The 60,948-nt window shown below is 26.1% G+C and overlaps 2 protein-coding genes across 2 annotated transcripts; one reads left to right on the top strand and one right to left on the bottom strand.

Annotated features, from left to right (window-relative positions):
• Window positions 1-630: 630 nt before the first annotated feature.
• Window positions 631-27,130, bottom strand: LOC122504999 (F-box only protein 32). Its single transcript, XM_043616392.1, has 7 exons — window positions 26,550-27,130; window positions 6,018-6,067; window positions 5,431-5,480; window positions 4,924-5,110; window positions 4,262-4,437; window positions 1,913-2,163; window positions 631-1,818 (listed from the first exon to the last, which is right to left on the bottom strand). Exons 1-7 carry the CDS (start codon window positions 26,669-26,671, stop codon window positions 1,620-1,622), a joined length of 1,035 nt encoding a protein of 344 aa, XP_043472327.1. The 5' UTR covers window positions 26,672-27,130; the 3' UTR covers window positions 631-1,619.
• A 16,864-nt stretch (window positions 27,131-43,994) lies between these two features.
• On the top strand, window positions 43,995-47,365 carry LOC122505019 (calponin homology domain-containing protein DDB_G0272472-like). The gene has a single exon (XM_043616427.1). It carries the CDS (start codon window positions 44,852-44,854, stop codon window positions 46,985-46,987), a length of 2,136 nt encoding a protein of 711 aa, XP_043472362.1. The 5' UTR covers window positions 43,995-44,851; the 3' UTR covers window positions 46,988-47,365.
• The last annotated feature ends 13,583 nt before the right edge of the window (window positions 47,366-60,948 follow it).

Here is a 60,948-nt window from a genome sequence, read left to right as displayed (position 1 = left end):
ATCATGATTTTTTATGCAAAAAAAACTCGATTTAAAATTTTTAAAATATAAAAAATCATAATTTCAAATTATTTAAGAAAATGTATAAAGAAAATTAATTTTAAAAAAAATTGAAAAATAATGTTTTTTTAAATTTTCAACCTAAAAACAAAATTTAAAACGAAAACTGCTCCAAAAATAGTAAAAATCAATATTTTCCTTCGTCAATTCAAAAAGGTTCAAGAATTTTATTTTCTGGCCATTGAATTCCTCACGAAAAAGCTGAAAAATGTTTTTCTAGACAAATTTTCCTAATTTTTCCCTAGCAATATTTTTTTTTCAAAAATTTTTTACTACTTTTATTTATTGCCTGTTTTAAAAAGTAAAATTCGTAAAAAAAACTTTATTATTTTCCATGTGAAAAATATTGTTTTCTATTAATCGTCGATTATAAAAGTTGCGAACTTCACTCTCGTTAAATTAATATTTTTGTAAAGTTCACAACGTTTGTGATCAACGACCTAGAAAAAAGAATATTTTTCTATTCAAATTTTGATATTTTCGCTTGGAAAAACTCGAGCAATTTTTTCTTATTAACTATTTTAAACAGAAAAATTTGCAAAAAAAATTGCGTTGAAAATTTTTCCTTTTTTGACTTCTTTATTCCTAATTACATTTTCATTTTTAATTAATTTCTTAATTAACTGTATTTTTATTTGGAATTTTATTTTGAAAATTAAATTTTCAAAAATTTAATTTAATTTGAAAAAGAAGAAGTTGATTATAGACGTTGTGATCTTCACTAACGAAAATCGATGCTAAAATTTACAAAAATATTGCAAGCACCAAAACAAGACGATCGGAAATAGAGAAACAAAATCGATACTTCCACAAGGAAGCAATGTACAAGAGCAGTAAATAAAAAGAAGTAATGTCACTGTCTTTGCAGGCCTAACTTACTCGAGAAGAAAATACGAACTTGATTTCGAGATCAATTTGCTAATCGATTAATTCAGAATTCATACTCGATACTTTTCTAACATTTAATCTGGATATTAAGTACAAGATAGAAGATTTATAATTATTTCTCTTTCTCTCTTTCTCTCCTTCCAATGATAAAGATCTCGCTCTTTAATGGCAGGAATCTTTGCCGATAATTTACAAAACAGGATCATTCCTCTAAATACACCTTTAAATACACTCTATCTCCCTCTCGATGAAAGTATTCTTCTCTTTTCGTGAATTCTAATCACAATATTAGGCGAAATTCTCGTGTACGCTTTAAATTGAATTTTTCTCCAAAAAGCGTAATATAGTTTCTTTCTTTCTTTTCTTTTGGACGAGTCACGATAAAGATAAAGCAGACTAGGAGTCACACGCGAAAAATTTAAATTCACTGCCGACAGAAAAAAATATATAATTCAATATATATTTTTTCTTTGATTCTTGGAACGAGTACAATTATAACAATTTGTCTAGAATTTTACTGAGAATAATTTAAAAGTGAATCATTCATCGGCAGTTTCTATAATACGATTCAATCAATCATTCATACTTTCTTTCTTTCTCTCTTTTATTTTCTGATGTGTAATTGTTTCTGCTCAATGTTTTAAACAAAAAGCATTTGAAAATTAAATTGTTCACAGCGAAAAGAACTTTAAGAAAGTTTGTGGTGGAATCGGAACGTGGAGTGTGGTTTGATCAACGTCAGCTAATTTCTCTTGAAAGGCCGGATCTTGATCGGCGATGCATGGATGGCCCAATGATCGCCAAAATAAACAACGGCAGTTACGACATAATTGAATCATTTCTGCATATTCCTCTCGAAGACCAAAAGACCTGGGGGAGAAAATTAATTTATTCTTTCACTGTACTTGAAAATAAAATGAAAAATATATGAAATTAATAGTTTTAGTGAATAAAAAATACACACTTTCGGGCAATCGTAAATAAAGTCTTCCAGTCTTGACCGGGATTTTTTTGTCGAGTTGTTGCTATTTGCTGTGGCGTAAAATGATACTGAGCGAGTTCACGCCAAATTCTTTGCTCCTGAGCAAGGACAGCGAGATGTTCGCAAGCCTCGGATGATGCTTCAATGTCGCGTGGATCACTTAATCTAAGTAGCACTTCTCGTCGACATTCTGCTGGTAAATCGGACCATTGTGGATGTTGCTCCTCGTCGGGCTGCGCAAATTTATTCATATTAATTCCCAATATTTGTAATTAATTAATTATATCTCAATTATTTATTTATTCCAACATTTAAGCATATGAATTAAATTAATATTTTATTAATTATTTGTATTAATATTATAGCCTAATTATTATATAATTCTAAATTATTCGACTTGTTTTTGAATAAAATCTGTTGAAAATTTTTCCAAGTTTTCTTAACTAAAAAAAATGCCATAAAAATTTCAGATTTTCCGCAGAATTCAGGGTGGAGCACAAAAATTGGATTTTGTTTTTCTCTCACTTTTCCCTTATTTAAAAACAAAATTTTGACTTTTTCCCTGACTCTAAAGAAAATTTTGTTTCGCTCTAAAAATGATTTTATATATAAGAAAATGTTTCTAATACATTTATTTGTGATTACTTTCAATTTCAAAATTATTCGAAACATTAATAATTTTTTTTTATATAAATATTTAATTATTATTATTACTTTTCCAAAGGAGTCAAGATTTTCCAAAATTTTGAATTCAAAACGTTGCAAAATTCAATTTATTATGAAAATTTCAAACTCAATTCAACCAAATTTCAATTATTTATTGAATTTTTGAAAAAAATTGTTCTCTTAATAATTTATAGTAATTATAATAATTTATGTAAATTATAAAATTTTTTTTATGTTCAAATAGCAACTTAATTTTTAATAATTTATGATTCAAAATTTAAATAAACTTCTATAAAAGAATTTAATTATTTTCAATAAGATTTTAATTCAATTCCGTGAAAATTTTCAAGTATTCAATTATTTATATAAATAATACAATTTTTTGCAGCAATTCAATTATTTTTAAAAATTTTAATTTAAAATTCTTCATAGGAATTTAATTATTTTCAAAAATGTTAAAACTCTATAGAAGAAATGAATTACATTCAATACGATTTTAATTAAATTCGTCGAAAAAATTGACGAGAACTCAATTATTTTTATAAACAATAAAATTCTTCGCAGAAAGTCAATTATTTTCAATACAATTTTATTAAAATTTCTCGACATAATTCAATGATTTTTAAAAATTTTAATAAAATTCTTTGTAGGAATTCAATTATTTTCAAAAATGTTAAAATGCTATAGAAGAATTGAATTACTTTCAATACGATTTTAATTAAATTCGTCGAAAAAATTGACGAGAACTCAATTATTTTTATAAATAATAAAATTTTACGCAGAAAATAAATTCTTTTCAATACAACTTTAATAAAATTTCTCGACAGAATTCAATTATTTTTAAAAATATATATAAAAGTCTATATAATAATTGAATTATTTTTAATACAATTTTAATTAAATTCGTCGAAAAAATTTGCAAGAATTTTATTATTTTCATAAATAATTAAATTCTTTGCAGAAATTCAATTTTTCTCAATGCAATTTTAGTAAATTTCTCGACAGAATTCAATTATTTTTAAAAATTATAATATAATTTTAGTAAAATTCTTGTCAGGAATTGAATTATTTTCAATATATTTTTAATTAAATTCTTCAAAACAATTTAATTATTTTCAAAAATTTCCATAAAATTCAATGTAAGAATTAAATTATTTTAGATGCAACATTAGAAATTTTTACAAAAATTCCAAAAGTAGTATAAAAAGTTATCAAAAATGTTATCTTTCAAAATATAAAAAAAATTCACAAATTAACGCAAAATTATGTCAAATAAATTAATTTCTAAATTTCTTTTCTTTTTCAAAGTTCATCACTTTAAAAAAAATTCAATAAAAATGAGGCTTTTAATATTTTCACAACTTGATGAACTCCAAATATCAGATTTTTAAAAATCGATTCGAGAAAATGAATCCTTTCTCCAATACTTTTGATAAAATTCCTCGACTTTTCTCTTATTTGTGTCAACCCTGAAAATCGTATCAACACTGAAATTTTTCCAGACAAAAAAGTTTACACAAAATTTGAAGAGAAAAATAATTTCTCTAAAGACGTTTCTTCTAAATTATTTATCATAAACTTGGCGAAGTTCACGTCCCATAATATCTTGAAAGTTCAAATGAAACAGATGATGATTTTTCTAAAGAGAAAAATTCTAATCACAACCTGTGTAATAGTAATCGACGAGGCGATATGCAAAATTCGCTCGAGAGCTGCTTTATGTTTCTCCCACAAAATGACTGAACCCAGAGCTCTGCCTCCCCAACAGCAACCAGCGCTGAAGGCTCGAACCCTCTCTATAAGTCGTCTTAATTTTCCAGTTTGTTGTTGCGATAAGGACACTGCAAAAAATCCAAAAAAACGAAAATTAATTCAAGTAGAAAAAATAATTTCCTCCTAATTTATCCCCAAAGTTCCGAACGTTCAAATAAATTACATGCTCTTCAAAATTAATGTTTTCTTGCAATAATATTGCGCCACGTATTGAAAATAATTCTTAAAGCTTTTAAATATTTGGAAATATGTAAATAAAATTCTAAATAGTTTTGTTTTTTATAGAGTCGAAATTTTTTGCCAAAATATGAATAAATATTCACATTGGCAAAAAAATTCGTTTATTTGAACATTCAAAAGCTGTGGATCATCTAGAAAATTAATTTCTCTTTTCTAAAATCGAAAACACCAACTTTAGACAAAATTAAATAAAAATCGTAGTCAGTATTAAAAAGAAGAAGATTTGCAGTAAATTAATTATACTTTTCCGCGCATATTATCGCAATTAACAGCAATAAATAAACGATCATCAATTTTCGTATTCAATTCAATACCTTCTAATGCAACTTCCTCGAGCATGTTAAAAAGAACACGTTGGGCACATCCGCTAAGCCCTCCCATCCTGTGGCTCACAAGCAAATCTAAGAGTCTGACGATATAATTGAAGCGACGACAGTCATGAACAGCTGATAAGAAATCGAGTCTCTTCAAGGCGTCACTCAAACCATTGAAACCTGCAATCTGTAAATATAAAACAAAATTACAGGAAATGAAACATCCTGGAGACGAAAGTCCTCAAAATTAAGGGCTTAAGAATACATTTTTATTTTCTTTTTAAAGAAATCCTTGTACACCCTTTTGAAAAAATCAAAGGGGAGATTTTGATAATAGTTTCTCTAATTCCTATATTCTTCAACTATTCCCCCAAAATTGCTCGATCGACCTTCTCCATTCACACTCGCACTTGATGATTGATTCTCATTTTTCCTTCCTCATTTTTTTTTCTTTTTTAGGACAAGAAATCTAAAAATATTCTCTCAGACAGATCGGAAGTCACTCACCTCTCGGGTGCATTTCAGAGTGATGTGACAGTGCGGCTGGACGGCATTTTCTAAAATTGGAAAAAAATACATTAAAAGTCTAAAAAGAAATTTTTTATAAATGGAAAATAAATACGAGGCAATTATTTTAAGAGAGGAGGGATTTTTTTTGTTTTATTGAGTATGAACAGCCGGATTGTGTACGAGTTAAAAAATTTCTCCTTAATAGCATCAAATCTCTTTTGAAAGGAAAAGGAAGGAACAAATTGTTTTTAGAGTATTTTTTTCTATTCTATTAAGTCTGTATTTTTACTCTATTTTTTAATCTATTTTTTATTCTATTTTTTACTTTATTTTTACTCTTTTTTTTTATTATTTTTTTACTCTATTTTTTACTTTATTTTTACTTAATTTTTTCCAAATTAAGAAAAGTAATTTTACTAGACTCATGAATGTGAAAAAAGTTTGACATTAAAAATTCGAATTCTTAAAAAAAAATTTTTTTTGACAAAAATTTCGAAACAGTGAAAATGATACATTAATGTGCCTTGATTACAAAAATGTTAGAAATATTTTTTTTTTAATTAACACTCATTTATTCAGCTTACCTTTCTTCTTCTCCTTTTCCTTCTCCTTTTTTTCACCTTCCTTTTCCCCACTGGAAGTAAACAACAACTTTATTATTAACTCATCTCCATAATCATCTAATTTATATTGTTATTAAAAAATATCAAATTATTTATTGCGTAGTAGTAATAATTAGTGATTAACTATTATCAGTGTATTAAAATAATTACTTGTAGAAAATAAGTAATTATTAGTAGAAAATAACTAATAATTAATTATTTACCAGTAATTTTAGTAATTAATTATTATTAGTAAAAAATTACTAATTAGTAGGTAGTAAAAAAATTTTAATTTAGAAAATTTTTATTTGTTTCAAAAAATTCAAATAAATTATTTCTCTGGGTGTAACAATTATTTATTTAGCAGTAATTCTAGTAATTAACTATTATTGGTAGAAAATTACTATTTAGTAGTAGAAAATAACTTATGAGTAAGAAATAACTAATAATTAGTAGAAAATAATTATTTAGTAGTGATTATTTGTAGAAAATAACTAAGAAAATAGTCAAATTAAACTAATTAAATTAGTTATGGAAAATTTTAGTGAATTTGGCCCAACTTTATAGTGAATTTCATTAATAACTGGCCATTTTTATCTATGTTTTATTAGAAAAAATATGTATTACTAATAATTGAAGCAGTGACTAACTTTTTACAATCAAATTAATTATCTTTATAAATAATTCAACTTCAGAGAGTAAATTAAAAATAACTTGTAAAAAAACTTATCTCTTTCAATTCGAATTCGAAAGAAAATTAGAATTACTAAACAAAATAGTAAATTTTACTATAAAAATTAGTGAGTATTCTTATTAATCTGAATCAGTGGCTCAATCAATTTTCACTAATTCAAATTTAGAATGTAAATAAAAAAATTGTTAATTCAAATAAGCAAACAAATAAAAATTAAAAATAAAAACAAATACACATAAATTTAAATAAAAAGTCCGAAAATAAAATTACGTAAATAAAAATGCAAAAATAAAAAATGAAAATAAATGTAAATAAAAATTAAAAACTATAGAAAAATGTAAATAAGAATTCAAAAATAAAAAGAAACAAATGAAAATGCAAAAAATAAAAAATATAAATAAAAAATTAAAAACTCAAGAATAAAATTACTTAAAGAAAAATTTCAAACTAAGAAAATGTAAAAAAAAATTCAAAAATAAAAATACGTTAATAAAAATGTAAAAATTAAAAATATAAATAAAAATTCAAAAATGTAAAAAAAATTCAAGAATAAAAAAATGCAAACAAAACTATAAGAAGAAAAATACAAAATACTAAAAATCGCAAAAATTCTTCCATACACTACAAATGAAACAATACAATCGAAAGTAAAATTAATTTTTCCAATTGACTACACCAACTGCGGGACATTTCTGAAAGACAACAATCTATAATGAAACGATAACAGCAATAAGCAGCTCACACATAGACAATTTGAAAATAATATTAATTTATAGTATAACCAATTGTTTCATGAAAAAAAAAAAAAAAAAAAAAAAAAAATGTTTGCCTTTCGAAAGGCGGAAACCGTTCGGGTTGACCTAGCATAGTGAAAATTGGAAACAATTCTAACCGCGTGCGTGAAGGTTTGACGTCATTTTCTCATCGCGCATCGCTGACTGAATGTGTGCATCATGAAAAGAATTCGTAAATAACTAAATATGAAATGTGCACATGAAATTCCCATTTCAGTATTCATACACATATTATATATTTATCTACTGTTTCAGAAACTATTAAAAATTGCGCGGAAAAGAATTATTTGCCAGCAGGTATACAGTTACAATTATGTGTATTGAAAAATGTATAAATGAAAAATTTATATACCCAAGAAGAAAAATTATCGCAAATAACTCAAAACTATGTTAGTAAAGAGAATTGTTCAAAAAGTCAATTGTTTCTTTATTTATTTTTTTTTTACTATTCTTCAAATCAAATCGATAAACTGCTATACAGATAATTGAAAAGTGATTTTCATTTTCATTCTTCACAATATTTTCGAGGCTATTGTTTCAGAACTGAATTTTAAAACAAGTGATAAAAAAAATTCTGAACGAAATATTTTTGTAATTTACAAATATTTTCAAAAATTTGTCACTGAAATAAAAATCAAAAATAAATTATATATTCGAAAAGTAATTATTTTTTAAAATCACTCTTGGTCCAATATTATTATAATAGTATTTGAACTTTTGAAAAAGAAAGAAAGAAATTTCGATGGTTTCAACATTATAAAAATTTTACGGACATTAAAACTAGACTAAATTTCAAATCTAATCTAAAATTTTTCCGAATTTGCTTCCAAATTTTCTCCATTAAACGAAATTAATTTATTTCTCTTTAGATTTCGAATTTTATTATATAAAAAATATTGAGACAGGATATTTTTATTAATTCTTTGAATTTCAATTTTATTTGCAAAATATTGTTTCTTATAATGAAAAAAATAATTTTTAATTAAATCAATTTTGAAAAATATTACAATTATTGTAATATTTTTCAATTTACTCTAGTAATTTTTGAAAATATTGGAGTAAAAAAATATTTTCTTCATTTGAAAGTTCAAAATTTTAGGAAAGTAAATGAACGCGACAAAAAAATTGATAACGCTCAAAAGAACGAAATATTTATTTAACATAAAAAATTACCAGTTGCAATAAAACTCAAAAAAACGTAAATTAAACAATTTGAAAAAGAAGGAAAGTAATTTCGTTCATTTGAACGTTAAAAATTTCGAGAACATAATTTTTGATTTTTATTTTAGTGAGTAATGAAAATATTTATATTTCAAAAAAATATTTTCATACGAGCGTTTAGGGTTTTTTTTTTGAAAAATAAATTTACTGCACGAAAAGCGACTTGATTTCAAATTTTTTTTTCCCGAAAATTATTCTCATCTTTAGAAAAATTATCCTCTTTTCCTACTCTCAATTCTAAACGTGACACAATTCCCAATTTAAATAGAACGAAGACTACGAAAACTTGAAACAAATTATTATTCAAAGAGTGGAAAGTTTTGTCACACGGAAAAAAGAGAATTGAGATAAAAACTAAATTTTCAATAGTCTTTTAGAATAGAAAAAGAAAATAGATAATTTATAACAATTCTATCACTCAAGGAATTTAATTAAAATTGTATTGAAAATAAATAAATTATTTTGAAGAGAATTTTATTAAAAATTTTAAATATTATTAAATTCTCTCGAAGAATTATATTAAAATTGCATTGAAAATAAATTACTTCCTTCCTGTGCAGTAGTTTGTTATTAATAAAAGTAATTGAATTCTCGCTCGAAGAATTTCATTAAAATTTTTGAAAATATTTATTTTTAGTAATTTAGAATATGTTAAAATGTGAATTTTTTAAATTTTGAATTGGAAATTATTAAAAAATACCTTCCAGGACTACTTTAGTAAAAATTGTAAAACTTAAAAAATTAGAAAATTTAAAAAACTTATTAAAGGAAATAGTAGAATTTTACTATAAGAATTATTGGAAATTTTTACTGATTTAATTAGTGGATTTTTCGCTAATTCAAGTTTAGAGATGATCGTGAAGAAAAGTGAGAAAAAGTAAAGAAAAATTGACTGAAGAAAATTTTCATCAATACCTGAATTATTATTAGAAGCGGAACAAGTTTTTTTTCTTTTTTTTTTGAGCAAAATTGCAAAATATTAACGAAGAGCAAAGAAAGTGACGAATAGCAAAAGAAACTGTGAAGGCATATTATAAAGAGCTAGAAGATGCTATCGAGCCTATGCGATATATGTATGCAATCAAGTGGGCAATGACCGCAAAAAAGCTTCGCTGCTTCTATATATGTATGTGTACCTTAATCTTGTGGTCAAGGCAACGACAATCTTAAAACACGCAAACAATAGCAATTCAAAAACCTGTTTTCAAATTCTCTTTTTGGAAAATTAAACCTTTAAACTACTATCTCTATACCAAATCATATGAATCAGTTCAAATTTTTACTAATATTCCCTTTTCAATTTTTAAATAAATGACAATTTTTTTGTCATCACTTAATTTTTTTTCTGCTTTAACTATTAAATATTTTAACTAAAAAGCAGTTCAAATTTGAATTTCATTCTTAGAAAATAATTTTTTCTCAATTTTAAACGTCAAAAATTCTTTAACTGTTTCAAAAAATTCTTTTTAATATTTCATGTCCCTGCGAAGTTAGCGTCGACTTCTAGCGTCGAAAACTATCATTTTCACTTTTTATAGAAGTCACTAATTTTCATTTTTTCATTCATTTAATTTTTAATTAATTTTTAATTAATTTTTAATTAATTTTAAAAAAGTATCAAAAAGTAACGAAGAATTTTATAAAAATTATTAAATAATTGATTTCTTTCGACAAGTTTTATGCAAACTATAATTTAAATAATTATTCAATTATTTAAATTAGAGTTTGCATAAAATTGAAAGCCTGTGTTGCATTTTATTAAATTTTTTTGAAAACAATATGATATTTATGAAAATAATTGAATTTTGCAAAAAATTTTATTAAAATGCACCAAAATAATTGAATTTTCGGGAATGATTTTGTTATTTATCGACATAATTGAATTCTTTCGAAGAATTATTTATGTAAATAATTGAATTTTTGTCAAGAATTTTATTAAAAGCTTTTTAAATAATTGAACCTCTACTGTGAAAAATTCAATTATTTTTTAAAATTTTAATAAAATTCTTAGCAAACTATTATTAAATTATTTTCATAAATAATAAAATTCATCGCAGGATTTCAATCATTTTTAATGCAATTTTACAGGAATTGCTCAAAAAATGTAATTTTTCTTAAAAATTTAATTTCAATTCCTCGAAAAAATCAATTATTTAAAAAAATTTTTTTTTTAAATTCTTTTTCACAGAAATTCAATTATTTCCAAATATTCTTTTTCAATTATTCTTTTAGATTTTAATAAAATTCTTGCCAAGAATTCAATTATTCCTTAGAAGAATTTTATTATTTATGAAAATAATTGAATTTTTGCGATAAATTTTATTAAAATGTTTAAAAATAATTAAATTTCCGTGGAAAAGTTGGTAATTTTTCAAAATAATTAAATTGTTTATAAGAATGTTATAAAAATTGTTTTATATAATTAAATTTTTCAAAATATTATTAAAATTAAATTTTAAATAAATGAATTCTTGTGGAAAACTTTATTTGTGAAAATAATTGAATTTTTCTATAAATTAATTTAAAAATGGTATTAAAAATAATTGAAATCCTGCGATGAATTTTATTATTTGTGAAAATGATTGAAATAGTTGCTAAGAATTTTATTACAGTTTTAAAAAATAATTTAATTCCTGAGAAGAATTTTATTGTTTATGAAAATAATTGAATTTTTATGAAAATGTTTAAAAAGAATTGAATTTCTGTGAAAAAATTGGTTATTTTTGAAAATAATTGAATTCTTCATAAGAATTTTATGAACATTGTTTTAAATAATTAATTTTTCGAAATGTTTTTGAAAATGCTAAGTATTCTATATAAATTGAATTCCTGTGGATTTTTTATTATTTATGAAAATAATTGAATTTTGGATGAATTTAATCAATTTTTTTTTTAATAATTGAATTATTTTACGAAATTTTCTGACAATATTAAATTTTGAAAATAATTGATTTTCGAATATTTTTTGAAAATAATTGAATCGTTTTAAAGAATTTGATTACAATTTTTAAGAATAATTTTTTTTTTCTAAAAAAAACAGAAATAGTAGCTTTTAGTTTCTGAAATCTAAAAAAGTACCCAAATAGTAGCATAACGTAAAAAAGTAGTAAATAGTAGGTTTTAGTAGATGAGTGCAAAGCCTGAAAATTAGAAAAAAGTTCAGGACAATTTTTTAATCACTTTTGAAATAATTATTCTTTTCGTCTTCGAGGGAAAACATTATTTTTTGCTATTTTTAGGGACCAGAAATTTTTCTTGAGACACACAGTTGAAAATTTCAGGCTTTATTATTGAAAATCATTGCACGAGAAATGAAAGAGGAAAAATTTGAAAACAACTTTTACTGCTTTATACGCATATTAATCATATAAATGACGAAAACAGAAAAATGAAATATATTAACACCAGAATATCGAAAATTAATCCATTTGAATAAAATATTTTTAATTTGAACAAAATTTCGAAAGTGTTAGATAAGATATAATATAGAAAATTGTGCAATAAAAATAACCTTTCGGTATATGTGGCCCTTTCACTTCGCCATGCGGTAATTTTAAATATGATAGCGACAAATTCTTTTTTCAACATTGATACTTCATACTCTCGTACGTCAACTTTCGGATTTATTTTACAATCTGCAAATTTTTATAGTTATTTCTCTAAATCCAAATTACTGAGAAAATTCAGTCACATTAATTCACATCAGCAAGAGAATATTCACTAATTTAGTAAAATTTTCAGTAAATATTAAAAATTAATAAATAAAAATATTTTTAGTAAAAAGTTCCAATTATTTGTTTGTAAAGAAGTGAAAAACAACTGATCATTAAAGAATAAACGTCGCATCAAAGCTGATCGAAGCGGTGTTTTCTTAAAGAACAACCTTTTTCTCGGTCTGTTTAACGTACACCCACGTTCTTAATTTTTTTTCTTTCTTGTCTTTTTTCTCTTTAGTTTCTTCTCCCTCCCCGCGCGATTTAATTTATCGAGTCAAAGCATAAGAGCTAGTTTGTGAGTCGGGGGGAAAATAAGAATCTGTACACGATTTTATCTCTGCGCACAACAAACGACTCGACAAGAAAACCTATCGCAAAAGAACTTGCCCAGTCCAATCAAGTTTCGATCAAGGTCAAAAGAAATTTTCATTCCGCTCGCGTTCGCCAAAATGTTCTCATAATTTTTTTTTATTATGCTTGCATTAGACTTTAATGCTCGCTTTAATGATAATTACGTTCGATTGCATTGTAACTGTATTAGAATCCACTGTATCTAAATTAGAAACTTCATTTAAAAATTCACTTAATTTAAATTGGATAATAAATGATTAATAATAATTAATAATTAATATATTAATAAATTATTGTATTAGATACAATTTTATTACTTGTTTATTATGAAATAAATATTTATTTCAATCGAATAATTTTTATATCATTTTCATTTAAATCAAATTAATTTTATTTGAATAATTTCAAAATTCGGGGCAAATATTATTTAATTGACTTAAATTGAAAATTATTTTGTTGAAATGAAACAAGGAAACACATAATAGAGCATCGAATATTTACTGATACAACAAAAAGAAAATTTATTTGATTCAAATAACCGGCTATTACCAAATAATAACCGTCAAATTAATATTTACTAGAATCAAATAAATCAGGATTGCCACAAAAAATCAATTTTTCTTTTTCCCTGATTTCCAGACAAAATTTTGACTTTTTCCCTGACCGTAAAAAATATTCTGATTCACTCTAAAAATTATAAGATACACAAAAAATGTTCTATTACATTTATTTATGAATTTCTTAAAATTAATATTTAATAATAATAATTATTATTATTCCATAGGAATTAAGATTTACAAAAAATTTCAAATTCAAACCTTTTTAAAATTTAACAACTTATAATAATAAGTTTTCTAATATAATTTAAATTTCCCTAAAATTTTTTAAAAAATATTAAATTATTTACAAAAATCGCAAGAAAACAGTTATTTTTATAAATAATAAAATTTTTCATAGGATTTCAATTTTTTTTAATGCAATTTGAAATGAACTCGAAAAATGTAATTATTTTGAAAATTTTTTTGCAAGAATTCAATTACTTATCACAAATAAAGAAATTCTTCGCTGAAATTCAAATATTTAAAAAATCTACTATTTTAATAAAATTTCTTAAACGAATTCAATTATTATTTAAGAAAAAATTTAATAAAAATCGTTGCAAGAATTTAATTATTTTCATAAATAATAAAATTCTTCACAGGATTTCAATTGTTAAAAAAAAATAAAAATTTTTAATTTTTAAATACATTATAATAATCGTAAGTTTCCTTTCCGTTAGCAAATTATCTGCATTCATTTGTTTGTTTTGAAAATTAAATTTTGTGGGTTAAGTATTGGCATTTTTTATATATTTTTTAATGTCAAACTTTTTAATGTGGAAAATACTTTACTTATTAAATTGTCTCGACTCTTTGGTAAAAAATCTAAAATTATCAAAAATTCGAAAAATTTCAAAAATCCGATTTTCTTAAAATTCAACATTTTTTCTTCTCTTTTATGGGATTTAGCTTCATTATTTTTGTGCTTTTGGAAAATACTTTACCTATTAAATTGTCTCGACTCTTTGGTAAAAAATCTAAAATTATCGAAAATTATCAAAAATTCAAAAATCCGAATTTCTTAAAATTCAACATTTTTTTCTCTCTTTTATAGGATTTAGCTTCATTATTTTTGTGCTTTTGGAAAATACTTTACTTATTAAATTGTCTCGACTCTTTGGTAAAAAATCAAAAATTATTAAAAATTATCAAAAATCCGAAAAAACGAATCTCTTAAAATTCAACATTTTTTCCTCTCTTTTATGGGATTTAGCTTCATTATTTTTGTGCTTTTGGAAAATACTTTACTTATTAAATTGTCTCGACTCTTTGGTAAAAAATAAAAAATTATTAAAAATTATCAAAAATCCGAAAAATCGAATCTCTTGAAATTCAACATTTTTTCCTCTCTTTTATGGGATTTAGCTTCATTATTTTTGTGCTTTTGGAAAATACTTTACTTATTAAATTGTCTCGACTCTTTGGTAAAAAATAAAAAATTATTAAAAATTATCAAAAATCCGAAAAATCGAATCTCTTAAAATTCAACATTTTTTCCTCTCTTTTATGGGATTTAGCTTCATTATTTTTGTGCTTTTGGAAAATACTTTACTTATTAAATTGTCTCGACTCTTTGGTAAAAAATCAAAAATTATTAAAAATTATCAAAAATCCGAAAAATCGAATCTCTTAAAATTCAACATTTTTTCCTCTCTTTTATGGGATTTAGCTTCATTATTTTTGTGCTTTTGGAAAATACTTTACTTATTAAATTGTCTCGACTCTTTGGTAAAAAATCAAAAATTATCAAAAATTCGAAAAAATTCAAAAATCCGATTTTCTTAAAATTCAACCTTTTTTGTTCTCCTTTATGCCATTTAGCTTTATTATTATTTGAATTTTTATTCAAGAGAAAAAATGGAAAACTGAAAAAATTTAGAAACTTTTAAAAATTCCAGGCCTTTTCCATGATTTCCCTGATTTCCAGAAGCCTTTTAAAAATTCCATACCATTTCCATGATTTCCATGATTTCCAGATTCTGTAGGAACCCTGCTTTTGTCTGTCTTTCTTCTAAATTATCGAATTCAGTGATTTCTGGGGTGAATTTGGTTAAGTTGTAAAATGGTTAATTTCTATTTGATTTCGTTTTTTTTGAATGTAGAAAATTTCAAGTAAAACTTTTTTCAGTGTGTAATAATTATTATTTCTTTAAAAAGTATTTAATTTAAAATGGCTTTATAAAATAAGCAATGCAAAAGATGACCCAGATACTAATTGTAATTGTTCTAGCCATAGTTTAAGTCTAGTAATGTAAATTCTATTTAAATTGAGACCATTGAGTGAAATTATTTGAATTTTAGTTAGTTAAATCTCTTTGTTAGGTTATAATAATTATTTCTTTAAAATTTTTTAAATTGTTTAAAATAAGCAGCCCCATACAACATTCCCGCGCGGATAGTTTGGCTAGTAAATTTAATAAAATTCGTTGCAAGAATTCAATTATTTTCATAAACAAAAATATTTCCACAGGAATTCAATTATTTCAAACTGAATTTTCCTAACATTTTTCGAAAAAAATCAATTATTTAAATAGATTTTTATAAAATTCTTCGCAAGAATTCAATTATTTTTATAAATTTTAAAACTTATCGCTGGATTTCAATTATTTTTAATATACAATTTAAAATAAATTCCTCAAAAAAAATGCTATTATTCTTAAATATTTTATTAAAATTCTTTGAAAGAATTCAATTATTTAAAAAAAATTTAATGAAATTCTTTATAATAATTAAATTGTTTTCAATATAACTTTCATACAATTTTTTGAATGAATTGAATTATTTTCATAAATAATATACAATTTTCAAAGAACTTTAATTATTTAAAATACAATTTTAAGTAAATTCTTCGAAAAATATAATTATTTTTAAAATGTTTATTAAAATTCTTTGAAAGAAATCAATTATCAATTATTAATTATTTTTAATAATTTTTGCAAAAGTTCTTCGGGAATTTTCAAATCCATTTGCTTACAATTCAATTTGACCACATATCAATTATTCGGAAACCCTTCTATTAAATATTATTAGAAAATAAAAACTGTAAATAATTTCCAAAAAAATTTAATTAAACTTTTTAAAAAACATTAATTCATACAAAATTGTCAGTTGTTAAAAGTAAGAAAAATTCAAATTTTCAAAGATTTCAATTTGAAACATTTTTAAAATTCAATTATTTCAAAATATTCATGCTGTAATGCTTTTATTATTCAATTATTTATTATCTAAGATTTTAACTGAAATTCATTTTTAAATCAATTTTTATTAGAAAATTCAACAAGAAGTCAATTATTTAAATAAAAAATAAATATTTTATTGAATAATTGAATGTTCTCAAAATTGAATTCTCATAAAGGACTTTATCAACAAATTTTTAAATAATTGAATTTTTTCGACGAACTTTAATAAAATTTTCAAGAATTTGAACATTTTTTTCAATTTTTTGAGGAATTCGATTTAAAATTGTATTGGAAATAATTGAAATTCTGCAACGAGTTTTATTATTCATAAAAATAATTGAATGTCAGTAAAAAATTTTATTATTTATGAAATTTAAACTTGAATAAAATTTGTTTGAAGAATTAAATTATTTTCAAAAGTAATAAAATTCTTCGCAAAAATCCAATTATGTTCAAAAATTAAAAAAAAATGTTCGCCAAAATTTCAAATATCTTTATAAATAATAAAATTCTTCCCCGAAATTCAATTATTTTAGAAAAATTTTAATAAAATTCTTGGGAAAATTTTAATTATTTTCATAAATAATAAAACTCATCGCAGGATTTTAATTATTTTTGACACAATTTTAATCAAATTACTCAAAAAATGTAGGTAATTATTCTCTTAAAAAATTTTATTTAATTTAAAAAAAAAAAATTTTTTTTAAATTAATTAAATTAAATTAAATTTTTTTTTTTATTTATTTATTTTTTTTCCTTTCACAAGAATTCAATTATTTAAAAATTTGTTGATAAAATTCTTTACGAGAATTCAATTTTAACAAACATTTAATTCTTCAATAAATTATTTATTTTTTAATTTAAATAATTAAATTCTTCTAGAATTTTCTAATAAAAATTGATTTGAAAATTATTTACCGAACAATCGATTTATTATTTGTAAAAGAAGTAATTGAATTTTTGTAACGAATTTTATTACATTTCTTTTAAATAATTGAATTCTTGTGAAGGTTTTATTAGGATTTTTTTGTAAATTTTGTCTGGAAATCAGGGAAAAGTCAAGTAAAAATAAAATTAAATATTTGTGGCAACCCTGATTTACTTGAACCAAATTAAATTAGTGTTCCCGCAAAAAGATTTCGTTTCTCCCTAATCAGCGAATGAAATACACTCTTCCCTAATTGCCGCAAACAAATCAAAACCTTAACCTGAAACAAACACAAAATAACCAAACGAAAAAAGAAAATACTTTTTCCCCTTTTCGAATTTATTTGAACGTTAAATAAAATCCGAAAGGAACAATTTGCACCCGCTAACGGGTGCGACCTTGCACCAATGCATTTACGAGGGAAACCTCGTGCACAAAAGGTTATTGCATAATGTGATAGTGTAATTTATTCATGCACGTGCCGAGTTTCGCGAAAGCATTGCGTTTTTTTCTTCATCTAAACTATAAAACAACGAGAGAAAATTAGCCATTTTCTTTGTACCTAATTTATATAGAATATACGCTGCGATATGAAATTGTGATTATTATAACAACATTGCGGGTGCAGTTCATAATCACTCATCTCTCTCGCAGTGCGGTTAAAAAGCTAATATTACACGTGATTTAGTTTTCCGTCGACCTTCAAACTCTTCCGCCGAACAATAGAGAGAAATACACATCTATACACCGTAGATACAATTTCATTTTGCACATATGTTGAATAATAATTGAAAATAAAAATTGAATATATACGAACCGAACATTTATTTTGCGCATTCGCATACGAATAATAATAATAATAATGAAAAAGAAAAAAATTCCACAAAGTACGAATCGAACAAATTGGATTTTATTGTACAAAAGACATGAATTGCGAAAAATTCTAAAGGCGAAAATTTTAGGAATAATTTTCAAAAGAGGCAATAGAAAAAAGCAACAACAAAAAATAATAGTTTAAAGTGAGAAAAAATTTCAAAACTAGTTTTTATTCTAGAAAAACTAGACAAGAATTTTTTTTTAATTTGAAAAGCAGGAGAGCATCACTTTAACAATACGAGTTGCAATTTAAATTTACACCAACAAAGACTAAAATAATCAAAAGTGAATTACGTTTTTCTACCACAAAAATGTGTCACTAAATCTCTAAATTTTAAGCAATCACAGGCTTCGTACTCGATAATTAATTTTAAAAGAGTAACTTAAAGACATAAAAAAATAGCCATGGAAAAATTAAACTTGACGACTTAATTTTTTTATAATTTCTTAATTACGTTCAAAAGTAGAATAATTTTTTAAAATAAATATTTAAATACCTATTTATTTTGTTTACAGGAATTAAAATATTTCAAATGATTTTAATGTAACAGATTTTTGAAATTTAACTATTTCTAAAAATTACAAAAGTAATTCTTTCAAAATTCAATAATTTTTTTGTTGAAATTTAAATAAGTAAAATTATTTCAAACTTTAATCATTTTATTTTATTCAATTCTAAATCAATTCTTATTAGAAAGTTCTACGAGAATTCAATTATTTAAATACAAAAATAATTAATTTATTGAATAATATTGAATATTTCTTAAATTTCAATTCTTACAAAAAACTTTATCAACATTTTTAAAAAGAAAATTGAATTTTTACCAAGAATTGCATTAAAATTTTTAATAATAATTAAATTCATTCAAGAAATGTAATTAAAAATGAATTGAAAATAATTATTGCACTCTAAGCAATAAATTATATCAAATTTATAGGTATTAGATATCAAAATTATATTAGAAATAATTGAAATCTTGCGATGAGTTTTATTATTTATAAAAATAAGTAATTGAATTTCTGTCAACAAACTTTAATAAAGTTTTTAAAATAATTGTATTCTCGAGAAGAATTTAACAAAAATATTTTTAAAGAAATGATTTTTATTAAAAAATTTTATGAAAATTGTGTTTTAATTTTAAAGAATTGAATTTCTTTGAAAATTGTATATTATTTATGAAAATAATTGAATTCTTTCAAAAAATTTATTTATTAAAGTTATATTGAAAACAATTCAATTATTATAAAGAATTTCATTAAAATTTTTTAAAATAATTGATTTCTTTCAAAGAATTTTAATAAAATATTTAAGAATAATTGAATTTTTTTGAGGAATTTACTTAAAATTTTATTAAAAATATGTAATTGAAATCCAGCGATAAGTTTTAATATTTGTAAAAATAATTGAATTCATGCAACGATTATTATTAAAATTTTTAAAAATAATTAAATTTCTATAAGAGGAATTTTATTATTTATAAAAATAATTGAATTCCTATGAGAATAATTTTATAGAAATCTATTTAAAATTTTAAATAATTGATTTTTTCGAAAAATATTAGGAAAATTCGGTTTGAAATAATTGAATTCCTGTGGAAATATTTTTTGCTTATGAAAATAATTAATTGAATGTTTGAGAAGAATTTTATAAACATTTTTTTTAAATTATTCAATTTTTTTAGGAAATTTTTTATTAAAATAGTAGATATTAAAAATCATTGAATTACGAAAAATTTTTGAAAATAATTGAATCATTTTAAAGAATTTCATTAAAATTTTTTGAATTTTTTCCAATAACTATTAAAACTTTTATATTTCAACTGCTAACAAATTTAAAGTAGTGTAAATTCTTAAAGATGGGAAAAAGACCCTAAATTAGCGTCGACGCTCAGCATCGAAAATAATTTTTTGGAAGTTTTTAGAGACGAAAATGTCACTAATTTTGTAATTAAAGTATTTTGAAACTTTACAAATTAATTTTTAATGTTTAAGTAATAATATTAATATTAATGCACTGAAAAAGAATTTATTTGAAACGAATAATCGATTAATTGACTATTATCAATTAAATATTAAATTAAATCAAATAATATTTATTGGAGTCAAATTGGTTCAAATACCATTTAATTGACTCCGATAAATATTATTTGATTCAAGTAAACATTTAATTGATAATAATCAATTAATCGATTATTTGAATCAAATAAATTTTTTTTTCAGTATTATTAACATAATAAGTAAAAGGATAAAGAATGAAAAATCCAAAGATATCGTCAAGGATGTAAAAAAATCTAAACCTAAAATCTACATAATAAATTAATTCAACAAAGTTTAGATAAACTTTTCTCCTTGTGCCATAAAAAAGCAAATATTAAAGCACGACAAGCTTGCGGATTAATACATTTGCCAATTTTCTAGGACGGCAAATAGGATTCAAAGGCTTTTTTCCTACGAATGTGGAGCTTTTCTAATGAATCCCCTACTGGCATCTGTATATACATGAAGCATTTTGAAATCTGAGAGTAAAGCATGAAGATCGAAGAATTGGTGCAGAGAGCTGGGTCATGACCCACTTTTATATACGGGTTGTCCCCGGATTGTCCTTCCAAGGCCGATAATAGTTGCTTATTGAATGCAACCCTTATTTAATATGACAAAAAACTTCTTCAAACTTTTCTATTAGCTCCAACGCGAAAAACAGAAAATTTCGACAAAACCGATTATTATTATTATTTGTCTAAAAACTCAGCTCTCGAGTCGAAAATTTCACTTCGGATTTTTCTGATATTTTTCCGCACTGAAAAAAAAATTTATTTGATTCAAATAACCGATTACTTGTCTATTATTATTTGACTATTATCAATTAAATATTTAATTGTAATCAAATAATATTTATTGGAGTCAATTAAATGAAAATTGAACCAATAATTTCAAAATTAAAGAACTAATTATAAGAATTAAAGATTTAAATATTTTCCCAAAAAAATGCAAACCCTAAAATCGAAGAATCGAAGAATAACAATAAAAGACAAGCCAAGAACGAGAGCAAACTGAATAAAAATTTATAGAAAAGCGATAATCCAATTACCTTCTAAATATTCAAATTAATGAATTCCCCCCCCCCCTTTCGGAATAAGTAATTAATTCATTTTACACATTTCCTTTAAAGAGAAAATTAAATCAATTTAGTTTGATTCAAGTTCTCCATGTATTATTAGAACAATATAAAATTAAAGTATGAATAAAAATCGCTTGATCGAAAATAATTATATACGAGGCGAAAGAAAATATTCTTGAGAAAAAAAAAATTTGTCAGATTCAATTTATCAACATAACGACTAATTCGCTATAAAGTAGGTGAGTCGAACAATTGCCAATTCGTTGAATAATCAAAGACAATATTGTGTTAGACGAAGCTGAATAATGCTCCTAGTTTCACATTCAATATAAATGATATACAATTTAAAGGCAACAGGCAAAAATATAACAATGACAACATAAACAAATATATACATGACACGAAATTATATATTCCAGTGTACACATCTTTCATAAAAAAGCGCTCTTTATATATTAATTTTAAGGGTAAAAAAATTTGGAGAAATTTAATACTCAATCACATAATGTACAAAAATTTACTTTTGTATTTTTTTGTTTCTATTAATTTTGTCTCTATTAATTTATTTAACTAATCTCTATAAATTAATTATATTTTTCTGTTTTTATTAATTTATATTTTTTGGGTGGTATATCAATTACCCACATCTACTAATTTAATTAATTGATCTCTATAAATTAATTATTTTTATATTTTTTTGTTTTTATTAATTTATATTTTTTTATGACTCTATTTCTTTTTTTTTTTTAACTAATCTCTATAAATTGATTATATTTTTATTTTTCTGTTTTTATTCATTTATATTTTTGGGGCGGTATCAATTGCCCACATTATGTCTCTATTAATATAATTAATTGATCTCTGTAAATTAATTATTTTCATATTTGTTTTTCTTTTATTAATTAATATTTTTTTATGTCTCTATTAATTTATATTTATCCACAAATAAAAAATTTATTTAATTTAAATAATCGATTACTTGTCTATAGTCAAATAAATATTTACTTGAATTAAAACATTTTTTTTTGAAAATCAAAACAGAATAGAAAAAATCAAACAAATTGTAATTGAACAAAAAATTTCATTATTTGAAGCAAATACAATTTAACTGACTGAAATAAAAATTATTCGAATAATGTTAAAAATAAAATAAGTTTAACATTTTAGAAAAGAATTAATTTTTTTAATTGTCAAAACAAATATTTTCTAACAAAATTTAAATTTTAATGATATAATAAATAAAATAGTCGTTCATTTGAACTTTCAACTCTTTCGGAACATAATAATTTTTGTTTCAATTGAATAAATTTTGTTTGAATCAAATAAATTTTCTTCGAATCGAATATAAATTTTCCTTTCAGTATATATAAATAGTATAATTATACATTACATTACTCTATAATTAATTATTCTCTTCTATAATTAAGAAATAAATAAAATTTACATAATACTAAAAATAAAATTTCCCCAACAAAAATAAACTTCCAATATTGCAAAAATAAAAAAAAAAAATATTTGCACTCCAAACAAATAAATTCCCTACAGTCACGCAATTGATCTCTGCACATTATACTGTTTTAACATGAATGAGAAAGTAATCAGTTCACAGTTCAATATAATCAACTCGAAGATAAAGATAATTTATTATCAAGCAGCAAAAGTCGAACACCTAATTCTGATTTTAACGAGATATGAATTATATGATATATCGTCGGAGTTTACATAGTTTTATATACCTTCATAAGGAGCTCCAGAAAGCGTAACAGTGAAAATATGTTTCATTCGAGTAAGAGAGAGAGAGAAAAAAAAATCCGTAACTCAAATTTATAAAAAGAATCCAACGGAATCAACTTTTACGGTTTTATGATTTTATTGTCTAATTTTACAGACTTTGATTTCGATTCTTTTGAATAAATATAGAAATTTACGGTGATAAATTTCGCAAAAAAAGGAGAGGGAGAGAGAGAGAAAAAAAAGTGATTTAATACACGTACGTGAAGTTAATTAATTAAAAATATATTTGCACGTAACAGGCACGAAATGAAACTTTACGAAAGTGAATAATCGCCACACTACAGTTTCCGTTGGGAAATCGTTAATTGTGTGTATGTATTTCGTTAACTTAGTTATGTGGTAAAAGTGGTTAAAGTCAATTAATCCTTCACTTTCATCTAATACTAAAATAAAATAAATATTTTTTTTTTAGTACAAAAAAATAGAAAATAAAATTATTATCAAAAAATAACGTCCAAATTGCCGTTCGGGGAAAGAAACGGATAAAAATTTCAAGGCCTTATGACAACTGAGAGAAAAATCTGATTATTTCTTATTTTTATTTACTTTTTATATTTATTTTCTACTCATTTTTTACTTTTTCCTTTTATTTTCTTCTTTTCTTTCTCTTCATTTTTTTCTTTTTTTCTTTTATTTTTATCTATACTTTTATTTATTTCTGAATTTTATTTACTCTCCGCAAATATATGCAGGCGAAAAGTCCACTAATTTAAGTTAGTATAAAATTTTTTTTGTCTCTAAAATTGAGAACGAAAAAAATTAATTTTCAAGTTCCTGTAAACTTCTGAACGTTCAAGTAAACTAAATTTATTTATTTCTTCTTCAAAGTAAAAATTTACTACAAGAATTTTTTGTCTCGTATAACAATAATTAATTATAAAATTTCTAAATGTTAAATTTAGATTAATTTTTATTACAATCAGTAATTTAAGAAAATCTTTTAATGGAAAATATTTTGTTCATTTCAACGTTTAAAATTTTGTGAATCATAATTTTCCCTAAAATTCAAGTGAACGAAATTTCTTTATTTCTTCAAAATTCAAAATATTAAAAAAAAGAAATTATAAAGATTCTAAATTTTTCATTTTGTATTTGGTTTTTACAACAGTCAATAATTTTTTAAACTATTAAATTGGGGGAAAATTCTAAAAATCCAAGCAAAAATATTTAAAAATTCGCTAAAAAAGTAGGTTTTCTTTTTAATTCGTTGAGTATAAACGTTGTGAATTATTTATAATCAACGATTCAGGAAAAAAATATATTTTTCACAAAGAAAATAATAAAATTCTCATTTAAAAATTTTTCTATTCAAAAAATGCTGATCAAAAAAATTTTTTAGTAGTTTTCCAAGCGAAAACAATGAAAAAAAACTGTGCTTAAAAAACCATTTTTTCTTCTAATTGGTTGATTAAAAACGTTGTAAACTTTACTAGATTAATTCAAATACTAAAGAGATAAAAACAAAAAAAAATAAATTTTTCTAAAATTGTAAAAAGTTCTCTTTAAATAAATTTTCATAACTCCATCTGTCAGAAATTTAACAATGACTTATTTTTCTTTCAAGTAATCCAATAACTACATTTTCTCCAGAACTTCATACAAATAATTACTGTCATGAGAAATTCTCAGAGTGACACTGTTTTCCCTAAAATGGAACAAAGAATAATAAAAACTTCGAGGCAAATTACACGAAAAGCGGAAAATATTATTCTCCCAGTGTATAATTTTCAAATTTTTTTCTGACAAAAAACTAAAGAAAGAATTTCCTGGTTGAAAAAATACTACTATCCCAAAAGCAAAAAATTGCCTTCGATCTAAATTTAAAGAAATTACTAAGTAATTTTTTTTCTATTTTAATTTTTCTCTCTTCTCTAATTTTTAACCAATTCTGACAAAAAACTAAAGAGAAAGAATTGCCTGATAGGAAAAAAAATACTTTCCCAAAAGAAAAAAAATTGCCATCGATCTAATTTCAAAGAAATTTCAAAGTTCAATTTTTTTTCTTCTCTAATTTTTACTCAATTCAGACGAAAAAACTCAAGAAAGAATTTTCTGGGAGAAAAAAAATACTTTCCCAATAGAAAAAAAATTGTCTTCTATCTAATTTCAAAGAAATTCCAAAGTAATTTTTTTTCTATAATTTTTAAACGTTTTAACCAATTCAGACGAAAAAAAACTCAAGAAAGAATTTTCTGGGAGAAAAAAGCTATTTTCCCAAAAGAAAAAAATTGCCTTCGATCTAATTTCAAAGAAATTCCAAAGTAATTTTTTTCTCTCTAATTTTTAACCAATTCAGACGAAAAAACTAAAGAAACAATTTCCTTGTAGAAAAAACTATTTTCCCAAAAGAAAAAAGAATTTGCCTTCGATCTAATTTCAAAGAAGTTACAAATGAATTTGTTAAAATAATTACAATCGAAATGTCGGATATTACAATGCGGAAGCAGCGAGGAAAAGAATTTAACTCACTTATGGGAAAATGAAAATCACTCGATTATTACCTGAAAAATCATACAGATAACGATCGTAGTTATATCATTGCGCAAAAGTGAGACTCCTGAGTACTCTGTTTACAATGTACAGCTGTTGCCAAGCGTGCGACTGCGTATAATCAAGAATCCTTCAAACAAAGAAGTCTATCCCGTTGTTTGACGGTTTTTTTTCGTAAAAAAAATAAATTAAACTCGTATTTATGCAATGAAAAAAATACTGCACATCCTTCCTTTAATTACCTTTCGGAACTGTCAATCGCCAGAAAATTCCCTTTTTCCATTTAAATTCCCCTCCTGTCATTTTTTGACAATTTTCTAATTTTAATTTCAATTTTTTAATTTTTTAATTTACGAATTTTAATTTTTTCGATAATTTACTTAATGAATACCAATTAATTAGAATAATGAAGAAACCAATTTTTCTACCCATCGAGAAAATGTTTCGTTTCTCCAAAACAAAAACTCAAATCGAGACAAACAAATAACCAAAGTAACCAAAAAAAAGAAAAGTGAACAAAAGAGACATTTGCGAAAAAAATTACAAAAAACAAAAATGTAAACAAACATTCGAATCCAACTAATCAAACAGCTGTCTTGAAGATTCAGAGAATCATATTTGACGGCGCTGCCATTTTCATAACAAAGAATGGCGCCGGGAATTCAGAATGGTCGAGTCCTAATAAAGAACTCCATTTTTCCAATTCACATCACAATGACAATTAACAATAATAAATTTAAAAAAAATCACTCACCGCATTAAAAGCGAAAGTGTTTTATTATTGGCGCATTCCAGGATCTTCTTTTTTTCCCAGCCTTCAACAGTTTTCACCCATTCCTCGCCTGGACTACGCCAATCTTTCGAGATGAACGGCATTTCTCCTTCCTACGCGCGCGTCGTTTATAAAAATGAAAAGAAAAAATTAAACGGTGAGTTGTCACTGCTTTATTGCGTTTATTCCTTGTAAAGGAAAACGCGAGCAGTTGATAACACAACCGTAATTGGGAACTGTTTAAGGCCGTTTCGCGGAAGCCGAGTATTTGACAGCCCGATACTCAAATGCTCGAAACCTCTCGCTAATGTGCCTCCGACAGCCACACAGATCCACCATCAACCGCGCATGGCTTTGTTTAACTGACGTCACTCTTCAACATCAGCTGTGTTCCCAGTGAGTCTACTGCTGTTGCCATCCCCCTTTCAGACTGAATCAGTTTTTTTTTCTTTTTCTCTCTCTTGTGTGTGTTGAAAAGCGAAAGAGTGTCTTTTCTGCCATCTACACACGATTTATCCAATATCTTCTTATTTTTCTTCACAATTTTCTTCTCTATCGACGATAAATAAAACAGTCTCTGAAAATAAAGAAAAACTATTTAAAAAAAAAAGAAAATACCCAAAAAGAAAAAGAAGTGAAAAGACAGTGAAATACGAATAAAACAGATTTATTCACAATGTTCACAAGTAAACTTTAGAATATATATATAAATTATATATGTACAGGAATCGAATTTTTAAATAATTTCATTTTAGGTAGGTGAAGTTCACAACGTTTACGATCAACGAATTTAAAGAAAATAGAAGTATAAAAAGTTAATATGTAATGAAATGTATTAAAATATATTTCCTGCAACGCGCGAAATTTTTTTTTTGGAAATCCTTTTGCATTGAGCCAAGATTACAAAAAAAAAATTTGACCCCAATCCCAGTGGGGGAACCACCCCATTTGCCTCCCCCATGTAATAAAAATTATTAAAAAATACATTTTTCGCAACGCGAGAAATTTTCTTTTTGGAAATCCTTCTACATTGAGCCAAGATTACAAACAAAAAATTTGACCCGAATCCGAGTGGGGGAACCACCCCATTTGCCTCCCACCATGTAATAAAAATTATTAAAAAATACATTTTTCGCAACGCGAGAAATTTTCTTTTTGGAAATCCTTCTACATTGAGCCAAGATTACAAACAAAAAATTAGACCCAAATCTGAGTGGGGGAACCACCCCATTTTCCTCCCCCCATGTAATAAAAATTATTAAAAAATACATTTTTCGCAACGCGAGAAATTTTTTTTTTGGAAATCATTTTACATTGAGACAAGATTACAAGCAAACAATTTGAGCCAAATCGGAGTGGGGGAACCACCCCATTTGCCTCCCACCATGTAATAAAAATTATTAAAAAATACATTTTTCGCAACGCGAGAAATTTTTTTTTTTGATATCCTTCTACATTGAGCCCAGATTACAAACAAAAAATTTGACCTCAATCCGAGTGGGGGAACCACCCCATTTTCCTCCCCCCATGTAATAAAAATTATTAAAAAATACATTTTTCGCAACGCGAGAAATTTTTTTTTTGGAAATCATTTTACATTGAGACAAGATTACAAACAAACAATTTGATCCAAATCGGAGTGGGGGAACCACCCCATTTGCCTCCCACCATGTAATAAAAATTATTAAAAAATACATTTTTCGCAACGCGCGAAATTTTTTTTTTGAAAATCCTTCTACATTGAGCCCAGATTACAAACAAAAAAATTGACCTCAATACGAATGGGGGAACAACCCCATTTTCCTCCCCCCATGTAATAAAAAGTCTTAAAAATTCCTTTTTTTGAAACTCACGAAATTTTCTTTTTGGAAATCATTTTACATTGAGCCAAGATTATAAACAAAAAATTTGACCCGAATCCGAGTGGGGGAACAACCCCATTTTCCTCCCCCCATGTAATAAAAATTATTAAAAAATACATTTTTCGCAACGCGCGAAATTTTTTTTTTGGAAATCTTTCTACATTGAGCCCAGATTACAAACAAAAAATTTGATCCAAATTGGAGTGGGGGAACCACCCCATTTGCCTCCCCCTATGTAATAAAAATTATTAAAAAACACATTTTCCGCAACGCGCGAAATTCTTGAACAACTATATCATAAATTTATTACTTACATGGAGAGAATAGTTATAGGCAGTGCCGTAACAAGGGTGGTGCCGTCGGTGCTGTGGCACCGGGCGCAGGCTTTGGGGGGCGCAAATACTTAACTAAATTAAACTCGCCTAAATCGTAATCACCTTTGCGCCCATGTTGCGAAGATAATTTTTTGTTTTAACTGCATGGAAAGTATGGCATTGAGAGTACGAGGAGTGCATTTTTTTTAATGCTAAAAAGTTATTCTTTTTAAGTAAAAACTGATTTTTATGTAATCCAGATGCGTTTTAACATTTTATAGCGAGAGCGGGTGCAAAATAATTTTTCATCCTACATGCGCAAAAATGGCGGTTTCTTACAGCTGACGACAGAGAGTAAAGTCATTAATTTCTTCAACCGTATGAAAATAGCGACCGTTTTCATACAAGTCGAACAATTGAATAACTTTTACTCCCTGTCATCTGCTATCTGAAATCGACACTTTTGTGCATTAGGAATATGTTCCATATGAGCACACACACATTCATACGTCTGATTTCTTCTCTCGTCGGTGAGCTTCTTTTTCGATTTCGTCGTTTTCCTTGGCTTGCTCGAAAAATGAGGCGCGAAATTTAAAAATAATATACTTTTTTAAGAAGTATTTTTAATAAACAATTTTATTATTATTATTTTATTTCTATTAAACAATGTTTATAAAATTCTTATGAGAAATTCAATTATTTTGAAAAATAACAAAATTTTTTAGAGAAATCCAATTCTTTTTAAACATTTTAATAACATTTTTGCTATAATTCAATTATTTACAAAAATATTAAAATTTTTTACAGGAATTCAATTATTTTCAAATATTTTAATAAAATTGTATGAAAAAAATGAAATATTTTAAATACAATTTTAATTACATTTTTTTGAAATAATTTACTTATTTTCATAAATATTAAAATGCTTTTCAGAAATTCAATTCTTTTTGAAAAGCTTTAATAAAATACCACACAGACATTCAATTATTCTTAAAAATGTTAATAGAATTCTTTGTAAAATTTAATTATTTTTAAAAACTGTTCGCAATTCAATGATTTCCAATGTCTATAGACATTGGAAATCATTGAATTTGGATTTGGAAATTTGAATTTCCAAACAGAAATCAATTTTTTAAAAAAATTGTTGATAAAATTCTAAGGAAAAATTCAGTTATTTTATAAATAATAAAATTTTCGAAGAATTTCAATTATGTTAAATACTACTTTAAATTAATTAATCGAAAAATTAAATTATTTTTATAAATAAATTTTTGACAAGAATTGAATAATTTAAAATAAAATTTCCATAATATTTATTATATTTCAAAAAAATTAATTATTTAAAACAGTATTTATAAAATTCTTATGAAGAATTCAATTATTTTGAAAAATAACAAAATTTTTCATATAGAAATTCAATTCTTTTCAAACATTTTACTAAAATTTGTCGCAAGATTCAATTATTTCCATAAATAATAAAATTAATCGCAGGATTTCAATTAATTTTAATACAATTTTACAGAAATTGTTCAAAGAATGTAATTATTTAAAAAAATTTAATTTTAATTACTTGGAAAATTCAATTATTTAAAAAAATGTTTTTTTAAGTTCTTTGGAAGAATTCAATTATTTTCAAAAAAATTAGAAGTTTTCACTGGAATTCAGTTATTTTCAAATATTTTTATAAAATTGTTCAAAAGTAATCAATTATTTTAAATACAATTTTAATTACATTTTTTAAAAATAATTCATTATTCTTTTAGATTTTAAAAAATTCTTCCTAAGAATTCAATTATTTACATAAATCATTTTTCGATAAAATTCAATTATGTCGATAAATAACAAAGTTATTCCCAAAAATTCAATTATTTTGAGTCATTTTAATAATATTCTTTTCTCAATTACAAGAATTCAATTATTTTTAAAAGTAAAAATTATTTTTAGGAAATTTAATTATTTTCATAAATAATAAAATTATTTTTAGGAATTTTATTATTATTTATTTATTATACATAGTTCCTGCCTTTCGGCTTTGAACGAATTTCCGGCATTCTCCTTTACCTTACACTTTAGATTAATTAAGGAATTTTATTATTTTTATAATGAAAATAATTTAATATTTTTTCTTAATTTGAAGTTAAACGATTATTAGTAAATATAAAAAGTACAAAAAAATAATAACTTTTAAATTGAAATATTTAAATTAATCAATAATAGATTTAGTTATTAAAGAATATTCAGGGAATAAAAAAATTAATAAAATGATAAAAAATACTTTCATTAATATATAATAAATGATTATTAATGACTACTTATGTATATTCATTAAGTATTGAATTGTTTACAATAATCTTGGAAATAATACTTCTCTGATAAGTATTATTTTCAAATTTCGCGCCCCATTTTTCGAGCAAGCCGAGGAAAGGTGAGAAGAGGCTCACCGATGAGAGAAGAAATCAGACGTATGAATGTGTGTGTGTGGATCGACACTACAAAGAGTGGGGGTACTACAGTTCCAAGAACCGACTGGTATTACAGCTTGCGTTCATATGCACGACCGATTATTGCAGCGACATGCTCAATTTTACGGCACTATTGAATAGACTTGACTGTTACTCTCTTTTTTGTGTGCGCTAACATCTTCTCGTAAATCGTATGAGAAGGGGTTGAGGGGGGAAATGACTAACAGGAGACAATGCTAATTCCATGCTCGAAGAGAATTTTCTCCGCCCTCCCCTCTAATACTTATACATATGCAATAACACGATCTTGAATTATTGTCCACATATTGTTTACAGTAATGTGTTTTTATATTATAAATTATTTTATTATTATTATTATTATTATATATTATTTAATATTATTATCTATTTTTATCATCAATTTCAATTTTTTAAAATAATATTTAAATACAATTAATTAATAATATTAATTAATTCATGTTTAAAAAAAAGAAAATAGTTGTCAATTTAACACATCATTCCACATTCGAGGAGAATTTTCTCCCGCAACCCTTTATGTGTGTTTGTATGTTTATTTTGATGCATTTAGTTGCAAGTTCGGCGTCTAATTCCTGGAACTGTTTTTCCTAGTAAATAGGTAGCGGGAATTCCCTCCTCTCTCATTTGATTGGTTTTTGTTTTTTGTCGTCTTATTCTGCACTTCGCCGTGGACACCGAAAGTTCGTTTTTTGCAAATAAGTCGATTTTTACGGAAAATTTTTTATTTAAAAATAAAAATTGTTTATTTTCCAAAATGTTAAAAAGAAAAGTTTTAAAAGCAACCTGTGATGTGATTGTGGAGAAATTTAAATGTCTTGACGACATAAGATTGGATTCCACTTTTTTCATGACGGTAAATAATTTTCTCTATTTCTTCTATACTAAAATTACTATTTTCTATGTTGATGTGAAGAATAAGTTTAATACCAATTCAATTTTTTTCAATCATTATTATATTACTATTTAAAATACAAAATTTCCAATTCATTGCAAATTAATTTAATCTTGTTATACTATTTGCAGGAATTTAAAAATGTTTAATTTGAATTTTTCAAAAGATAATTTTTTTCTCATAATTTTTAAATTATATTATTCAAAACTTGAATAATTTTTATAAAATATATATTTCAATACTTATTATTTTCCACAGTAGGTAATTAAGATTTTAAATAATTTTAATGGAAAACTTTTAAAAAAAAATATATACGCCTTTGGTGATTTAAAATTGCCTATTGAATTAATTTAAATTAAAAATTTTTGTACAGAATAATTTTTTTTGAACTTCTTTGCTCTTTGTCTATTTAAAAAAAGGAATACATAAATTAATCTTAATTATGGTTTTAATTTTATTAAAGTAATAATTGATGTTATAAATTAGCTTTTTTGTTGCACATATATCTATCCAGTGAAATTATATTTTTTCAATTATATAAAACACAATAACTTTCAACTTTTATTCAATTATGTATTATATATTTTTTAATAATGTATATTATTCAAATATATTTATTTTAATAATGTCGGTAAAGGAAAAAGTGATGTCTTCATGTTTTATAATATTTCAAAATGACCGAGTGATAAAATAATTATTTTATATTATAAAACTTTATAAAAAAAAAAAAATTTAATTATTTTTTATGAAAATAATTGAATTATTGGGAATAAATTTATAAAACATTAGTAAGTAAATGAATTTTGCAGAAGAATTTTGATATTTATAAAAATAATTGAAATTTTGAGAAGACTTTAAAAAAAATTTTTGAAAATAATTTAATTTCTGCCAAGAATTTTGTTACTTTTGAAAATAATTGAATTTTGCAAAGAATTTTATCAGAACTTTTGAAAATAATTAAATTTCCAGTAGGAATTTTATTATTTATGAAGATAATTAAAATTTTGACAAGAAATTTAAAAAAAAATTGAAAATAATAGAATTTCTAGGATGAATTTTATTACTTATAAAGATAATTTAAATTTAAAAGAAAAATTTAATAAAAATTTAAAATAATTAAATTTACAGTATGAATTTTATTATTTATCAAGATAATTAAAATTTTGACGAAAAATTTAAAAAAAATTGAAAATAATTGAACTTCTAAGATGAATTTAATTATTTATAAAGATAATAATTGAAATTTTGACAAGAATTTTATTAAAGTTTTTGCAAATAATTGAATTTCAGAGAAGAATTTTATTATTTATAAAGATAGTTGAAATTTTAAACAGATTTTTTAAAAAATGTTTAAAAGGAATTGAATTTTACAGAATTTTGATATTTATAAAGATAATTAAAATTTTTAGAAGAATTTAAAAAAAATTTTGAAAATAATTGAATTTTTGCAAAGAATTTTCTTACTTTTGAAAATAATTGAATTTTGAAAAGAATTTTATCTGACCTTTTAAAAATAATTAAATTTCCAGTATGAATTTTATTATTAACGAAGATAATTAAAATTTTGATGAGAAAATTAAATGAAGATGAAAATAATTGAATTTTTAAGATGAATTTATTATTTATAAAGATAATTGAAATGTTTACAAGGATTTTTGCAAATAATTGAATTTCAGAGAAGAATTTTATCATTTATAAAGATAATTGAAATTTTAAACAGATTTTTTTAAAAATGTTTAAAAGTAATTGAATTTTGCAGAATTTTGATATTTATAAAGATAATTGAAATTTTGAGAAGAATTTAAAAAAAAAATTTGAATATAATTGAATTTCTGCAAAGAATTTTCTTACTTTTGAAAATAATTGAATTTTGAAAAGAATTTTATCAGAACTTTTAAAAATAATTAAATTTCCATGATGAATTTTATTATATATAAAGTTTTGATGAAAAATTTAAAAAAATGTTTAATATAATTGAATTTCGGAGAATTTTGCTATGAATTTTATTTAATTTTTTAAAAATTTTATTTTGGATTGTTCGATACTAATGTTTCTGTTGTCGAGAAATGTGATTTTTTTACAATTTTGACAGTTACGTGTTCTCTTTGTCGTTTTTTTTATTTTTTCTAAGATTTCATGCGACTTTTTTTCGACTTTTTCGGAAATTTTATGCGACTTTTCGTGACTTTTGTTGAAAATTTATGCGACTAAAGCGACTTTTTTTGAGTCTTAATGACGATCCGAGCCCTGTAATTTAATTAAAATGCAATCCTGTATTATTATTTTCATTACTACAACCATTGTTTACATGATTCTTCATGTTTTTTATTATTGTAGATTATGTAAATGCAATATTATAAATAAAAAACCAAACGGTCCGGTTTACCCCAGGGGGTGGGGCAAACCGGACCGTTTGCAAAATTTTTTAAAGTTAACACAGCAACTAAACAATAAAAGATTAAGTATAGGTGCAGGGTGGCCGCTGGACCGGGAAACCGGGAAAACCGGGAAATGACAGTGAATTTTGATTTTGACCGGGATTTTGGAATTTTTTTTTAAAAACACACATTACTTTGTGAGAAAAAATAGAAATATTTATTTTAAGTTTTAGAAAAGTTGAATTTTAAAAGATTTTAATTAAAAATTCTGAATAATTTAGTCTTTAAAAATATTTTTATTCACATTTTTTCAAATTAGTTATGTTTTTAAATATGTAATATTTAATTGAAAAATTTTCAAATTATTCAAAATTTCATGAAATTGTCTTGTAAACAAGTGGATTTTAGAAATATTTTAGTTATTTCTAGAATATAATTGAATTGAAATTTTGAAAATAATTTTTAATAAGTTACAGTAGCAATTCTTAAAAATTATTCAAATTTAAAGGATTTGAAATTTGAATTTTTTTTTGAAATTTGAGTATCTACTATATGAAAAAATAATGGATAATAATTAAATATTTATTTCAAAAAATCTATTTAAGTTCAAAATTATTTTTAGAGTAAACTAAAATATTTTTAGGGTTTGGGAAAAAGTCAAAGTATTGTCTAAAAATCAGGAAATTCTTTCAATCTTTCATTGAATAATTTATTTTCAGAGTTATTATTTATGACCGGGAAAAATAATTTATGACCGGGAATGGACCGGGAAATGACCGTGAATTTTTTTTTACAAAAAAAGTGGCCACCCTGAGGTGTCTCTGGGAAAAAGTTGCGCAATTTAATGATCTTTCAAACAAGCCATCGAAAAATGAAATCGGTTGATTCGTTTAGTCACAAGAGTCAGAAAACCGTTAGGGTTTGCCCCACTCTCCCCTACTTAAAAATAATTAATAATTATTATAAATTTAAAAAAAATTTCAACTAATATATTTATAATTAAAAATTAATATAAATTAATATAAACAATAGAGAAAGAATACAAAGTCATTTTATAATTAATTAGATTTAAAAAAATTATATTTTAGGAAAACAATTTGGTTCGGTGAAACTAGCGACCCGCTGGACGCCAGCCATCAGAAGAATCCATAGGCGCCGACACACATAGCAGTGTGGTGGCCCTATATGGTTCAATCAACGCAAAAACAACGTACTCCAGCTATTACAGTTTATAGAAAAAAATTGCAATAGTCACATTTTAAAGAGCCCGTATTAGAAAAACGAAAATGGAAAAATAAATCGAAAAAAAATTTGTAACTCGAACAATTTTAGACCAAATTTTTATTTCTTGGTCACAAATAAAATAGGAATAACGCTCCTTAAAACATGACGATTGAAAATTTTTTAAATAAATTTTTGATAGCCGGCGTCCCCACTCGTCCATAACAGAAAAACGGAAATTGGAAAAAGAATCGAAAAAAATTCATAACTCGAACAATTTTAGACCAAATTTTTTTTGGTCACAAATTAAAGAGAGATTATTGCTCTTTAAAATGTGACAATTGAAAATTGTGTAAATAGATTTTTGATAGCCAGCGTGCCCATCCGCCCGTATCAGAAAAACGAAAATTGGAAAAACAATGGAAAAAAAATTCATAACTCGAACAATTTTAGACCAAATTTTTTTTTTTGGTCACAAATTAAAGGGAGATTATTGCTCGTTAAAATGTGACAATTGAGAATATTGTAAATAAATTTTTGATAGCCAGCGTTCCCACCCGCTCGTATCAGAAAAACGAAAACTGGAAAAAAAATTCATAACTCGAACAATTTTAGGATAAATTTTTTTCTTGGTCACAAATTAAAGGGAGATTATTGCTCGTTAAAATGTGACAATTGAAAATTTTGTAAATAAATTTTTGATAGCCAGCGTTCCCACCCGCCCGTATCAGAAAAACGAAAATTGGAAAAAAAATCGAAAAAAATTCATAACTCGAACAATTTTAGACCAAATTTTTTTTTTGGTCACAAATTAAAGGGAGATTATTGCTCGTTAAAATGTGACAATTGAGAATATTGTAAATAAATTTTTGATAGCCAGCGTTCCCACCCGCTCGTATCAGAAAAACGAAAATTGGAAAAAAAATTCATAACTCGAACAATTTTAGACCAAATTTTTATTTCTTGGTCACAAATAAAATAGGAATTAACGCTCCTTAAAACATGACGATTGAAAATTTTTTAAATAAATTTTTGATTGCCAGCGTTCCCACCCGCCCGTATCAGAAAAACGAAAATTGGAAAAAAAATCGAAAAAAATTCATAACTCGAACAATTTTAGACCAAATTTTTATTTCTTGGTCACAAATTAAAGGGGTATTATTGCTTTTTAAAATATGACTATTGCAATTTTTTTCTATAAACTGTAATAGCCCAAGTAGAAATGTAATACTGGCATAGTACTGACCCAGTACTGACTGCCAGTATAGCAGTACTGACTCCAGTACTAAATCAGTACTGGGAAATCCCTGGCTGGTAACGCTGTCCAGTACTGATTTTTTACCGGCAGTCAGTACTAAGTCAGTATTAAAATATCACTGACAGAACACCGCCTAATTACTGATTCGCAGTTTATTGAATACTAATAATTATTATTAATATTTCTGTAGTAAATAAACTTTTATGAGTAACAATAAAAATGTAAATAATTAGCAAAATTGCTTTTATTGAAATAAGTTTTAAAAAAATTTTGTTCTTATTTTTTTTCATTAATTTAGACAATCTTATTTATTTAAATTAATTACTAAATTATTATTGTTTATAATTATTTAAATTTATATTTTATGTAACACTGTTGAGAATTATATACTAAACACTTAGAACTAAGACGGAAAAATATCGCACGCACGGGTGATCGAACCCTAGACCTCGAGGACGCAAGTCGAATACACTAACAGCACAGCCACGCAAGCTTGGAAGTGATTTTACTTAAACTTCCTTTTGAATTATGGGAAAGATATATACAGTGCTATAATAATGAATTCACTGTATATTATATTTATTTAAAGAAAAATTATTATAAATATATGTTTTATATATTTATATACATTTTAACAAGACGTTATATATTAATAATTAATAGGTATAGCATAAAAATATGATAAAAATTTATACTTTAATTATTTATTAATTATTATTTATTTATTATTTTTAAATTATTTAATTATTTATTATTTATAATTTAATTATTTATTAAAATAATAATAAAAAATATATAAAAATATATAGCCCGAAATGACATACTTTTCGTGCAGGTAGGACAAAAAAATTATTATTAACTATAGCTACATATACCTCAATCGCTAACGCTCGTTCGGTTGTAATTAAACTTATTTGTTTTTACTTATTTCTTTTTTTTTATTTATTTGTGCTAAGTAAATTTTTACTGGATATAAATATTTTAATTTATAGTATCAAATATATAGTTATTTGTAGCAAATTTGAATTATTTGAGTGAAATGAATGGTATAATTGGATCTAATAAATATTACTGTAAATCAGTTATAGGAAAATTACTTGATTCAATAATGCATGGTTTTTAATTCAAATAAATATTTATTTGCATCAATAAAATATTTTTTTTTAAATAACTACACGGAGAGAAATTTATAGTAGTGGGTAACATAATTGTGGTTAGGGTGACCATCTTTAATGCTACGTATACAGACAGCTATCTAGATAGTCACCGTTACCATCAATATCATCAGGAGTAACATCTTGGTAGTAAGGGGTAGCATAACTATATTTTTTTAGCATCTGTGATGGTTGGCAGTAGCATAATGATAGTATCGTGTAACATCATCTTTTTAACATCAAAATCTGACTATCCATTTCTCTCAGTGTAAATATTTATTTGTATCAAATATGCAATTATTCTTCATAATTAATTATTTTAATTGAGACTAATATACTATTAAGGCACTTTTCCTATGTTACTGGGTTCAAAATGGTGGATTCAATATGGCGGACCACAAAATTAAAACTTCATATGTTGGCTTCAAATTTGTTACTCGGGGGTTTTCGGGGCCGCTGATTACGAATCTGAGCATATTTTTAAACTAAAACTATCGGGAATACATTTTTTAAACTTTAGATGACTTGGAAACATCGGTATCACAACTAAAATTGGATTTTAAAAAAAATTACTTCCTAAAATTTTATATTTTTTGAGTATTTTTGAAAAAAATAAAGGTTAAATGTCACTTTTTGGAAATTTTGACCTTGCCATTCGAAAGAGCGACCCCAAAAACATATGGACATGTCCTTGTAGAATTTTTAATAATTTTTTAAGTCTGCATGTAAAATGTAAATTATGAAAAATATTAGTGTACAATATGATAATTATCCTAAAATGTACTTACGAGAATTTCAACAATTCGACAGTTTACTATTTTGAAAAAAAAATTGTTTAAAAAATTAAAATAACGTATATTATTATATCTATATAATTATTTGGATTTCCTAACCTAACATTTGCACATCAATATATCTACTCGATATCTCTGTCCACAATTTATCTGGGATCTATTCAGTTTTTTTCTAATATGAATCGCCTTTCTAAAATCTAAGCGGGATCTGGGGAGATATTTCTAATCCGGATTTTCTCACAAGAATCTAGGTCGATTCTAGTCAGGCTTCTCTAGACTAGATTCTCTGGCGTTGTTCTATCTAGAATCCAACCATTGATAGGGAGACGAAGGGAAATTTCTACACTCCAAGTAGAAATGTAATACTGGCATAGTACTGACCCAGTACGGACTGCCAGTATAGCAGTATACAGAAAAAAATGTGTTAAATTTGTTGCGTGTAGTTTTCAGGTGATGTTGTTTTAACACAATTTAGGTGTTATTTTAACCCCATTTAAAATGTATATCAATTTAACACCCTGTAATGTTAATTTAACATATTCCAGTGTTAATTTTAACACCAATGATGTGTTAAAATCACACACTGTCGGTTAAAAATGTTGCGTGTAGTTTTAACTCTACTTTTAATGTTATAATAACGCTTCTTTTTTCCTGTATACTGACTCCAGTACTAAATCAGTACTATGAAATCTCTGGTTGGTAACGCTGTCCAGTACTGATTTTTTACCGGCAGTCAGTACTAAGTCAGTATTAAAATATCACTGGCAGAACACCGCCTAATTACTGATTCGCAGGTAAAATTTAACAAATTTGGAAAATGCTGTAACGCGTTCTCTAAAACAAAATTTACCTTTAGAAGCTCCCGTGTAGAAATTTCCCTATTTATCCCTGTCTCTAGTAGGGCCCTCGCTAGATTCTGACTAGAACCTCTAGTCTAGAAAAACTAGTCAGGTCCCTATCGAATTCTAGTTAGATAATTTAGAGTAGAAAAACTCACTAGAAAACTATCAGATTCTAGTTAGGATAACCTAGACTAGAGAAAACTGATCAGGACCTTATTGATTTCCAACTAGACAAACTAGTGTACAAGTATTATACATAAATTGTCTTTTTAGATAAATAATTCAGATTAATTAACAGAAAAATTTACCAGCATTATTTATTAAAAAATTTTGCAAATTATTTGATTATTTAATTTTTTAACATACTTTAAAGAAAATTTCAATATTGTAGAATATTCTTGCAAAAAATTCAAATAAAACAATTTTATCTAATAAAAATCTTTTTGACAATTAATAAAAACATTAATTAATAATTAAAATTATGTTATTTTCTTACAATTACAATAATAAATTTAATAATATAATTATAATAATTATAGTAAATATAAAAATATAAAAAGTAATGTAATTAGTAATGTTATAATTAATTATTATTAACTATCATTAACAATGCAGAGTTAAATAAGAGTGAATAATATCTCTCCATAATTCATAATGTAATTTAAGCAAAGGTCCTTCCAACCTAGCGTGGCTGTGAGGTATGTGTATCCGACTGGAGTCCCCAAGGTCCAAGGTTCGATCCCCCATGGGCACGAGATTTTTAATTCTAGTTCCAGGTTTTACGTGTACAACATTCGTTAATAATGTTAATGTGAATGAAGAATTCAATTGTAAATAGGTTAAGTTGAAAAATAATAATTTTTAGAACCGGTAGAAGTAAACTAGAACTTCTAGTCGGGACCCTATCAACAGGAGCGTGACAAAATCGACTAGAACCCCACCAGTTTCTCTAGTTGGAGCCCTATTTCAAATGGGATAAACTAGTGTGGTCCCCACTAGAACCCAACTACCATTTCTACACGGGCTTATATTAATTTGTTATTTGATTATTAAAGAAATCATCCGAAGCTTTTTCCTTGAAATGTTCGAATTTTTCTTTTGTTTTTAGTATTTACCTGCATTGATTTGAAAATATTAACCTAAATAACCATCAACTATAGATTTTTATTTTAATTAAACTGAATATATTTACACTGAGAAAACTGGAGAGTCAAATTCAGAGGTTCAAAAAGTGTATGTTTCCTTTGCTTATGAAGAGAGTTGAATAGTCCTTCTAAAATAAATTTTGAATTGATAATGGAAATCTACTTGTATATTCTCTCCCATTATATCTGAGGGTTAAAAGTTGCGCAGAAAATGTGTACGATCTGATGCGCGCGAAATTATTTTTCTGACATTTTATGTATTTAATTTAGGGGTTAGGTTGCCATATTTATTCATTTCGCGCCGGATAAGGAAGGGATTTCTCAAGATGGTTAATTTGTCCCTCTGTTATAAACTCATTTTCCCTCCAAGAGAAATGGCACGAATATCTGTCAATGGTGTATTTGAACATTTAGATTGTTATCCAATACCTAACTCTCAAATATCAACGATTTGTCCCTCCAGATGTTTAGTCCAATAAACCAGTTTTCTCAGTGTAGTATTAAAATATGCAAATTATTATTCTTTTAAACAGTGCAATTTTATTATGAATTATATTAGTATGTATATTTCATAAAAAAAAATTACGAAACAAATAAAATTGATCAATTGGAGCAACAAAATCAATCTTCTTTAAAGAAAAAAAAAACTTTAATATTTTCAACAATTAATTTCGCGGAACTCGAAATTCTTACTCTTGAGTATGAAATAAGGTAAGTTCAATAAAAAACCATATAATTTAAAAAAAAATAAGTTGAAAAATCTAATTTCAAAAGTGGCACTTTTAGAAGAATCACCCATATATTTATATACATTTTAACAAGACGTTATGTATTAATTAATAGGTATAGCATAAAAATATGATAAATTATTTATTTAATTATTTAATTATTTATTTAAATAATAAAAAATGTATATATATTTATACATTTAAAAAAAATGTATATATGTGGACGTCCACATGAAAAGGGCCCATTTTGGCACTATTTGAGTTATCTATATGGGCGTATTCCTGGCAAAATTTGGAAAATTTTGAGTGGTCTTAGAACTTTTTTGGTTAAAAATTCGCTGAGTTACGGAATTTCAAAGTTTAGAACGCCAAAAACCTCATTTCGAGAAAAACGGAATTAAAGATTGCGATACCAACTAATTGTTGTATCTCTGGTTCTTCTTGGAAGTTATTCAGATAAGAATTGTTTCTAGTTCAGGGCACCTTGAAGATAAAAAACCAACAGGTTTTAAATTTTTAGAACCACCCCCTCCCCTTAATTAATTAATTAATTTAAAAACCGACAATATGGGCCCTTTTCTAAAAAGGACAGTTTTTCTATTTAAAAAACCATTTTTTTACAAGATAAATGATTAGGTACAATTTTATTGTGTCATTTGAAGAAAAAGAATAGATATTAAACTTATTTAAAAATTTTTGACAGTCTCTATTATGAAAAAACTGACGCAATATTAAAATTTTCATTTCGACAATTACGAAAAAAAGATTCTAACATCAATATCTCTGGTTCTTCTGGAAAGTTATTCAGATAAGAATTGTTTACAGTCCAGGGTACCTAAAAGATGAAAAACCAATAAGTTTTAAATTTTTAAAACCTTCCCCCCTCTTAATTTTGAAAAATTTCGTACTTAAGTACGAGAAACAGACAATATGGGCCCTTTTTTAAAAAGGACAGTTTTTCTATTAAAAAACCATTTTTTTACAGGATTAATGATTACGTACAATTTTATTGTGTCATTTGAAGAAAAAGAATAGATATTAAACTTATTTAAAAATTTTTGACAGTCTCTATTATGAAAAAATTGACGAAATATACAAATTTTCATTTCGATAATTACGAAAAAAAGACTCTAACATCAATATCTCTGGTTCTTCTGAGAAGTTATTCAGATTAGAATTGTTTACAGTCCAGGACACTTTAGAGATGAAAAATCAAGAGGTTTTAAATTTTTCTATACCTCCATTTTTAAAATACGGATTACTTTTGCAAATGACCGACAAAATGGGCCCTTTTCATTTTTCTAAAGAACCAGTGAAATCAAACAGTTAAATTATCGATAAATTAATGAAAACCGCATGATTCGACTTGTCAAAACATGTAGATTGATAATAAAAAATAAAAAAAAAATTAAGAATTTGCTCAAAAATTACTAAATTGCGATTATCTCGAAAACTAGAACCGACAATATGGGCCCTTTTCATGTGGACGTCCACATATATTTATACATTTAAAAAAAATGTATTATTAATAATACATAATAGTAAAAATATTTAATAAAATGTTAATAAACTGTTGGATGTTATTGTTGATGAATAATGTTTTTAAAAATGTTCGAAAATATTTTAATAGTTAATAAATCAAACGATGTTGTTATTAATACCCAGGTGCGATTTTTTGGTCGGCCCATAGTTGGGCCAACTTTTACAAAGTCGGTCCAACTTCTCGTGCCAGAGGTTGGGCCAACCATACAGATGATAACGGTTCGCCGTCTAATGGCGACGATGGTTGGCCCGACAACTCATAAGGAAGTTGTGCCAACTATACATTTCAATGGTTGGTCCAAAGACTGACGCCAAAGTTGGCACAACTTTAGATGCGTAAGTTGGGCCAATCACAATTTTCAAAGTTTGGCCAACTTCAACAGCCAAAGGTAAAAAATTATTAAAAAACTACATTATTTAAACAATTAACACGTTATTATTAGCGGGAACATCAGATATAACCTTTACCTATTATTATTAAACACAATCTCATACATACATTTTCGAAAATATCTATCGCTCGCTGGGATCGAACCCCTAACCTAACGCACCGAAGACTTATACACTGACCACTACGCTACGCTCACATGGGAGTGCATAACGCAAAATGTATATTTAAGCTGCAACAGTCGGGCCAACCGTGGCCCAGAGTTCGGCCGACCAAGAAAGTTTAAGTCATTTAAACTGCATTTGACAAAGTTTTGCCAACCGTCGGGCCAACCGTGGCCCAGAGTTCGGTCAACCAAGAATAATCAAGTCTTTTAAACTACGTTTGGATGAGTTGTGCCAACCTTTATCGCCAAAGTCGGGCCAACTGTGGGCACTAGTACTTGCCAAAGTTGGGCAAACTCTGGCAATCAAAACTTCGCTTGCCAAAGTTAGGCCAACCTTGGGCCAACCTTCAAACTCTGGCGGCCAACCCAAATTCGCATCTGGGTAATGGCCGGTTTAATGCCATTATAACATATTTTGTTTGTTTTTTAACTCCTTCGCAGTACTGATTTGGTGTTATGCCAGTACTGATTTTAATACTTTTTTAACTCCGACGTATTACTGATTCGGTTTTGGAGTCAGTATACTCCCAGTACTGATCGGCTTCCGAAAGTCAGTACCGACGGTCAGTACTGAGTCAGTACCACCGGCAGTACCATGCCGGTGTTTAACTCCGTCCGAAATTCGGACATTTCTACTTGGGACGGGATACATAGCATAAATTCGAAATTTTCATATTATTGATAGTTTTTCAGTAATCTAAAAAATCTAATTTAATCGAGTACCCGAATTTATCAAGTATTCGAAATATTCGTGATATCGCATGCAATCGAATTCTCGAAAATTTCAAGTATTCCATACATAGCTTTTGAAATGAAATTTAAAAAAAAAGAGAGTTGAAATATCATTTTGAAGCCCGAATAAACTGACAGTTGATATATCATTTTTCATAAAAGTAACACTTTTAATAAAAGTTTAATTGATAGTCATAACCTCAAATTATTCCTTGCTTATATCTCCATTCATGGTTTGGATTGTTTTCCGCACTTGGGGAATGTGAAGTTCAATATGAAAGAAATCTCGAATTGGTATTTTATTTATTCAATTCACATATTTGCTCCGTTGTCGTTTAGATACCCAATAATTTTTAATTGGTTCTAAATGTTTTTAAAGGTTGCAGCCAAGGCAAAAGTAGGATTATCATCTGAAGTGCAACGGATAATTAGATATGCGGTTGAAGAAAATGAGGAGTTCAAAAAAGAATTAGCTTTATTATTACAAAAAAACAAAAATGCATCCTTTACTAATACCACATACGATGTTAAGAAGGTTGCAATCAAGAAAAAGAAGAAAGGTAACGAAAATAAAAGTAATGGGTTCCAAAGCGAGGCAAGATGCGTCAGAGATAAAGAGAATAATATGTATGTTATTAGAACTGTTCCTGGTGATGGAAATTGCTTGTTTCACTCTCTTGCATTATGGCTTACTGATCAAGAGAATCATATATATAAAAACGATACGCATAAAATAATACGCCAAAGAATTGTAAATCATGTTCAATGTAACTGGAATGATCTTAAATATAATTTACATGCTACTCAAGATGAAAACGAAAAAAAATGTAACACTTTTGCGGATTATAATGAGAAGATGGGGGGAAATGGAAAATATGGTACTGATTTTGAAATTGGAATGTTTTCACAATTATACAATGTCAATGTACAAATATTTAAGGAAACAGAAAATCATGAAATTGTGAAAAATATTGGAAGATTCAACACTCCGGACATTACAAATAATTCAACAATTATGTTGTTTTTTTCTAGAAGTGATAGATCGGGACATTTTGAACTAATAGAAGAATTCCATTATTACACAAAAAAGATGGAAATTAAGAAACAAGAGAAGAAGAGAATGGAATATAAAGAAGAGATATTAAAAAAAGGAAAAGAGAACAATAATGTGTCAGGGAAAATAGCAGAAGATGAAATAAAGAAACCAGAGGAGAAGAGAGTAGAATATAAAGAAGAGAGATTAGAAAAAGGAAAAGAGAAGAATAGTGTGTCAAGGAAAATAGCAGAAGATGAAATAAAGAAACCAGAGAAGAAGAAAGTAGAATGTAAAGAAAAGAGGTTAGAAAAAAGAAAAGAGAAGAGTAGCGTGACAGGAAAAATATTAGAATATGAAATAGAGAAGCCAGAGAAGAAGAGAATTGAATGTAAAGAAAAGAGATTAGAAGAAGGAAAAGAGAAGAGTAGTGTGACAGGAAAAATAGCAGAAGATGAAATAGAGAAACCAAAGGAGAAGAAAGTAGAATGTAAAGAAGAGAGATTAGCAGAAAGAAAAGAGAAGAGTAGTGTGACAGGGAAAATAGCAGAAGATGAAATAGAGAAACCAGAGAAGAAGAGAGTAGAATGTAAAGAAAAGAGATTAGAAGAAGGAAAAGAGAAGAGTAGTGTGACAGGAAAAATAGCAGAAGATGAAATAGAGAAACCAAAGGAGAAGAAAGTAGAATGTAAAGAAGAGAGATTAGCAGAAAGAAAAGAGAAGAGTAGTGTGACAGGGAAAATAGCAGAAGATGAAATAGAGAAACCAGAGAAGAAGAGAGTAGAATGTAAAGAAAAGAGATTAGAAGAAGGAAAAGAGAAGAGTAGTGTGACAGGAAAAATAGCAGAAGATGAAATAGAGAAACCAAAGGAGAAGAAAGTAGAATGTAAAGAAGAGAGATTAGCAGAAAGAAAAGAGAAGAGTAGTGTGACTGGGAAAATAGCAGAAGATGAAATAGAGAAACCAGAGAAGAAGAGAGTAGAATGTAAAGAAAAGAGATTAGAAGAAGGAAAAGAGAAGAGTAGTGTGACAGGAAAAATAGCAGAAGATGAAATAGAGAAACCAAAGGAGAAGAAAGTAGAATGTAAAGAAGAGAGATTAGCAGAAAGAAAAGAGAAGAGTAGTGTGACAGGGAAAATAGCAGAAGATGAAATAGAGAAACCAAAGGAGAAGAAAGTAGAATGTAAAGAAGAGAGATTAGAAGAAAGAAAAGAGAAGAGTAGTGTGATAGGGAAAATAGCAGAAGATGAAAAAGAAACACAAAAGTTGTCTGCAACTACTTTTAATGAAGAATTAAAAGAGACAATTTGTACAGAAACACAAGTAGTAGTAGACAATGCAAAAGATTTTTCAGCTTTTGACTTCAATGAAGAGACAGAAGAAATGCATTCTTCCAAATTTCCAAAAAGTAGGGACACAAGAAAGGAAAAAAATCATAATTCATCAAGAAGAATGGATAAAAATAAATAAAATTATAGACCTTAATGATAATAAGAATGAGTGCAATGAGAATGTTATTGATGAGTGTGATGAAAATAAATATAGTTGCAATAAAAAAGGTGTGAATGTACGTCGTGAAAATAAAATTACTTTTGACCAAAATAGTTGTAATAAAAATATGAAAGAGGACGATAAATTTGAGAGTAATAGTGATTTAATAATTGTCAAAAATGGTAAAAATGAGAGTAGTCGCAATGATATTAATAGTATAAATAATAATGAAAAAAAGAAGAATAATAATGAGGGGAGTACTTTTAATGATATTGATGCTTATAATTATGATAATTATAGTACAACAAATAATGAGTTTAAAACGAATGAGAGTGATGTTAATGAGAATAGTTGGAACAAGTCAACCGACGATAAAATGAAAATGTTAAGAATTGTTTTGATAGAATTAGTGATGATGAGTGTGAAAATAAGGATTATTGTCAGAATAATAAAAACGTTGAGAATAGAGATTGTGATGCAATTAATGTCAATGATGAGACTACTAATTATGAGAATAGTGAGCATGATTATGATGAGAAGTATTGTGTTAAAGATGATGATGATAATGTTAGTATAGGTAGCGATGATGATGAATATGATGATAAATATGATTATGAATATAATAATGGTGATGGTAACGACGGTGATGATGATGGATATGAAAATAATGGTGATGATGATGAGAATGGCGATGATGATGAATATAATGAAGATGGTGATGAATATAATGAAGATGCTGATGGTGACGATACAGCAAGAAAGAAGAAATTAAGAAAAATATGTCACAAGATAGAAAAGAAAGATAATAGTAAAGCAAAAGAAGAAATGGAAAAAACTAGTAAAACAGCAAAAAAAGAAAGGATAAAATATGAAGAGTTCATAGGTGAAGTACAAGTCGATCAAAAAATGTGGAAAAGTAATACGGATACATATGACAGAGATACCATATATGGTTCTATTAAGAAATGTTTTTTCGAAATTTTAGAATGCCCATGTAGTTTAACATTTTATAATTTTAGATTTAATAACAGTGTAAAAAATACAATTATTATATACGCATTTTGCTCTCAAAATCATATTCATTCACAACATTTTAAATGTGAAATAAGAGATTTAGAGCTTAAACATACAACGTTGAGAGTATTAAGTAATAAAAAAATGTTAGTTTCACATGATGGCACAACAAAAAAGTATAAACAGATCAGAGGTAAGCAACGAGATGAAATGAAGAGACTTTTACAACATCAATCTGCTAGAAAAATTCAATTGAAGACAGAACTATCATTAAACAAAGATATGTGGCAAAATGGTCATCCACAAAATATGATGAAAATAAAAACGCTACACAAAATCAGACAAGAAGATAAAAGTAAACATCGATTAACTTTGGAAGATAAAGTACTTTCAGATTTATGTCAGCTGTGTATAAATGAAAGTAAAAAGATGATCCTTATCTTCGTAATGTATCAGTACCTTTGAGAACAGTCATGTATAGCAAACGGCAATTACAAGCAATAGTCGATAATAAATCAACTAGAATTGGGCATTGTGATTCTACAGGATCCATAGCTAGGAAACTAGATGACGTTTCTAGCAATAAAGTCATGTACTATTGCATAGTGTGCAAAGTTAATGAATCCGAAATTCCAGCAATAGAGATGTTAACGGTGAATCATGACGCTTTTTCTATAGGCAAATTTTTGATGGATTTTGAAGAATTTGTTCTGAAAGAAAAATTTGAATGGCCATTTTTTAAAGCTATTGTTGTCGACTGGTCTTGGGCATCAATAAACGCCATAACATTACAGTGGAATAAAATGACAGTAGTTGATTACATTAATATGACTTATGATTATTTAACAAAGAAAAAAGACCTTCCAAACCACTTAACATTCCTATTGACGTGTTTTGCTCACGTAATGCATCGAACATCAAAAACTATAGACAAAAATTATATACGTTTAAAAGATAAGAAAAGTTTTGTTCTAGACATATTCAGTTTGTTATTATTAAGTCGAACTATTGATGAAGTAGACGTTATATTTGAAGATATTTTACACATTCTGTTAACGAAGGATGCAGAAAAAGCTAATAGGTCAATTCTCATTCTCTCCGGCATGATAACAAAAGATATAAAGGATGAAATGAAAAGTGTTTACAAAGAAGTAAAAGTTATTGAAAATGCTATAGAGGAATATAAGATTGAAAAAGAATTCGAGTACTTTTATAAAGACAGCAAAGCAGTATTTACCCAATCAGAATTTTATAAACGGTTTTATATAAAATTAGTAAGATTGCAGAACAAATACAATGAAGAAGAAGCTTTACTCGATGATGAAAACGATGAAAATTTGAATAAATTTTATTGTCCTAGATTTGCAGAATATTTAACACTGGAGTATATGCCTTTCATTTCTATTTGTGGAGCATTGATGCTCGATACTATTGATAAAAATATCTCTCGCGTTAGTAATAGTTACGTAGAAACACACAATGCAACAATAAAACATTCTATCTTAGAAAAGCGAAAAAATTGTGCAGCAGGACAAGTCATTAGGGAACTTGAAGACTATGTTGATGAAATTGTAGCAGAATGTAACCTGGGGGAAGATGCGAGAATAAAAATGACTAAGAAAGAAAAAGAAAAGCCAGCTTATCCAGATACAGCTTCTAATCCTTTAACTGTTGACGTGTGGAGAAGAGGTAAACAATCGGTTCAAAGAAAAGCTAATCATGCGTCGGCTAAAACTTTGACGAAACTGGTAAAAGAAATCATTGATAAGAAAATAATAACAGCAGAGGAAAATGAAGCAGAGCGACTAGTATCTAAACACGGCACAAAAAATTTTGTAAGAAAAGAATTTATTCAAACTAGTAACAATAAACTGACTGGATCAAATTACGAAGTTGATGACCTGAAGAAAAAAAAAGAAATAGTCAATCTAAATAAAGAAATATTTAAAAATGAGAAAACTGATTCACGGAAAAGGAAAATAATTAATGAAAACGGAAAACACTTAGAAGAAAAACGTCAAAAAACAATTCACGAAGAATGTGTAGTAGAAAACATAGGCGATAATATAATCGAATATTCTCAAAATGAGAAAAAGAATTTAGAATATTATTCTACTTCGAAATCGAATTACATAATAGTTGGAAAATTCACGTTTGGAGATAGTGTATTTTCAACAACCAGCGAAATTCATATTACTTGCAAGCACTTAAAATCTCTTACAAACGATTCAGGTTGGATTGACGGGCAAATCATTGACTCTTATTCTGTGTGTAGAAAACAATTTTGGTCAGAAAATATTACTTACATTCCAACTGATAATACAAGTATATTTTTAGGGGATTTTTATAATAAAAGGAAGGATACCATTCACCCATTTTATAAAATGAATAAACCTCTGAATGATATCATTCTAATGCCTTACTTGTTCCTTGGACATTGGAGATTACTATTTGTTAATGTAAAACAATTGTTCATAACGTTAATAGATCCTTATATGCAAGGTAGTGATGAAGACAGAGTGGTAGAGGCATTTTATCAATTTATAAAAGTTTGCGACGTTAATTCTTCTTTTGGAAAATTTAAAAAAGGGAAATTTGAAGTAAAACAATACGTAAAAAGAAGACCATATCAACCAGTAAACGATGGGTCTAACTGTGGAGTTTACATCCAGTACTATTTGGATAGTATTGCAACTGACACAGAAATGGAAGAAAACTTCAACCCTCTTAAGTTTAGAAATAATGTTGCTAATCAGTTGATTATTTGTGCTGAAAAAGGACCACAAAATTGTGCTTATTGCGAATTTAAAGTTAAAGACAAAAAATGTATTGTCTGTGAAGAATGTAGTGTAAACGTTCACAAACAATGTGCGTATAAAGGAGAAATTAATTCTGATGATGAAGAAAACATTAACTATCGGCCAAATAAAAGAGTTAATAAAGATATCTTAGATAAATATAAATGTAAACTGTGCAGGCGTCAATCACAAAAAAATAAAAAATGAATCTTTGTATTTTAAGAAAAGAAAACAGTGTTTTATATGTAAATTGAACAAAAAAGTGTGCAAATAACAAATATAGTATGTAAATGAAAAAACAGAAATTTATTCTTTAATTTATTACAATTTTTAAAATATAAGACAATAAAGTATGTTTTTAATTGATTACAATGTTATTATTTTCCTTTAATAATTGCATGAATAAATTTATAAATAAAAAGTAATGTATGTTAAAAATTTAAGTTTATCATACAAAATTGCAATAACTTATTATTTACATTTAGATTTATTTTGCATAATAGTAACAAGAATCCAGCTAAAAAATTTCGATCGTAGTAAAAATTGTATTTTTAAAAAATTTAATTGCATAAAGGGGGGGGGGCAAATGGGGCACTTCCCCTACTCTGATATGGATCAAATTTTTTTCTACCCTCTTAGTATAATGTAAATTGATATCATGGTAAACAATTTCGCGAATAGTAAAAGAAAACGTATTTTTGTAGAATTTTTATTAACTAGGGGGTTGCGTAATTAGGGTGGTTCCCCCACTCGGATAGGGTTAAACTATTTTTTCTAGATTCTTGGTGAGATTTAATTTAATTTTTAAGAAAAAATATTCCATGCGTAGCGAAAACGGTATTTTAAAATCATTTTTTATTACTTGGGGGGAGGCTAATGGGGTGGTTCCTACACCGGATTCGCGTCAATTTTTTTTGTAATCTTGTCTCAATGTAAAATCAGGGCTGCCACGCAACCTGGAAACCTGGGAAACCTGAAATGTCAGGGAATTTTTATAAACCTTGAAAAAACCTGGAAAAGTCAGGGAACTTTGATTGGAATCCTGGAAAATTATTGTTTTCTAAAGTTATTGTACTTATTCTTGAAATCTAATTTTTCTTTAATTCAATTTTCTTAATTCAATTTTAAAAGAGTTGCCTTTACAATTTTTCTTCGCAATAATTCAATTATTTTCATAAATAATCAAAAAATTTATAGATTTACAATTATTTTCATAAATAATAAAAACTCATCGCAAAATTTCAAATATATTTAATACAATTTTAATGGAATTTCTCGAAAAATGTATAATTATTCTTAAAAATTTTATTCAAATTCATCAAAGAAATTCAATTCTTTCAAAAGTAATAAAATTCTGCGCAGAAATTCAATTATGATCAAAAGTTTAAAAAATTTATCGTCAAAATTTCAATTATCTTTATAAATATTAAAATTTTTCTCCAAAATTCAATTATTTCAAAAATGTTAATGAAATTCTTTTTAACAAATTCAATTTTTTTTCAAAAATTCTCCTCCAGTCAATATTTTTAAATATATCTACTATTTTAATAAAATTTTCCAAAAGAAATGAATTATTAAAAAAAATTTTTTTATAAATTTCTTCGCAATAATTCAATTATTTTCGAAAATATTCAATTTATTTTTACCGAGATTCAATTATTTTTATAAATATGTAATACAATTTTTTACAGGGATTCAATTATTATTTTCATAGATAATAAAACTCAATGCAGAATTTCAATTATTTTTGATACAATTTTAGTCGAATTCCTCGAAAAATGTAATTATTCTTAAAATTTTATTAAAATTCGTCAAAATAATGCAATTATTTAAAAATTTGTTAATAAAATTCTTTATGAGAATTCAATTATTCAATAAATTATTTATTTTGTATTAAAAATAATTAGGTATTTAAAAAAGAAATATTATTAAAAAATTCGTCTTAAGAATTCACTTATTTTTAAAAGTAATAAAATTCTTAGCAGAAATTCAATTATGGTCAAAAGTTTAAAAAAAGTTATAGTCAAAATTTCAATTATTTTTATAAATATTAAAATTTTTCTCTAAAATTCAATTATTTTTAAAAATTTTAATAAATTTCTTGGCAATATTTCAATTATTAAAAAAAATTTTAACAAAATTCTTGACAAAATTTCAATTATTTTCAAAAACTTTTCTCAATTCAATGAAATTTTTTTACAGAGATTCAATTATTTTTAATACATTTTTAATCTAATTTCTCGAAAAATGAAATTATTCTTAAATTGTTGATAAAATTCTTTAAATGAGAGTTGAATTTTAAAACCATTCAATTTTTCAATAAATTATTTTTTTGTATTTAACCCCTTAACTGTTTGAGGAAAATACAACATGATTGTCCCAAACTGCCCAGCGGAATGTGATACTTCTTCAAATAGTATAATATATTTAAATTATAACTAATTATTCAATTATTTTCTAAAATATCATTAATGACCCTTATAATTTCTTATAATATTGATATAAAGAAAAATATCTATCAATTTATATACAAATTATATTTATTTTGACTCATAGTGAACACGACCCACGGGTGGGTCGGAAACAGTTAAGGCCACACTTTTTCACGACCCACCCGTGGGTTGGAAACAGGCAACGGGTTAAATAATTGAATTGTCGTAGAATTTTCTAATAATAATTGATTGAAATATGAATTTCAGTTAAAACTTTAGATAATAATTGAGTTTTGAAAAGATTTCAAATTATAATCTTTGAATGTTTGAATTTTTCATACTTTTAACTTAAATTGTGTAGATTTCATTTTTTTGTAAAAGTTGAATTGAATTTTTTTGAAGTTATTTCAAGTTTTTATTTTCTAATATATTATATTTGATTGAAGAATTTCCGAATACCTGAATAATCGATGAAATTTCGTAAAATTGAATATTGTAAACAAAAGGATTTGAAATTGTTGAAAGAAATTTTTCAGAAATTATTAATAATAATTAATTTACACTTTATAAAGAAGAATTTTAGTTAGAAATTGTGGAAAACAATAATTGAATTAAAATAATAAAAGTAATTTTGAATAAGTTACAGTAACAATATTCTTATAATACGTATAAAATGATGATTTTATCAGTCCCACATTTTAATTATTATAAAACATATTTAATTTCAAAAAGGTTAGAATTAAAAATTTTGTAAAATATAAATGTAGTTTTAAAAACCTGGAAAAATTCCGTTTTTTAACCTGGAAAACCTGGAAAAGTCAGGGAATTTAAAATGAGTAAAAGCGTGGCAACCCTGAAAATGATTTACAAAAAGAAAATTTCGCGGCGTTGCGGAAAATGTATTTTTTAATAATTCTTATTACATGGGGGGAGGCGCAAATGGGGCGGTTCCACCACTCGGGTTGGGGTCAAATTTTTTTCTTGAAATCTTGGCTCAATGTAAAATGATTTCCAAACAGAAAATTTCGCGAGTTTCAGCAAAAAGGAATTTTTAATACTTTTATTACATGGGTGAGGCAAATGGGGTGGTTCCCCCACTCTGATTCGGGTCAAATTTTTGTTTGTAATCTTGGCTCAATGGAAAATGATTTCAAAACAGAAAATTTCGCGAGTTTCAGAAAAAGGAATTTTTAATCATTTTTATTACATAGGGGGTGGTAAATGGGGGCAGTTCCCCACTCAGATTTGGGTCAAATTTTTTGTTTGTAATCTTGGCTCAATGGAAAATGATTTCCAAAAAGAAAATCTCGCGCGTGGCAGAAATAAAATTTTAAATCATTTTATTACATGGGGGGTGGTAAATGGGGCGGTTTCCCCCACTCAGATTTGGGTCAAAAATTTGTTTGTAATATTGGCTCAATGGAAAAATGATTTCAAAAAGAAAATCTCGCGCGTGGCAGAAAATAAAATTTTTAATCATTTTTATTACATGGGGGGTGGTAAATGGGGCGGTTCCCCCACTCAGATTTGGGTCAAAAATTTTGTTTGTAATATTGGCTCAATGTAAAATGATTTCAAAAAAGAAAATCTCGCGCGTGGCAGAAAATAAAATTTTTAATCATTTTATTACATGGGTGAGGCAAATGGGGTGGTTCCCCCACTCTGATCGGGTCAAATTTTTTGTTGTAATCTTGGCTCAATGGAAAATGATTTCCAAAAGAAAATTTCGCGCGTGGCAGAAAATAAAATTTTAAATCATTTTATTACATGGGGGGTGGTAAATGGGGCGGTTCCCCCACTCAGATTTGGGTCAAAAATTTGTTTGTAATATTGGCTCAATGTAAAATGATTTCAAAAAAGAAAATCTCGCGCGTGGCAGAAAATATAATTTTTAATCATTTTTATTACATGGGGGGTGGTAAATGGGGCGGTTCCCCCACTCTGATTCGGGTCAAATTTTTTGTTTGTAATCTTGACTCAATGGAAAATGATTTCCAAAAAGAAAATTTCGCGCGTGGCAGAAAATAAAATTTTAAAATCATTTTATTACATGGGGGGTGGTAAATGGGGCGGTTCCCCCACTCAGATTGGGATCAAAATTTTTGTTTGTAATATTGGCTCAATGTAAAATGATTTCCAAGAAGAAAATTTCTCGCGTGGCAGAAAATATAATTTTTAATCATTTTTATTACATGGGGGGTGGTAAATGGGGCGGTTCCCCCACTCTGATTCGGGTCAAATTTTTGTTTGTATCTTGGCTCAATGGCAAATGATTTCAAAAAAGAAAATCTCGCGCGTGGCAGAAAATAAAATTTTTAATCATTTTTATTACATGGGGGGTGGTAAATGGGGGCGGTTCCCCACTCAGATTTGGGTCAAAAATTTTGTTTGTAATATTGGCTCAATGTAAATGATTTCAAAAAAGAAAATCTCGCGCGTGGCAGAAAATAAAATTTTAATCATTTTTATTACATGGGGGGTGGTAATGGGGCGGTTCCCCCACTCTGATTCGGGTCAAATTTTTTGTTTGTAATCTTGACTCAATGGAAAATGATTTCCAAAAAGAAAATTTCACGCGTGGCAGAAAATAAAATTTTAAATCATTTTTATTACATGGGGGGGTGGCAAATGGGGCGGTTCCCCCACTCAGATTGGGATCAAAATTTTGTTTGTAATATTGGCTCAATGTAAATGATTTCCAAGAAGAAAATTTCGCGCGTGGCAGAAAATATAATTTTTAATATTTTTATTACATGGGGGGTGGTAAATGGGGCGGTTCCCCCACTCAGATTTGGGTCAAATTTTTTGTTTGTAATCTTGGCTCAATGGAAAATGATTTCAAAAAGAAAATCTCGCGCGTGGCAGAAAATAAAATTTTAAATCATTTTTATTACATGGGGGGTGGTAAATGGGGCGGTTCCCCCACTCAGATTAGGATCAAAATTTTTGTTTGTAATATTGGCTGAATGTAAAATGATTTCCAAAAAGAAAATTTCGCGCGTTGCAGAAAACGGCATTTTTAAATAATTTTTATTACATATTAACTTTTTATACTTTATTTTTTTTAAATTCGTTGATCGTAAACGTTGTGAACTTCACCTACCTAAAATGCAGCATATCTTAAATCATTTTTTTAAATACCTTCCAATGTCCTAATTCATTTTCGTACACGGAAAAAAATTAATATCTAAACTTGAAATAATATTAATTTGAAATCCAATGGAATGTAAGTATGTCTAAAATAGACATTATAGTCACAATTAAATTCACAATCTCTGATTTAGAGATTTGTTAATTTCACAACTTATCTGATGTGAATTACATTGCGTTTTAAGTTCATCATTGTCAAAGATATTTAAACCATTTTAATTATTTAAGTATTAATTTTATATTTTAAATGCAGTTTCATTCCCAGTTTCACTTTCCATATTTTACGAATGTTTTTCGCGTTATCACGTGTGGGACATATTTTTATTTATTAGTATTTTCAGGTTAAACTTTCGTTTGACACTTGAAAACCTAACCTATATTGAAAGTTGTACCAACCATGTTTTTTTTATTAAGAATAGAAAAAGAATGTTTATATTGTGTGATATTGAGATATTTGATTCAAATAAAGAAATGAAATAATAAAAAATTCATATTATCTTCAAAAAATGTCCAATTTTTTATGATTGTCAATGGATTTGTTTATAAGTTCATACTAAAAGAAAAATATACATTCTTTGAATAATTCTCACTCTAAATTGTGATAAATCATAAAATTTGATATTTCTAATATCATTTTCAGGCATAAAAAATACGGATTCTTCACACTGATAATATATGCGGATTAGATATAACTCTAATTTCAGTTTTAGAGATCTGTTCAAATCACACATCCGATTCCAGTGATAGTTTATGCCTAAATCTCATATTAAATCTCTAATTTAGAGATTAATTTTTTCCGTGTAAATTTTGAATGCTCTCAAATGCTCATTTAAAAGACAATGGACTATGCCTTTTACTACAATTAGGAAATCTTCATTGTCGATTAAAATTATTGAATGAACAAAATAAAATTGTTCACCAAATTCCGACACATTTTGACACATCAAATTAAAATATTTTGGGGTAAACACAACGTGCACATGTTGCCACGAGGTTTGACTCGGATAATTTCGGAACTGCTCGACTGAAATATTCGGCTAATCTCGGACAGCTTCGTAACCGCTCTACGTCAGCCTGACGTCAGACCATAGCCTGCTATGGCCTGCTACTAGGCTGGTCATAATTTTTATTATTAGTCGATAATACTATTCATAAACTAAATTAACAACTTATGTAATTCTTCGATAGTATTTGTATAATCATCTGGTAATACTTTTTACTATTGCATACTTTCTTACTTATAATATTACAACTTCTTATTGACTATTTCAATTTCTATTACTTCAGAATAATACAAAGTAATAATTTGATTATAAACTTTCTTAAAAATGGTAATATTAATTCATAAATGTACATGATTTCCCCAAATTGCAATCGGTTTTACTAAATACTAATATAATAATACGAAATATTAAAACAGAATCTCTCTCCGTGGTATATTATATCTTACACTCTAATTATTGAATCAGTTAAGAATATCGGATTTAGAAGCAAAAAATCAGTCACTAATTCAAATAGTAATATTTTTTTCTGACAATTAGTTGAAAATAACTGATGTTTCAATACAATTGTTTTGATTGATTCAATTAGTCACGTTTAACTACCTACATAGCACATGGAAACTTTTCCGAAAATTTAAGTATATTTTCAGGAAGATTTTCACGAAAGTATAGTCGAAAAGGCAATTCAAATGTTCAGGAAAGTTTCAAGCTATATTTTTAAGAAAATTTGACGATAGACATTTATTGGAGTGAGAAATTTAAATCTTTACACAATTTAAAATAAAACTTTGCAAGTAAATTTTTTTAACTTATGCAAGCAATTAATCTTTAATATACAATATTTAGAAAAATTTCGGTGTTTTGTGGATAATTTTTCAGTTATTTTAACTGATTCAGAAGCAAAAAGTCAGTCACTGCTGATTGGACAGTTAAAACCATGATTTTTAACTGATTCAAATTAAGAGAATATCCCGTGTAGAAATTTCGCTATGGTCGGATCAGGGACTCTTCGGGCCTTCCATATTAGGGAATAAAACCACGGCCTGATATGGCCATGATCAGGAAATCCACATTTGATCGTCGCCCCGATCTGGCCCAGGTCGGGCCGTGTGTTTCATTCCCTAATATGGCCATAATAGGGATATTTCTACACGGGATATATTTATCATATTATAAATAATATGCCAATATATGTTAAGGGGTAACATCACCCAGAGCCTATACAAAATACGGTCTATTTCAATTAATTATTTTAAGAAAACGGTTCAGTACAATGTGTGCTAGGTTTTCTGCAACGTTAAACACATGAATTAAACTTAATTAAAAATAAAAAAAAATTTTTGTTTTCAAAATGGCGCCTTCACAACAGTTCAACGTAGATCACGTTTTTAAAACAACCTCTGCAGCCGGAAGCTTTTCTACGTTCCTAAGCACCTAGGCAAAAAATTCAAAACGAATTATGGAAAGAGGATGACATTTACTAGAAAAGTACATAGGATATTTTAAAAATATCAATTTTTCGCAAAATGGTATGACTTTGATGACAAAAATGTTATTTTTTGTTAAAAAAATCAAGGTAAAAATGGTTATAAAACGGAAACGCATTAACCGATCTAAAAAATCCTATGTACTTCGATAAAGAATGTTGTTTTAAAGCTACAATCTAAATTTTAATTGAATCCGTCAAAAAATGTTGGAGAAATCCTTCCGGACAGTTTTTTTTTTACAATTTTTCACTGTTGGATGTGTAAAGGCGCCATTTTGAAAAAATTTTTTTTTGTTTTTATTTTTAAATTAAGTTAACCCATGTGTTTAACGTTGGAGAAAAAACCCAGCAACATTGTACTTGACCGTTTTCTTAAAATAATTAATTGAAATAGACCATATTTTGTATGGGCAGTCTACTTTTCGCCGCCAACTCGCTCCCGTATACCTGCTCGGCGTCGAAATTTCGCTCCCGGGCCCTTCCCCCACTCTACCTACTTTCCGGGCACCTTCAGTCAGACATACATGGTATGAAACTACTTCTCCCCCCCACAAAGATGCAGTCAAATTTTCTACTCTCCCCCTCCCTAGTATTCAGTTCTTTACATAAATTCGATTATTTTCAAATAAGAAAATTCTACACAGGATTTCTATTATATTATTTTTAATACAATTTAGACAATCAATCATTCTTTTTAATAAGAATTACACTTTTGAATAATTTTACTTAAAGGGTTATACCTGTTTTAAGGCTTTAAAAAAGGTTTTTTCAAAATTTTTTTATGAGTAAACGGTGCCAAGTTTCTGTAGACCTCCGCGGCGAGCAGCAGAAGTGCTACATTTTTTTTGAATTCCTTAAAAAAATGTTATTTTTGAATATAATTGAAATTAGGACAAGAATTTTTTGACATTTATTAAAATAATTGAACTTTGGAGGAAAATTTTGTTATTTATAAAGATAATTGCGATTTTTACGAGAATTCTCCTTCGAAATCTGAGAATAAAATGACAGGGGAAGGGCGTCAATGAAATTTGACTGCATCTTTGTGGGGGGGAGAAGTAGTTCATACCATGTATGTCGACTGACGGTGCCCAGAAAGTAGGTAGAGTGGGGGAAGGGCCCGGGAGCGAGATTTCGACGCCGAGCAGGTATACGGGAGTGATGGCGGCGAAAAGTAAATCGCCCGAAATGAGGGCACGAGCGAAGAAGCGGGCGTAAAAGTGTTGTTCTCTTCTAGTAATTTCAATTTTTACTACATTTTTCTCAATTGTGATGGGAAAATTTGATTCGAAGGGGCGAATAAAAACTTTATATTCAATTTATTTAAAAGAGTTTTTCTCTTTTAAAATTGTTTTTTATTGCAAAACGAAAAAATGTAGTTTCTCACAAAAATTTTATTTTCCACTAATAATTATTGAATTTTTAACCGATTTTATCTTAATTTTGCAAGCAAGTTTGATTCCTTATTGCTAATAAAGTTGTAGGTTGTTTCATTTGGATAATGCTTTTAAATATTAAACTTCCTGAGGTAGCAACAGAAAAAATGTATATTTATCATTTTTCTGAAATTTTCTTTTCTTTTATATTTTTTCCATTTTTAATTTTAGTTTTAGATAGAAATAACATGAAATAACGGTGGACGAAAAATTGTTAATTTTTTTTCAATTCTCGAAAAATATTATTTCTTTTCCAGTGATATTTTTCAACTTTTAGCTGATTTCTCTTCAACTTGGCCACAGCAAGTTTGATATTTTTGTGTTAATAATACTGAGAATCTTAAAATTATAAATAGATTTTCTTTTTAAATTTCAGTTTTGAAATAATACTACGAAAAAATGTCAAATTTCTCATCTATTGAACATTTTATTTCTTTTTAGACAATTAACAAAATCTAGACACTTTTTCTGCATTTTGCAGGCAAGTTGAAACAATGATGTATATATTTCTACTATTTTAAAACTGTTTTTTCTTTTTGAATCTAATTTTTTTATTATATTTAGTGACAAAAATTATGTCAAGATTTCCCGCATTTCTCGAAAAGTGCGTTTTTCTATTCTAG

The sequence above is a fragment of the Leptopilina heterotoma genome, unplaced genomic scaffold, assembly GCF_015476425.1.
Source record: "Leptopilina heterotoma isolate Lh14 unplaced genomic scaffold, ASM1547642v1 Lhet_33, whole genome shotgun sequence".
NCBI classification, from domain to species: Eukaryota; Metazoa; Arthropoda; class Insecta; order Hymenoptera; family Figitidae; genus Leptopilina; species Leptopilina heterotoma.
The sequence above is the reverse complement of the archived record's forward strand: the minus strand, read 5'-3'. Positions and strand labels throughout refer to the sequence as shown.

Excerpts from the sequence above, each read along its gene's own strand:
- LOC122504999 (XM_043616392.1), bottom strand. The coding sequence starts at position 26,671 with ATGCCGTTCATCTCGAAAGATTGGCGTAGTCCAGGCGAGGAATGGGTG. Across the intron at positions 6,068-26,549 it reads ACACTTTCGCTTTTAATGCG|TGGGGAAAAGGAAGGTGAAA; the intron begins GTGAGTGATTTT and ends GTTTACTTCCAG. Across the intron at positions 5,111-5,430 it reads CTCTGAAATGCACCCGAGAG|ATTGCAGGTTTCAATGGTTT; the intron begins GTGAGTGACTTC and ends TTATATTTACAG.
- LOC122505019 (XM_043616427.1), top strand. The coding sequence starts at position 44,852 with ATGTTTTTAAAGGTTGCAGCCAAGGCAAAAGTAGGATTATCATCTGAA.